At 55.8% G+C, this 68,599-nt stretch overlaps 14 protein-coding genes across 14 annotated transcripts; 9 read left to right on the plus strand and 5 right to left on the minus strand.

The window, feature by feature from the left end:
* Positions 1-6,410: 6,410 nt before the first annotated feature.
* IUM83_05414 (tale class homeobox transcription factor pknox) lies at positions 6,411-7,352 on the plus strand (the record flags this gene model as incomplete). Its single annotated transcript, XM_067929550.1, has 1 exon — positions 6,411-7,352. The coding sequence occupies one exon, from the start codon at positions 6,411-6,413 to the stop codon at positions 7,350-7,352; it is 942 nt and encodes a 313-aa protein (XP_067799638.1).
* Positions 7,353-7,565: 213 nt separating this feature from the next.
* IUM83_05415 (Drug/Metabolite Transporter (DMT) Superfamily) lies at positions 7,566-8,934 on the plus strand (the record flags this gene model as incomplete). The annotated part of the gene is made up of 5 exons (XM_067929551.1): positions 7,566-7,703; positions 7,829-8,308; positions 8,384-8,478; positions 8,557-8,626; positions 8,692-8,934. The coding sequence occupies 5 exons, from the start codon at positions 7,566-7,568 to the stop codon at positions 8,932-8,934; spliced, it is 1,026 nt and encodes a 341-aa protein (XP_067799639.1).
* Positions 8,935-9,218: 284 nt separating this feature from the next.
* IUM83_05416 (Ran-specific GTPase-activating protein) lies at positions 9,219-9,833 on the minus strand (the record flags this gene model as incomplete). Its single annotated transcript, XM_067929552.1, has 1 exon — positions 9,219-9,833. One exon carries the CDS (start codon positions 9,831-9,833, stop codon positions 9,219-9,221), a length of 615 nt encoding a protein of 204 aa, XP_067799636.1.
* A 349-nt stretch (positions 9,834-10,182) lies between these two features.
* Positions 10,183-15,421, plus strand: IUM83_05417 (helicase sen1; the record flags this gene model as incomplete). Its single annotated transcript, XM_067929553.1, has 4 exons — positions 10,183-10,759; positions 12,149-12,558; positions 13,594-13,860; positions 13,943-15,421. 4 exons carry the CDS (start codon positions 10,183-10,185, stop codon positions 15,419-15,421), a joined length of 2,733 nt encoding a protein of 910 aa, XP_067799637.1.
* A 143-nt stretch (positions 15,422-15,564) lies between these two features.
* IUM83_05418 (Mitochondrial 2-oxodicarboxylate carrier 2) lies at positions 15,565-18,555 on the plus strand (the record flags this gene model as incomplete). The annotated part of the gene is made up of 6 exons (XM_067929554.1): positions 15,565-15,701; positions 15,778-16,248; positions 16,314-16,490; positions 16,551-16,773; positions 17,452-18,088; positions 18,164-18,555. The coding sequence occupies 6 exons, from the start codon at positions 15,565-15,567 to the stop codon at positions 18,553-18,555; spliced, it is 2,037 nt and encodes a 678-aa protein (XP_067799631.1).
* A 304-nt stretch (positions 18,556-18,859) lies between these two features.
* IUM83_05419 (TKL/TKL-CCIN protein kinase) lies at positions 18,860-21,219 on the plus strand (the record flags this gene model as incomplete). Its single annotated transcript, XM_067929555.1, has 3 exons — positions 18,860-18,898; positions 18,976-19,605; positions 20,989-21,219. The coding sequence occupies 3 exons, from the start codon at positions 18,860-18,862 to the stop codon at positions 21,217-21,219; spliced, it is 900 nt and encodes a 299-aa protein (XP_067799498.1).
* A 210-nt stretch (positions 21,220-21,429) lies between these two features.
* On the minus strand, positions 21,430-22,545 carry IUM83_05420 (Ubiquitin domain; the record flags this gene model as incomplete). The annotated part of the gene is made up of 2 exons (XM_067929556.1): positions 21,430-21,599; positions 21,696-22,545. The coding sequence occupies 2 exons, from the start codon at positions 22,543-22,545 to the stop codon at positions 21,430-21,432; spliced, it is 1,020 nt and encodes a 339-aa protein (XP_067799773.1).
* Positions 22,546-23,347: 802 nt separating this feature from the next.
* IUM83_05421 (uncharacterized protein) lies at positions 23,348-24,739 on the minus strand (the record flags this gene model as incomplete). Its single annotated transcript, XM_067929557.1, has 1 exon — positions 23,348-24,739. The coding sequence occupies one exon, from the start codon at positions 24,737-24,739 to the stop codon at positions 23,348-23,350; it is 1,392 nt and encodes a 463-aa protein (XP_067799729.1).
* A 555-nt stretch (positions 24,740-25,294) lies between these two features.
* IUM83_05422 (uncharacterized protein) lies at positions 25,295-26,851 on the minus strand (the record flags this gene model as incomplete). Its single annotated transcript, XM_067929558.1, has 1 exon — positions 25,295-26,851. The coding sequence occupies one exon, from the start codon at positions 26,849-26,851 to the stop codon at positions 25,295-25,297; it is 1,557 nt and encodes a 518-aa protein (XP_067799481.1).
* Positions 26,852-28,599: 1,748 nt separating this feature from the next.
* IUM83_05423 (uncharacterized protein) lies at positions 28,600-30,219 on the minus strand (the record flags this gene model as incomplete). Its single annotated transcript, XM_067929559.1, has 1 exon — positions 28,600-30,219. The coding sequence occupies one exon, from the start codon at positions 30,217-30,219 to the stop codon at positions 28,600-28,602; it is 1,620 nt and encodes a 539-aa protein (XP_067799480.1).
* A 2,266-nt stretch (positions 30,220-32,485) lies between these two features.
* On the plus strand, positions 32,486-33,403 carry IUM83_05424 (RxLR effector candidate protein; the record flags this gene model as incomplete). Its single annotated transcript, XM_067929560.1, has 2 exons — positions 32,486-32,592; positions 32,674-33,403. 2 exons carry the CDS (start codon positions 32,486-32,488, stop codon positions 33,401-33,403), a joined length of 837 nt encoding a protein of 278 aa, XP_067799757.1.
* A 151-nt stretch (positions 33,404-33,554) lies between these two features.
* Positions 33,555-35,837, plus strand: IUM83_05425 (Spermatogenesis-associated protein 5; the record flags this gene model as incomplete). The annotated part of the gene is made up of 1 exon (XM_067929561.1): positions 33,555-35,837. One exon carries the CDS (start codon positions 33,555-33,557, stop codon positions 35,835-35,837), a length of 2,283 nt encoding a protein of 760 aa, XP_067799776.1.
* Positions 35,838-38,336: 2,499 nt separating this feature from the next.
* IUM83_05426 (uncharacterized protein) lies at positions 38,337-39,887 on the plus strand (the record flags this gene model as incomplete). The annotated part of the gene is made up of 1 exon (XM_067929562.1): positions 38,337-39,887. The coding sequence occupies one exon, from the start codon at positions 38,337-38,339 to the stop codon at positions 39,885-39,887; it is 1,551 nt and encodes a 516-aa protein (XP_067799755.1).
* Positions 39,888-41,841: 1,954 nt separating this feature from the next.
* Positions 41,842-42,765, plus strand: IUM83_05427 (uncharacterized protein; the record flags this gene model as incomplete). Its single annotated transcript, XM_067929563.1, has 1 exon — positions 41,842-42,765. The coding sequence occupies one exon, from the start codon at positions 41,842-41,844 to the stop codon at positions 42,763-42,765; it is 924 nt and encodes a 307-aa protein (XP_067799496.1).
* Positions 42,766-68,599: the final 25,834 nt, after the last annotated feature.

Here is a 68,599-nt window from a genome sequence, read left to right on the forward strand (position 1 = left end):
TCGAGCGAAAAGTTGGTGTTGTTGGAGCTACGATCCAGGCGCTCGTCATCGGAGAGAGGGCGGAAGTGGGGTAAGGACAGGCCTTGGGATCCCAGTCGCACACAGTACAGGGCGGCCGCGGTCGGTATCGCCATATCGAATGGGATATCTGGCGCGGCGCGGAAGCCGATCAGAGTGTCGGTTGGTGGGGTGAACGTACCATCGGGGCGGAGGAGGCCGGCGATGCTACGGTGCGCTGCTAGCACGTGTGTCGGGTGGGGCGCGTAGTCGCCCTTCCGCGGTGCGTGCTGGTGGGAAACTTGAAACCGAAGTTCACGCAGTTGGATGGTCGGCAGCGGGTAAGCTCCTGCGGCTGGCACGGTCCACGGTGCCTCGGCTGTGGCAGGCAACACCCCGGCCAAAGTGCTAATAGCCGGAGGCACGGAGGACGAGCTGACGGCGCTCGTGGCCGAAAGCTGGTCGCGCAGAGCTATGACGAGCGCACTCAGGGACCCAACCTGGGCCGTAAGGCGCGCCACCGCGTCATCGGGTTGTGCAGAGTGAGCTTGGTGCGGGTTTACCTGGGTGGTTTGAGGTGCCATCCCGGGAAGGGGTGTCGGTGTTTGTTGCAGGAAACTGGCCAGGTCAAATGTCTCTGCTGTATCAGTCAGCTGGTCGTGCAGAGGTGGGGCGGTTGTAGACGTGGCCTCCGGTGCTGCCCCCCCCCCCACACACACACACACAGCGAAAGGGAGCGGCGGTAGTCTATCTATATATATGGCTGAGTGACGGCCGGTTGCCGTTAGAGGCGTAGAGGTTTTCGGGTGCGGGTCGATGCCTTGGGACTCAGTGCAGGCATGGCTAGGTTCTCGTTGTCGCCCGCTGTTGAGCTCGGTCGCGGTAGACTATTCGTTGGCGCCGGTTTGCGAGCTGCCCGCGCAGCCGACCGTGCCTTTTTCTTCCCGGCCGCCCTCGTCTGCGCTGCAGGTGCCGCAGCCAGGACGGATGGGGTCGCGAGCAGGGCATCGAGGCTGAAGCCTGATAGCGACAGAGTTGCGCGAGCCAGTTTGGATTTGCGCTCCGCCGAACGCGCAGCGACGTCGGCTTTTCTCTTCTGGAGTCGCTTGCACGTCCACGGCGTGGTGCCCCCTGAGAGAGGTGGCCGGGCAGCGTCTTCTCCGACGCCGTCGGCCGAGACGTTCCTTGATGGTGTCGCGGTAGGTGAGGTCGGGGACTGGGCTGCAGTCGGGGGCCGGGCTGCAGTCGCGGTCGGGATCGCCGTTGTGGATTGTCGCGCTGGTGACGGCGGAGACTCGGGTGCAGGCGTATTCGCTGCGGTAGTTGGTCGGGCGAAGGCGAGGGACGACGGAGGCGAGGGACTAGGCAAAGTCATGGGGTACGTTGGAGAAGTGATCGAGTTTCAAAATCAGGAGCGCGCGGCAAGCGTTGATGCCGTGAAGCTCCAGAGGCTGAAGGCTGCTGGTTGGGCGGTGTGGAGCTGTCCCAGGAGACTTTGTACGGCGGTTGATGCGTGACTTGCTCGCTGCGATGCTCGAACCGAAATGAACCACGACTGCTCGGAGAACTCTGACTGAGAGGACGCGAGTTGCTCAACGGCTGGCCAAACTCCGGCAGTTATATCCTCTTGAGTTTATCCGACAAGAGCGGTTGGTTGTCTAGAATTAGAGCTGAATGCCTTCCTTTGTGGCTTGCTTGGTGGAAGGCGAAAAGCCGAGTGAGCGCTTCCTCGCGGCACTGCTGGCCTTGATTTCGTCTCTCCCGTGTAAGTGCTTCAGGTTAGCGGCCACTTTTGGTTAACTACTTGTGTGCGCTAACAACGGAAACACCCAATCTTGGCCATGCCAAGATTTTCACCTAGCTCAAGCTCACAGCCCTGTCGTATTGTTAGTTTGGTGCAATGTTAGCACGCGGAGCTAACGGGCGCATGCTTTCTCTCCCATCCAACGGCATCTAGCTCACTTTTGCACTGCCCTTGTGCAAACTGAAACCATCCCTCTGGAGCAGCGACAAAATGGATCTCCAAATATGAGGCTGAGTTTGGCCTTCAGCCTTTGGGTTCAAGTGTTGCTGATGGAGAAAATACCGACGCAAGATGCAAATACTGGCAAGGGTTTGGCCGCGAAATTGCACCAGCTGAAGACGCTGCACTGCATCGTTTGGGTCCGCCGTACCGCCGGCAAGCGCTGCTGGTTCCAGCGTGAGCAGAAGCACGTCCTGCCTGCGATACATGTAACAATAGGAGTGTCAATGTATTTCGCTTTAGCAGACATGCTACAGCTAATAACTAGTAGATGGTATGCTACTGTCTACGCCCTCCTCCTCGCCCACACATGCTGCGAGAGTGTGACGTGTTGCCGTTTGAAGACACTAGAACACGGCAGATTGGGAGTAGGAACTCCCACCAAGAACAACGTGTATTGATTGTTCTTCGTAGTGCTAGTTGAGAACTGATTCTAATCTACTACCCGCCCTCACCCGCCATTGCAGGCAGTCCAGGAAAGCCAGGCAGCAAGTCCCAAGCCCAAGCCTAAAGAATCCAGTAGTGGCGCCTAGTTAAGCTTTGCTCAGGGTTCAGGTACGCTAACCGTCAAAGAGAGGTAGATACCGTTCTGCTGAATCGTGGTGTACGTGGACTCCACGCGGACCAGCTCCACCATGCGAGCGAGCAACTCGTTCGGATGAGCTGCCTGGTAGCTGTAGCTACTGTATGCGCTGGATGACGTGAAGGTCGAGCCGGTAGACGCTACTTTTTTTAGGGAGTTCAGCGACTTGAAGCAAGTAAAGAACCCACAGAGAACAGCTCTAACCATGCAATGGAATGCCAACTCCTGTCGCTGCAGCACTCCAGTTTGCTCGATATAGCTGAACGCGTCGCTAGGAACGCACGTAGCTAAGACAATTCACTTGAATAATGTATACCACCAGCATGCCTAATTTGGATTTTGAGCCGTTTGTATCGAACTATCTAATCACTTATCTGACAAATTCGTAGGACAATAATCGTATGATGAAGGAAAGGAATTTTATTGGTCAAAATTAACCTAGACGTTGCCGTTTGTGCTCTGGTGTGGATGTTGAAGAAGTCCGAACTTGCTGTTGCCGCGCCTCCCTCACAAGCCGAAGCATAGTAGTGACTGACAGCTCTGCTACGCGTCTTTTTCTCTTCGAAGGTGCCAGTTGCGGATAGTCCATTCCTACACGAAAAACTTCCGCTGCCTGCTGCTCAGACATACTCGATGGAATAGCCAATCCAGCTGACACAGCCGCTGCTTGAATGTGCCGAATCATGACCGTCCAGTCAGAGAAAGGTTTGTTCAATGCTTTGCTAGGCAGATCATGTGCTCGAATAGTTTTAAAAGGAGGATAGTCTTTGTGGGAATCGCCAAATCGCCACAGTTTCCATGCTCCAAATGGACCAGTTTTTGGAAAGTCAAAAGACGTCGGAAGTAGATGAAATTTCCCGTCATAGTAGTGTACTGTTCGGCTGTTGCTTGTGTCCCCATCACTAGCGGCTCCTGGTGCTGGAGGATGCGCAATCCCTGCGCGCGCAAGTAGTTTATCAATGGTCGATTCGAGCTGCTCCTTGGTAATATTTCCAGCTGCAACTCCCTTTTCCTCAATTAGGTTGCTGATTCCTTCCAAAAGCACTGGCGGCAACTTGTCAATAGAGTTTTGCATTGCACGTAGCTGCTTGTACAGTTCTACATGTGGCGGAATTCCCGTTGGATTCATCCACGAAGACGTGCCCACCACTAGTTTAGATCGTAGTTGACTCAATTCATCATCATGTCAAAACAAGTACGTTGAAAGCAGTGGGTGGGTAGCTGGCAATGTCTCTCCGAGGTACTTAGCATGGTAGACGAGAGATGCTACGCACAATTTCAGGATATCTTGAAGAGTGCTAGTGGTGTGAAGTGCCGGGAACATTTCAGCTAAGCAGTTACGCAGACTAGAATCTTGATTGTCTTCAAAATGGGGAGGAAGTATTGAAAAGTCCGCACGGTTAAGCGGGAGCCCAGCAGCAACACGCCCAATGTACTGATCTCCAGCTGATTCGTATCGAATATACCGGTCTTGCACACCACCTAACGACCAGCCAACTCGTAGACAAACACTAGCAATAGAGGGTCCACCGGTCGTCCCGCTGCAGGCAAATGTTGCGACGCCTTTTCGAATAGAGTGTGTTCCATAGTGATTCATGCCTGAGCGCTCTGTAATGAGCTTTCTTAACATTGTTCCAAAACGCGACTTCTGTTGGGACCCAGGAAAAATTGATCCAGGCTGCTGCGTAGGGCGACAAGCTAAGTATATTGCCAGGGCTGTGATCCAGCAGGTTGCAGGGTTGAACGGGTTCGCATAGATGTGCCGTGGGTCTTTAGGCCCCCTTCCTTCCTGATTTGTCTTGGACTTTGCATGATGCAACCTACACTATCATCATGCGCGCTTAAGTGCTCGGTACAAATTGTCCGTACTGATTCAGAACGGCACATGAGATTCCATTGCAGTAAGGGGAAAAATGCGCAAATCCGGCGTCCTGACGCTCAATAGTTGTCTTGCACAACTCCTGGTAACGTGAGAACTGTAATGGGTCTGTGCTAGACTCGCGCGGGGCTCCCGACTGATACTTTGATGCCTGTAGCCGCTTCAACCCCGAAAAAAAGGTTGACATGTTCTTCTCGTAGGACGGAGGAAGAGGGGTCTGCTTCCGACGGTAAAGATCTTTGAGAGCACTTCGGTAGCTGTTCAGCGTGTTAACACTCACTGCCTTTCGCTTCTCCACTAGAAACGCTTCAAACTCTTGCAATGTGAAGCGGCTAAGGTCGATCTGGCCGCTTCTGTCGAAAAAATGGAGTGCTTCACTGTTTTTGGTGCTGATGATCCAGCGCGATATGGTTCGCAGACTTCCTGCGTACGCGTGATGAGTTCTCGTTGAAGTGCATGCATCGCGTACATCTTGGGCGGTAATGTCTCTACGTGCATTGGTAGCAATCGCCTCATCAACAGCTAGGACTCCGCTCTGCACATCCGCAGCGAGCACCAATATGCAGTCTGTCGCAGTCTCCTTAGCTCCTGGAGCAACCGCTGGAGTGGGAATGCTGTCCACGCCCGAGGTGCACTTCGTCCCTTTGCTACAGGGTCTCGGCTTGTCCGTCGTTTGAGACGCATCACTGGCATCATCGAGCACGGGGGTGCAAACCGTGGGCTTCGAGCTCGGAATGGCGATGGCATTGACGTCCTTAGCAGCAGTCAAGGCGGCAGCTACACCAGACGAAGTGGCAGCTGTGGCGGTGTTGGGGGAGCACGTACTGGTCGTTGAGTGACCGGTGACTGCTGCGGCCACTGAGGCGTCCTTTGAGGCCGTTGCCGAGGTTGGGAAGCGCTTGGGAGTGCTGCCGGAGTGGGTGGTGACTGATGAGTCGATAGAGAGGCCATTCTGCATGCTGCGAGTGCGGATCGTGCGAGAAGTGCGCGAAGTTGGCTTGGCGTTTGGTGCTCGAGTTTATCCGAATCACTGTCGACTATTCCCGTCGGATTTTTCTCCGACGAAACACACCATCATACAGCAGCAATACAAACTTCAAGTCATTCGCCTTCTCCACATTTATAATTTCAGCAAAAACGTAGGCCAAAAATCCTACGATCCAATACAAAGACGTAGATACTGCCTACGAAACAACGACAATCAGCCTTTTCCAGAATGCCTATTTGAGGTTAAATTAGGTAGGTAGGTATTTCTGCCTAATTTTGAGAGGCCTGGAAATCATACTCCAGTTCGTGCTACGATGCGTCTTTATGGCAAAGCGTTGTTTGTGCGTGGAGTGAACCTGACAGTGTTTGATAACTGCTCACGCGCTAAGTTCGGCGAGTCAAGCAAGGAGCTCTGAAGCTTGACGCATGGCGACCAGCAAAGCCTGGTCTTTCGCGTCTAAAACGTGGACCGCAACCAAAACAGTGCGGTCACACTATCCACAGGTATGTCGAAAGCGTAAAATTGCCATACTGACTATTTGCAGCTTGAGGCCCCAGAGCGAAGCGGAGGTCTACAATTACTTTATATATAATCATCACATAAGTTTTAAATATAATTTTTGAAAACTGACATGCAAAATCCAAATCCAGAGCTTTCCCACGGCTTTGTGTCAAACGATCTATATCAACGCTAGCTCAAACGGGTAATTTATGTTCAACTTACTTTTCATCGGTAATTTATTTTCAATTCGGCTGTTGGCCCTAGTCAATGTCCATCAATCACTACCTTTCTCTCCGTCTGACAGGAAAGGACTGTCGTGTCTATATGGCTGAGATCACTCGCCATTTGCAGTCTTGCAGAAGCAATGACGTTCCCAAACCGTCCAGGATACAGCCCCAGCCACCAGCAGCGGGACGTCAAGTCAGAACAGACTGCAGCCATGATGACGGTGCCGAACACCACTGCAGCCCACAATCCAACACAACGAGCACTGCCCGCAGCGGCGGCGACAACAGTGAATATGGAGGGTATGCAACAGGAGCTGCAGACAATGTTGACGTCGCTCTCCCCTGCGCACGGAGGAGCTGCGGCAGCTCAGTGGATGCCGCCTCCGGAGGACACCAAGATGCAGGTGGAGCAGAGTCGCAAGCGCCTCCTTGAAGACGACACCTTCCAAGGCAACGTGAGCTACCAGCAGCTCCTCGCGTTCGCGAACAACTCGGCCGTGCAAGTCCAGCCAGGCGTCGTGGACCCGTTCGCGGCGGCGATCGAGCAGATGCCGACCATCTCGCAGACGTACCAAGGCCTCGGAGCAAGCAGCGACGGCCTTTCCAGCAACGACAGCAGTCGGTCTCAGTACATGGAGGCGGTGTCGATGCAGGCGATGGGCCACGCGGCCGAGGTGGTGGACGACCCGAACGTCAGAGCTCGGTACGAGCTTTCGGTCCGCAATCTGCACGAGTGGGGCGAGCGACGCATGCTGCAGCAGAAGCAGCCACCCGCAACTACTGGAAGGGGCAACAACCTGCTGCCGTCGCTGTCGGCGATCTCGCTCTCGCAAGTGTCTCCCTACGCGATGGAGCTCGCAGCCCGCAACAGCATGCCCAAGAAGCGCTCGAGTCTGTCGAAGCTGTCGAAGCAGCTGATGCACGAGTGGTTCGAGCACAACCTGCACCACCCGTACCCGACCGAAGAGGAGAAGGAGTGGCTCGCGCAGCAAGGAGGTATTACGCTGGAGCAAGTGAACAACTGGTTCATCAACACGCGCGGGCGCAAGTGGAAGCCCATGCTCAACAAGCTCATGGCCGAGAAGCAGGCCGGCAACTGCAAGCTGTACGACCAAATGGTCCAGAAGATCGAAGAGCCCTACCACAAGCTCTAGAGCGTAAGCTACAGTGTTCGCAACAAAATACAAGAAGAAAGTGATATCCTCAAGCACTGCACGTCGAGCGGCATGCACCGGTAGGTATTAGCCTCCGCTGCGTAGCTTTCATTAAGTTGCCACGGTCGACCTAATCACGTAGATTTGCAGTCCTTTTGTCGACTTAATTGAGATTGTTGACTTATTTCAGTCTACTTAGCATTCCTAAAACCAATGGCGACTGATGGCGACGTGGGCGCCTTGTGCTCCGCCGTATACGAAAGGAACCGGGTGCTGATCTTGGGCCAGTTCATCTCGGTGCTCATTGCGTGCACGGGCGTGTTCTCCCAACTACTGAACGGCTCCTTCCAGGTACGTTAAGCCGAGATATTCAATGGTGATACATTGGCGACGAGTCCAACGTAGCGGCGGTTTTGCGAATGTGTGGAATGGAACTGTGAAAACTTACACATGTCGTGCGTTATTCTGTATTGCAGATCCAGATCCCAGTGACGCAGAGTGCCGGCAACTACCTGCTGCTATGCGTGTACCTGGTTGACCCTATCATGCGCTTCCGTCGCCAACGCGGCTACAAACTGGAAATCCCGTGGTGGCAGTACCTGCTGTTGGCTTTCGCGGACGTGGAGGGGAACTTCCTGGTGGTCTGCGCGTACAAGTACACCTCGATCTCGAGCGTCATGCTGCTAGACTGCTTCACCATCCCAGTGGTCATGTTGCTGTCGAGTTTGTTCCTGAGGGCCAAGTACACGCGCTCGCACTTCGTGGCGGTACTGTTTTGCCTCGTGGGGATCAGTGTACTCGTCATCTCGGACGTGATTCGAGACCAGGAGACCATGCTCAAGGCTTCGTGGGATGTCTCTGCATTGTACGGGGACTTCCTCTGCCTGTTTGGCAGCGCTGTCTACGCCTGCTCGAATGTCGGGCAGGAGTATCTCGTCAAGAGGGAGAACCGTCGCGTGAGTAGCTTGTCGCTCACTGAAATGATGTGTGGTTGCGCCTCGGAGTGTGCTGACTAGGCTTTGATGCTGCAGATGGAGTTCCTGGGCTTAGTCGGCGTCTTCGGCTTCCTCATCAGCTCACTGCAGGCCGCCTACTTTGAAGGAGACGTCATCCGTGCTGTGGACTGGTACGATTGCAGTAGTCGAAGGGCGGATGGTGTGCATGTGAACTTCACTAACGATCTGCTGGGTGGTGGACTAACCAGGACTTGGCCCAGCGCGCTGTGTCTGCTCGGTTATATCATCACACTGTTCGTCATGTACACTTCGACGTCGGTGCGTATGCGTTGCCATGCAATAGCTCTCATTGTCTTCTCCGGATCTAACTCGCGACCAACTAGGTCTTTCTTACCACGGGCGACGCCGCTGTCTTCAACTTGTCGCTGCTCACGTCCGACTTCTTCGCCGTCGTGGCAGCCAAGTACCTGTTCAACGAGGAGCTCAGCAGCCTCTACTTCGTGGGCTTCTCGCTCATCATCGCGGGCGTCTCGGTCTACAACCGCTCAGCGCCGCCCACCACCGCCACCAGCTGCTCTGACACACCCGACGGCTCCATCGAGCAGCTCCTGCCCGCTGCACCCTAACTCCTTCCACCCGAGAGATACATCCACACACGAACACACCACCCAGCTACAGGCAGCAGACAAAAAGCGCGAGCAAGACGAGGAAGGTATATGGTCTGAAAAATGAAGTAAATGAAAAAAAAAACTGATTAAGAAGAACCGACCTCAGCCAGCCGAGCCAGTCGCCCCGAAACCTGGTGGACGCCCGTCCTGCCCGCCTGCCACCTGTGCCTGTTCCCTGTTTCCGCCCACAGCCGCGTCGCCGCCGATCACTCTTAAGGTGTGGGCCGTCTCTCGCCTCGTGTCTATTCCTCCTTCTTGACGTCCAGCGACTCGAGCGCCTTGGCGGCGTCGTCGCCCGCCGAGGTGTCAGCGGCGTCCGCGCCCTCCTCGAGCTTCTTGTTGTTGGCCTTGGCGGCGTCGTGCGCGTCCTTAAACTTCTGCGCGTTCTCGGCGTTGCCGAAGCGCAGCGCGAAGACCTGCGTCTCCACGACGCCCTCGGCGAAGTCGTAGCAGCTGAAGACCCAGGCGCGGTCGCTGCCCATGTTGGGCGTGAGCTCCGTGCGGGACTCGACCAGGTGGTTGATCAGGATCTTGTGCGTCTTCTCCTGGCGCATGAGCATGCGCACCTTCTGGTGCTCCTTGTGCTTGAGGAAGCGCACGTCGCCCACGCCGCGCTCGCACCACGACTTCTTGCCCGTGCCCTTGTCCAGCAGCGACTCGCGGTAGCAGAAGGCCTTGGCGCGCTGCTTGAAGATCACCTCCTCCTCCTCCTCGCCCGTCGTCACCTCCACCTCGTCGAGCTTCACCACGGGCTCGAAGTAGGCCTGCGGCTCCTCGGACTCCGGGTCCTTGGCGGCGTCGGCCTCCTCGGCCTCCACCTTGGGCGTCGTCTCCTCCTTCTTCTCGACCTCCGACATGCTGCTGGGCTGCTTGGACTAGGTCGGCTAGGGTAGGATTCCTTCCTGACTGTGAGCGAGCGCAAGAGAGCCGCCCGAAAAGACTGGCGGGCCGCGGGCCACGGCGCGGATCCCAAGCGCGCGCTTAAGTTGGAGCCGTGACTTGGGTTGAGTATGCTGGACGGACCTCGGGGAGCGCGACGCGCTTAAAAGACGACATGGGTTCGCCAATCAGAGATGGATTCACTTTGCGCGGCGCTGGTTGGTGGAAAGGTCCCGGGAAGATCCGTGGTTGGCTGAAATGCGCGCCCGAAGGTTGTATAGATCATAGCAACCGACGAGCTAGCTGGTGCTGGCTGCGCTTGGGTCGATGGACGCGGCCAAGAAGCGCAAGGCGGCGGCCGGCGCCGTGCTGCGCAAGAAGCCGCGCCGCGACAAGAGCGAATTCGTGAGCGTGGAGGTGGGCATGCGCGAGTTCAAGAAGCGCCTGGCCGCCACCGACGCCGGCGCGGCTGCGGCGGGCCCAGCGCAGGTGGAGGACATCACGCAGGACGTCAAGCGCACGAGGCCCAGGGCCACGACCAGAGCCAGGGCGGCGGCGGATGCTGCGACTGCTGATGCAGCTGTGGCGACCAAGAAGAAGGCGCCGGCGCGCGCGTCCGCTGCGAAGAAGACGACGCCCGTGAAGAAGACAGCACCTGCCACGGCGAAGAGGGCGACGGCAGCGACGAAGAAGGTGGTTGCAGCGCCGGCGGAGAAGAAGAAGAAGACGCCCGTGAAGAAAGCGACGCCCGCCGTGAAGAGGACGACGCGGGTTGCTGCGTCCAAGTTGACGCTGGCGGAGGTGAAGCTGCAGCTGGAGCTGGAGCAGAAGGAGCGCGTGGAGTCGCGTATCCAGTCGCTGCACCGAGATGCAAAGCCCACTGCTGCTGCGTTAGCGGCTGCGGGTGCGGCTCCTGTCACCGTGGTTGCTACGGCTGCTCCTGCAGTTACTAGTCCAGTCTCGGAGTCTACTGTGGATACAGCGATTGGCGCTCCTACTACAGTCGCTACTGCTACTGCTCCAGCTCTTGCGATGGCTGCAAGTGTTGGACTTGAACAGTCACGGGTCGAGCCATCGGTGGTGGCACCGTCTCCGACGCAGCCAGCTACAGCTAACGCTATCCTGGCCACGCAAGCACACACGCCGAGTGCGTTGTCAATTACCCAGACTCCGGTGAGAGCAGCTCCTGCCCCAGTCACTACTGACCCAACGCCTAGCCCAGAGCAAAACGAGTTCATTATTGACGACATGGAAGAGGACTTCATGTTTGCAATGGCTCTGGAAGAAGTGGAGCGGAAGCTGGTTCCTCCTCAGAAACCACCTTTGAGTGAGACTGTGGCTGCTGCTACCGACCAGAACACAGTAGCATCAGCGAGCGTACAACCACCCCCGGTTGCCTGTACACTCACTGAGACCCCAGTTGTCTCTCCTATCCTAGCAAAGCCGCCGCCGACAACTGTAGAACCGCAGACGCATACGCTACCTACGCAGGTTCCTATTGCTACTCAAACGCAGCAACCAACACCAACTGTGGAGGTGACAAAGCCAGCAGCGCCGGTTGTAGAGGTTGCGTCTGAAGTTTTGGAGGAGATGGAACGCTTGAGACGAGAAAATGAACTTCTCAGGCGGTCCAACGAACTCCTTCAAGCTGCTGTCACTTCACCGACGCAGAAAGAGACTGCTGCTGTTAAACAACCTGACGGTTTGCATGAGCACGGCACATCTTCACAAGGCGAAACTGATCTACATGTAGTAGCATCGTCAAGGGCAACCGCAGTGGAGGACCCAGTCGCTAGATATCTAGACTTAGCTCGGTGCGATAGCGATCAGGATGTGAAGCAAACGCTATCGACCTTAGAGGCCAGCCAACCTCGGGAGCGATCCAAGACTGAACATTCTACTGCAAGCATTAGCGCGCATCCAGAGCAACTGAGCGAAGTAAATGCTTCTGCTGATAATTGTGAAGAGATCAAGCCTCACGAAAACGGTCAAAAGAGCGATGACGTGAAAGAGTTCCTTGAGAAGCTACTGCCCACGGAACGTTCACCAGAGCTGCCAACTGCGGACTCGTCATACCAGCAAGCGTCAACCACGCCACAGTCGATTCAGTCTACGCAGAATAGGTACCCCACTTCGCAACCAGTAGTAGCCGAGCCAGAACGAGATTATGCGCGTGAAACTACACCGTTGGAGAGGGGGCGAGTGCATGCGAAAGATAACACGGCTGAGCATGTTGCAGCTGCACCACCTGGAAGCGATGTTGGTGACGTATCGGATGTCAACATGTCTGAAGTTGACGAGGAAGGAAGTGAGATAGACGAGGAAGAGGATGATGAGACTGTGACTGAAGAAGTTGTCCCTGCTTCGCGAACGTCGACGATCGACAGCGGAAACTACAAAGAGTACAAGGTTCACGATGAGGATGATCTGGAGGCCGTTGAAGACAAATCGTGCGATGTTGTATTGGATAACACTGTTTTTTTATCGATGACGGAAAGCAACTTTGCGGCAAGACCTTCGACCCCTATCGCCGCCAAAACTAATGACTCTTCAGTCTCTGTTGATCTCGGTGACACTTCAAAACCTGCCACGCCAGCGAACAGTGAAATTCTTGAGCGGACAACTGCCCCCAGCAATTCCGAAGATGACGAGGAGGAAGAGGACGATGAAGTCATGGTCGTGAACCGTGTGAAACGACGGGAGGTAATCGCTTTGTCATCTTCAGGGTCTGAATCCGAATCTGAGTCGGAAAGTGAAGAAGAGGAAGCAAGTGATTTGGATGAAGCACCAAGCGGTAATGTATTGGAAGCTGCTTTAAAAGCTGCCGGAGGCGACTCACGCCGGAAGAACCACAATAAGTCATCATCTACAACTGGAAGCTCTGTCAAAAACGATAAAGCGAGTGGCAGTCTCCACAACCCCAGTGAAGCGGAGACTTCGATGTCGTCGCCGCCACTGCCGGCGAAAACGATGTCCAAGAAACGGATGAATCCTTCATTGTCGTCAGCCGCTAAAAAGGCACCTAGTGTCAAGAGCTCATTACTCTGGCCATCCTTAGACGCCTTTTACGATTTCCTGCTGGACATGACGCCAAGAAACGTTCGTTTACCTGAGCAGAAGAGGGTACACCTTCAACAATATGCAGGTGGAAAGCTGCCTGCTCAGCATTCATCCATTGAGGATTATTGCAATGTTCAGCTTGAGGCGATTATGGAAGAGCTGGTGGCATCGGTTAGCAACACGACAGACAGAAGAGGGGGTGGAGGTTCAGGCCCTACACGGCAATTATCACTCTCTTCAGTGTCTCCTTGCGGTGTGCAGGGTCCATCTACATCATCGTTGGGTCTGAGCTTTGGTGCCATCTTCTCTGAAAGTGGTTTTTCTGGAAGTACGTCCAACAGCAGCGACTACATCCTCACTTTTGATGCTTCTGCGCTCGGCAGAAAGAGCTCATCAGATTTCTTGAGTGGTGACCTAGTTTTGGTACGCTCGCCTCGCTGGAAAAACTACGAGATGTGCGTTTTTGGCGTGGTCCTGTGCGACTCTGTTGTTGCAGTAGGTGGGAAAGGCAGCGCTGGGGGTAAGGGTGGAAATGGTGGCTCGGGGGACAGTTATCAGATCTGCGTGCTTATTCGCGCTCGGAAGCGAGACTGTGAGGATGCAGTGGAAAACTTTAGTGTTTTGACGGAGCTGTGTCTCTCTAATCAGCGTGCCCCCAATTGGCGTTGGTCGCTGCAGCAAGTGCACAACACTACCACAAGTGCGCGTGAATTCCAGGCAATCAAGGCGATATCATTCTTGCCCAATGACCTCAAGCAGGTGTTACTGCGCGGTCAGTTAGTACCTTCAAACAAAACAGAGCAAGTACCCAAGAAACCTGCTCCATCTTCCTCGCTACTTTCTCCGCGATTGCTGAAATACCTGCAAAGGCACTACAATGAGTCGCAGATGCAGGCAATTTTCGGGTGTCTAGGCGAGGACAGCAGGGTCATTATACAGGGACCGGTACGCTGCACTCATTTTTGTATCTTGTCCGCAATGTGCATGAGCTGTTGACCTCTGATCTGTGTCTTATGCACTGTTACAGCCCGGAACAGGTAAAACCAAGACAATTTTAGGACTTCTTTCTGCCTTGCTGGATGGTGCTGGGATCTGCACTCTCCAGAGGGCAAAGGGAACAGCCCGTATTCGTGTGGGTGCATCACTCCAAAGTGCACGAACTTCGGCTGTTTCAAAAACTGTGGCAGAAACCTCGATTCGCATCCTGGTCTGCGCCCCGAGTAATGCTGCCGTCGATGAGCTCGTGGTTCGAGTCCTGAGTGAAGGACTTTACAACGGAGAGAGGGGTGAATCTTATCGCCCACGTATCGTGCGCGTGGGTCGCCCGGAGAGCAGCCAAGAATTGTCGAGTTTGGCTGCAGCGCGAGAAGCTAGCGAGAGCAAGAAGAACCGCAAAAAAATGCGCAAGTACGCCCGCGAAGTAGAAGAAGTACTCCTTGAGAGTTTGGTTACGAAGCACCGCAGCACGTTTCCAACCGTGAAGCAGGCACGCCAAGCGATCATCAAGAATGCGCAGATTGTGTTTTGCACACTTAGTGGAGCTGGCTCCGTAGCGATGTGCGAATTCGCACAAGATTTTGATGCCCTTATTATTGACGAAGCTGCACAAGCTGTGGAGGCAAGCACACTGATCCCGTTCAAGTTCCGACCGCATCGAGTTGTACTTGTGGGTGACCACCGACAATTGCCTGCTACAGTGATTTCGAAGAAACTGGTGTCAATGGGATACGACCGGAGCCTGCAGCAGCGGCTGGTAGAGAATAAATCGCCGGTGCTGCTGCTGACCCAGCAATATCGAATGCACCCGGAGATCGCAGAATTCCCGTCGACGTACTTCTACGGCGGCCGGCTGGTGCAGGATGGCAACATGAGCAACTGGACTGCGCAGGACTATCACCGGGACCGCGCATTCCAGCCGCTGTTATTCTTGGATGTCCAAGGAACGCAAAGTCAGGTGAGCGGGTCTACATCACTTCGGAACATGAGCGAGGTCGAAACTGTGGTGCAGCTCATTCGCCGGTTGCTGAAGAAGTTCCCGCACATTGAGTGGAAGAAGCGTATCGGCGTCATCGCGCCATACAAGCAGCAAATCTACGAGGTGCGTGGTGCGATCGGAAAGCTCGAGTCCGAGTTCGATCGCCACCTTGGCATCGAAGTGAACACCGTAGACGGCTTCCAAGGTCGCGAGAAGGAGATCATCATCTACTCGTGTGTTCGTACCAGCCATGGTGGTCGCAGGAAGAAGAAGAGAAGAAGCCACGGCAACGAGGAGGAGGACGTCCTCGACGCCTTCTGGGCGGACGAGCGACGCATGAACGTCGCCATCACGCGTGCCAAGAGCAGCCTCTGGATCGTCGGCAACTCGAACCTGCTCGAGCAGAGTCGAGCGTGGCGCACTCTCATCCAGCACACCAAGGACCACAGCAGGTACATCGGCGACAGCGCAGCCTCGCTCTTCGCCCCCAGCTCCTCGACTCGGAAGACGAGTAAAGCGCCCAGCAAGTAGTCATTGCAGGCCCATAGAAACCAAATAACATTAGAGACCACAAACTTCAACTTGACCCTTGTACATGCATCCATATCTGTTTCAGCGAGGGTAGCCATATGCCACTATCACGAGGGGATCGTTTACTGACACATGCATTTGACATGCTGGGCCCATACGAGGCTCGCCGCCGACGCTCCGAGTGGCCCGGCAGCGTGCGCCAGGACCCGGAGATCAAGGAATTGGACGAGGAGAACGGCGAGTGGGTCTTGTGCCGCACTTGTGCCGAGCATTACGAGCGGTTCGCAGCGTTTTATCGCCTTTATAGCCCCAAAATGCGCAGTTTAGCCAATTTTCCACTGGTTCCGGTGCTGCAGGACGCGAAGAGGACGCAAACCCAATGACCCGAAGGGCTTCAAGGTCAAGATGAACGGCAGGTTCCAGGAGGCTGCGTGGGCGATGCACAAGAGCCGCGTTGTAGCCCATAGGGGGGCCCAGGAGATGGCTACAGAGACGCCGGAAGAGCTGCAGAGACGACTGGAGCGCAGACGGGAGATTGAGATGGAGGTTGAGGCGCGACGCGGCGCCCCAAAGAGACCCAGAGTGGCCAGCAGCGACGAGGCAGACGAGGAAGAGGTCAGTGTGGAGACAAGAGACGAGAGGGCGCCGAGGGAACGTGAATCGATTTTGGCTGCTCAGTTGGTGCACCTGCCCACCACTGGGTGGCGCTGTCCGGGCGTCGTGCCGGACGCATTCTATCGCGAACACATGGAGCTGGTCCATGCGTTCGCAAAGTATTACGTTGGGTCGTACCGCGTCAATGTGGTGCGGGATCTTCGCTCGGACAAGTAAGTGGGGATTGCTTGCTGTGTAGTAATTTTATTTTTCCTGACAAGGTGTTTCGTGTGGTCAGGGTGCTGTTGTTTTCGCATGACTGCGAGAATGAAGTTGTACATCGTGAACGGCCGGGACAACCAGATTCGTGTGAGAGGTGCTACGCAGTGTGGCAGCATAACAAAAGTTTCAAGAGGATTCTGAAGAAAATGGGTAGATACGTGCTCGTTGAAGATACGCTACGTCGATCTTGGAGGTAAGCACTCTGTAGCGATTGTGCTTGCTTGATGGGTGCTGATCTATTGTTTGTACGCAGTCTGTCAGCGGAGGATTTGTCAGTGCTGTCCAAGTTTAAGCACTCAAGCGATATGAACCTAAACATTGAAGGGCGGAAGCTGAAGCAAGCAGCGATGGCGGCTGTCCAGCACTATGGCTTGTCAGCGAAGAGTCCGTCAACTCGCAGCGTCTCTGCTAGATCAAATGCAAACTCTGCGCGGAGCGAGCGCTTCGACAGAGTCCAGCAGCCGCTATCGATGGAGGTGATGCTGCAACTTCAATCGCTCGATTCAACAATACACGATGAAGGAGCCAACCCAACCGTGTCTGAATCTCTACAAAGCCAAGATGGAACCATGCAGGAACCTGCCTCGCCAAATGGTTACCTTATCCAGCAAAGCTCCGCGGCTACCGCAGCAGTCGACCGGATCCCATCTCCGCAAGAGCAATAAGCCGGAGCGCACAGTATTGCACTTTTAAACGGGAATGGGTTCTCCAAGTGACGTGGTGAATGGAATCGTATAAGACAGGAACTTATCCTTCTTCGATGATAACGCTCGTGTTTCCATTGGAGTCTGCCAACTTTTGCCCGGTTCAATTATAGCGGCAATGCCGGTGACAAGACTTCGAGTATGATGGTGACGTACCGGCAAGCCGCCAAAATAAGCTCCTCTTCGACTAAGTACTGGCGGCATTGGTTGTGAGCTGGGTCATGTGCAGTAGATCCGGGATCTCCCAGCTATCATTCAAAAATACGCGGCGTTGGCGAAAGCCCCACTCGAACACAAGAATCAAGATCGGGAGCTTCAAGTGTTAGCAACTCAGCATTCAGCACACTTTCAAGAATGGAAGTGTCCATTGCGCTGCTATTATTTTTCGCTGTGGCGGTGGTGGGATTTGCTGCCCGGCGTTGGCTGGGTGGTCGAATGCCATTGCTGAAGGATCATTCAAAGAAGCAAGAAGAGCTGAATGCTGAAGGTGTGGAGATTGTCGTCCAGAAGCCTGCTCACGATCGTCGTCTTAAGTTGGCTCTGCCCGATATCACGTCTATCCAGATCCGCTCACCAGTTGGGCCCATGAAGTCTTCAATTCGAAGTGCACTGAAAGAGCTGCGCTCGCGCCAGATGGTACAGAGTCTCTGCAGCAGGTTCGAGTCGCGCCTGAAGGTGTCAAGTGATTCGGAGGAATGCAAGAAGGAAGTAGCTAAGAAGTCGGCGGCCGCTTCAGAGACCGTGCAGGCTAGGACTCGCCGGCGAGATGCACGCGACGGCCGTGATGCTACTGTTGCTCCCGTCCTACTAGCCAGCGAGTTGGCGAAGGAAGCTGAGATCACTGCGAATGCCCGATCGAACAACCTGAACAAATTCCTTCGCAGCTACGCGTCCAACCTTGACAACGCTGTCTCCGCAGAACGCCGCGTCAGCTTGAACTCAGACGCCATCTCAGTGGAGCGTCGTGTGGTAATGAGCACGGACGCCGAAGATGAAGTTGAGCAGCCTTTGCTTGCCAACATGGAGGAAACTGAAGTGCCGACCACGGAAGCGGCTGCAGACAGCGACGAGTCCAGCATGGAGCTCGGTAAGAACCTTATCACTCCAAACATTACAAGTATCCTTACTCACTCACACCTGTGCTTTGTTGTGCTCCACGCAGACCTCGACCTGCACACGTTGCAGTTGGAGTCGGAGTTCTCGAACCAGGTGGACTCGCCGTCGACAGCAGATAGCGAGGCCGAGATGGAAGTGGCTGTACTCGTCGACTCGACGGACTGCGAGCCGCCAGTTGACGAGAGCCTCGACGAGTCCGACGAGGGGAACAACAACGTCGACACCAAGCGCAGCACCTTCATCCCCAGCTTACAACTATCCAAGGCCTTCACGCCCGCAGACTCGGACGAGCAGTTGACTCCAGAATTCACCCGCAGCAGCGACAGCAAACCCGAAATCTGCGCTGACCCACCGGCCAAGCTGGCGCTGTCGCGCTTCAAGCAGCAAGTGCCCTCCAACGGCCGTCGCGCGCGCGGCGTCGCCACCCTCAACATCTAACTTATAAACCCCGTAGGTAGCAGACTTCACCAAGCCATCCACTTCAACTTGGTCCTCCAATCATAATCCACAACGACCACCACCACCATCACAAAAGTATAGTTCTACCACTCCAACAAGAATCCTCTTCAACTTGCCTTCCAATTAAAACCCGGTGCCACGCGCCACACCACGCTTACACAATTCCATTCTTTTTCAGCGAATCAAAACGCGGTTTGAAAGCATACAAACTTCGGGTCAACTATTCCCGCCAACCGCTGGGTCACTTTGCCGCCGGTAATTTATCCCAGTTCCTCCGCGCAGGATGGTGGACGCCGAGGCGCAGACGGAGCCGCCCCTCCCGGTGCGTGCGCGCTCGTCTCGCCTCCCCGACTGCTGCGAGCTCGCAGGCTGACGCTCTCTCTCTCTCTCTGTGTACAGGCTGCGGTGGTGGGCGTGGAGCAGGACGTGCTGCTGGGCGCGCGCGTGCGCAAGAGCTTCGGCGCGCGCGCCTTCTGGGGCTCCGTGGTGGGCTGCTACTGGGTCTCGGGCGGGCTCTTCTACAAGGTGAGCTTCGACGACGGCGACGTGGACATCTTCTCGGCCGACGAGGTGCTGCGCGACGCGCAGGAGGCCAAGAATCACGCCAAGGAGAGCGCAGCCGACGCCAACAAGGACGGCGGCGCGGCGCTGGACGCGTACCTGGAGGCCATGCGCCACCACAGCCTCAAGCGCAAGCGGGACGGCGTCGTGGACTGCTCCGTGCCCAACGTGCGCCGCGTGCAGCTGTGGGGCCAGCGGCTCTACGCGTCCATCTACACGAACGAGCGCAACGAGACGTTCATCAAGGAGCTGCTCCGGGCGGAGGACGGCGGCGTGGGCGAGATGGAGAGCACGGGCCACGTGCAGGTCGGCGACATGATCCTGGCCGTCAACCAGACGCGCGCGCTCGGACTGCCCAGCAGAGAGCTCGCCGAGCTCATCAAGAAGCCCAAACGACCCATCACGCTCACGTTCTACCGACCGCCGCAGAACCGCGGGGAAACGGAGCAACAGGCACAAGGAGAGCGGGTCGCCACTGCTGCTACTACTGCTACTACTGCTGCTGCTGCTGCTGTAGCACCGGCGGCGGCGACAACAGCGGCGCAAGGGCAGCAGCCTCCTGCGTCTGCGCCGGCTTCGGCGCCGGGGCCTGTCGTGATGCCGCCGTCGTTTGTTGTGCCGCAGCCAGCGTTTGGACGCCCCGGTTCAGCCCCACATCCTCAGTGGACTCAACCGCCGCGGCCAGCCATGACAGAGAAGGAAGCACTTCGGCAAAGTCTGCTCCAGAGGTTTGCAGAGAGGCAACGAGGTGGATACGTACCAGGAATGCCCATCGGTGTGGTGGTTCCGGGGAACCATTTTCCAAGCCAAGGCGTACCGGTACCGGCGGGTTACACGGCGCACCGTCAGCAGTACGTCCAGAGCATTGTCGACGCCGCTGCCATGAGAGTGTCAACGGCCTTTACGGTCCCCCCACAGCAACAAGTAAGACCTATGCCAATTCCCCGGCCGCAAGCTTCGGTGCCTGTGTCGCGGGTTGAGTATTACACTGGACGCAATCAGAGACAACGCACAACCGGCCTAACGCTCTATGAGCAAGTGCAGCAAATGCAGGCTCAGCGCAACGCGACGTCTGGATCGACCACGACTTCAAGTGACCACACGCAGTCTCGCGCAGCGCCAACGGGGGATCTAAGAACAATTTCAGCACTAACTCCAGATACTGGAACGAGTACAGCGCGGAACGAACTAGAACGGCAGGCAGGGCAGACAGAGTCTGCGAGAAATCACCCAGATGCTTCGACCAGCTCGCGACAGTCTTCCAATAGCGAGTCTGCAAGCGAACGCAATTCAGCCGAGAGTATTCTGCGCGAGAGTACCCGCGTGCAAACGTCTGCACCAAGTACTTCAGTTGCTTCTACGAGCGTGACTGACCGTGATGTCCAAGCGATTGCACCTCTAGCTGAGAAAACCCCCACGGCTGCCCGACACGTGTGGAATCACGCTTCGTCGGTCTTGTCGCCGAATGACTCGTCATCGACCACAAATCCCGAGTCTTCGTCGACCCAGTCAACGTCGTTCCTGACGCCGAGTGGAACGTCGTCGTTCCTGTCGCCAAGTGACTCCTCAACAAGCAAAAGCTCGAAGTCTTCAGCAGCTCCGTCAACGTCATTCCTGACACTGAATCCGGAATCAGCAGATAAGAGTCCCACAACGGTCGAACGTGCCGCGGAGACTGCTTCTCACTCAATGTCGTTCCTGTCGCCGACTGATTTCAATGTGGAGGAGACCAGCTTGTCGTCGCGTCAGGATCTCGAAGCGACAAGCAGGACTGGGCAAATCAATTCGAATGTTAGTCTTGTGACGGTAAAGGTTACCCGGCGCCGGTTGTACCTCACTCTTGGTGTGCAGGGCACCCTGATCGCCGTCACGTCCTTCGTACCAGACGAGTTCGGTCGACCTGGCGAGGTTGAGGTGAGCGGAAAGGTGCTCCCTGGTGATGTATTGGTGCGTGTTAACTCTACGTACATCCGGTCGGGGATGACGCCTGGTAACGTGGCGGAAATTGTGAACGCCACGCCACGGCCCATGACACTGTGGTTCGAGCGCGCATCGTGGGATATTCTAGACGGCAAAGCGTAGCTCAACCGGTGAAAAATGACAAAGAGACTGGTATGTTAGAGTAGGTGGGTGACAATAGCAAGCGTATACCTTTAAAAGCGCAACCCGTTGCCCTTTTCATTAGTTCTGTTTACTCTGAGTCACTCAACGCTTGTGCGCTTCGCGCGCGCATGGATGCATTCCTGTTACAGAGGAAAAGGTGCCAGCTACAGCCTATCGCAGCGTCCTTCCTCAGAAGACGTTGTCGTACTTCTCCATGGCGCCAGACACTGCGTCCACGACCCTGACCTCGTTCATGACGTACACCGAGCGGAAGGCGCCCGACTCGTCGAAGCGCTGGATCGTGCGCAGACGCCGCGAGCTGTCGATACCTGTGATCGTCTCCACCATCAGCGGGCGCCCTAACAACAAGAACAAAGACAACAACAACAACAAACAACACCGTCAGCAAAAACCTATACACACCAGCAAACTTCCACCACGGTGTGTCGCCGTACCTGAGCGCTTGGAGGTGGCTGTGATGATGATGACATTGGTGCCGAGCTCCTGCATGGTGATGTCGGACCCGCGCAGCGTCGGGTCGTCCGTCTCGATCTTGAGGATGCCGTCGGACACGGGCTTGATCCACATGTGCTGCATGGAGGTGAGGCCGCTCATGGTGGTCCGCGACTGGCGCTGGCTCCACACGCCCTCGTCGTCGCGGAAGACGAGGTCGTTGGAGCACACCTGGCTGCCCTCCTCCTGCTCGGGGACGGTCGTGAGCTCCCCGTTCCAGCGGCCCTCCATGCTGGGCAGCACGTGGTAGCTGCAGCCGTTGACGCGCACCGAGAGCTGGTTGAAGAAGGCGCGGCCGGCGCCCACCTTCTTGGGCGCGAAGTGCGGCGGCAGGCTGCCGTTGAGCGAGCGCGAGATGATGCTTTTCTCCATGCCGAGGCGGTGCACGGTGCCGTCGGCGCCCGCGGCCCAGATGTTGTCCTCCTTGAGCATCTGCAGGTTCGAGTCCTCGTGCTTCCTGCGCGTCTTGATGCTCTCGGCCAGCAGCTTGTAGTTGAGCGGGTGGAAGGGCTGGTGCGCCGCCTCGATGTGCACCAGCACGTCTCCGTCCGTGATGCCCAGCTGCGCCAGCGTCTTCTCGTCGGGCAGCTCCTTGCCCTTGTGCAACAGCAGGATGAAGTTGTTGGGCGCGTCGCTGGTGGCGCCCTCCTGGTACGCGGCCTTCACGCCCGCCACGCTCTCGGACGGAGCCGCCTCCAGCGAGAACGCGCTCGTCTCGCTCTTGATCGTCAGCTTGATCGTCTCCGCGCCCGAGGCGGCGGCGGCGGTCGACGATGCGGCGGGGGACGCCATCTTCTTCTCTTATTGATCTCTTGGACGGCTCGAAAATGCAATTGTGAGATAATTCTTGGATCCCAAATTGAAGACAGCATTCGAGATAAATCGAGGTGGAAAAGCGGAAAATCGAGATTTTTTGGATGCATAGACGTGCAGTTGTTGTGTTGAAGATGGTGGGAGACACTCCGATGTCCACGAACACTTGCGGTGCATGAGTCGACTCTTCCCTGCCCAGACACGAGCGTATCGTGCGTCGGTACTCTGGATAAAGTGGGTAGCTACTAGGTAAAACCGTGTGCCTATTGAGAGCACATTCGAGCGCAATACAAGGTCATATCGGTGTTGCTGAAGCAATCCTGAAATCCTTGTCGGGGAGCCGACGTGAGGTGTTCACGTTTCTCCACTCCAATTACAACGGAATACGATCCTGACCAAACAACAAATCTGCCATTAGAGCTGCAGTCGAATATCGGCTGCGTCTAGAGGAAATGGCTCGGGTTCAAAAGGAAGAACAACGAATTCGTGCGAGCCAAGAAACCAAAATCCGAAATGAAGCACGAGAGAGAGCGTGCCGAGGAAGAAGCGAGCATATGGGCGAAGGAAGAGAAAGAAGAGATTATCAAGGAAGAAGAAAAAAAATCGGGCACGAATCCTAGAGGAAGAAGAAGCGCAGGCTGCAGAGAGGATTTGAGCTGAAATTCGAGATGAGGACGAGGAAAAACTTCGTGCTGAGATCCGGGATATAACATATTTTACAGTTGCGTACGATTTGCTTCTGCGTTGATATTTCACGTTGACATGGTTTTAGAATCTTTGCTTATGGTATTTGATGGTACGGCAGGTTTCCGCTCGAGTAGCGTTCGTCCCAGTCGCGGCTGAGCAGCGAGGACGTGGATGTTGTGGAGCAGAGGCTCCGCGGCGGTGTGTGCGCCAGCACGTCGGTGAACTGGCCGGCCTTGACTCGGCTGGCAAAGAGCTCATCCTCGCTCTCGTCCAGAATCTCGACGCTGTCGTCCGACATGGACAGCCGCCCCATGAAGGACAAGTTGGACGCGCGGGTGTCGTTGTTCGAGCTGATTTGCTCTTGTACCTGCGCCGCGATGTTGCGCACGAACGACGTCAGCGACCGGTCGCTGCCTTGGGCTAGATTGGCGTCGTCGGGAGAAGTTCTCAGTACGGCGCTGTTCAGGTCCGCAGCAGCGTCACATCCGCCACCTTCGAAGCGGATTTGGGTCAGAGACGACAGGTTCATCTTGGAGAGGCACACGCTGCAGAAGCGAGCGCGCTTCAGATGCGAGCCCGAAGGAGAGCTCCGCGCAAGAACGCGCTCCTTATAGCGGCACTTCTTGCACACGTACTGGTGGCAGCTCGCACATTTCGCGAAGTTCTCGATCACGGAAGGATCTGAGTGGCAAACGTAGCAGCTTTTCCGCGACGTGGAGTCTGCAGGGCGGCTGATCGACATCATGTACGCGAGCTTTTTCGCGCGAGTACACGCCAGCGCCTTCGTTGCCGCTAGCAGCACCTCCGACACCGCCATAACCGCGAAAAAAGACTGCGCAGTGTAGTTCATCTCGCCCTGCATGAAGACGCCGACCAGGGCGTCCTCCAGCTCTTCGAACACGTAGGAGAGCGATGCGTGCACACGTTTGTGCTTAGCGCGCTGAGGATACTCCGGTAGATCCACGGACTGCATGACGTGGTAGGCCATGCGCTTCCCCGACTTCTGGCGCACCATTCCCATCTTGTCGAAGTAGCACAAGTCTCGGTTGCTCCCCACGGGCGGCTTGATGGTCGCCCACTTGAGACCCGTGAACGCGTACGGGTCTTGCATCGTATTGGTCTCCACGGCGTACAGCACGGCGCTGTCAACTACTTTGGGGCATCTGATGGAGTTCATGAGTGTCATCTCTTCGGTGCTGCCGCAGTACAGCCCCTCGAGGATATCGTCGAAGCGACCTCGAAGCGTGCCCACACACAGCAGCGGGGTCTGGCCGTCGCGAATCAACTGCCGCGAGCGAAACAGGCGTACGCCATTTCGTGCTCGAATACTCTTCCACCTCGAGGTGTCGACACTGGGGCCGTCCAGCTGCCCGTACGCCGTGATGGTCTCAGACATCACTCGCTCGGCGCGGTCGTGATAGCGGTCGAGTTGGGGCAGCTCCAGATTCACAGCCGGGTGGTTAGCTCGATGACTACGCAGCGGCATGAGGATATTAGTGCTGTTCTAACTCGAGAGATAGTGGATTCTGTTGTGGGGAAGGCGATCGATTGCAGGGAGACGATCGACGCGCTTGCTCCTCGCAGCGTTGTCAGTGACGATCGCTCTCGAGCATTGGTCGTCCACACCCGACGCCAGGTGGTTTTAGCTCGTGCCCCTCGAACATGCTCTTCAAAAACTCCGTACATTTCCTCTTGGCGGCATAAACCGCAGTGTAAGCTTATCAATTGCGCGATGGGGTTCATGAATTCATTCATGGCACGGTAGCCTAGTGAGACCGAGGCGGAATGCATACGTGCGGTCTCCCAAAGCGGCTGGCATGATGCACAAATTGTGGTGGCGTCGACAGTCGATCGTTGAGATTTGTGCTGGCGAAAGGTTATTATAGTGAGCGTGTTGATGCCATCGGGAAATGGGGCGGCATTAAGCAACACGCACTTCCCCACTCATGTTGCGCTACCAATGAAGCTCGACAAAGGGCCCCACTTTTCGATACTCAATACATCAAGCGCACTCATAAAACGACAACTAACCGCCTCTGTATCACTGGCTTGTGTAATCTGAGCTGTCCGACGTCTGCATGTTCCGCCGGCTGCGTGCGCGAACGGAGCGGGCGATGAGAGACTGTTCTCGAGCGAAAGCCCAGGTATCTTCGGCCTGGTTAGCCACCTGCTGGAGCTTCGCGAACAACGCAGAGTGGCGCTGCTCTGGGTCTTCAAACTCGTGTCCACACGTGGACGATCTCGTCGACGTGGTCGAGCACGGACTGCGCCCTGACATGTCGAGCAAGCCCTTGTCGAGCAAGACAAACTGGCCGCACTGGAGTCTACTCGAGTTGAGCACGTCTTCGCTCTCGTGCTCCAAGTCCGCGTCGTCCTCAAACGCCTTCCCCATGGACGACAAGCTCGATGCTCGGATGTCGCCGCGCGTGCTCAGCTCCTGTATCTGCGCCGAGATTTTGCGGACGAATGAAGTGAGCGACCGATCACTGCCTTGAACGTCCACCTTCACGTCCTCAGTCTCTTCATCGATCTTGCAGAACGTCGCGTTCGGCACCGGGGAACTACGCACCTCTCCAACGCTGTATACACCAGCCTCGACGCGGATCTGGTCGAGAGAAGACAAGGTCACCTTCGAGATACACACGCGGCAAAACTCGGCCCGCGAAAGCTGAGAACTCGAACTCGTGTCGCGGGCGAGGACGTGCTCCCTCAATCGGCACTTCTTGCACACGTTCTTGCTGCAGCCAGAGCAGTTGGTCAACCTCTCGAAAAATGACGAGCTGCCCTTGCAGACGTTGCAGTTCTTTTCAGAGGAGGAGAGCCTCCGGGCTTCGGGCCGGTTCATCGACATAATGTGCGCAAGCTTCTTCGCACGAGTGCACTCCAGCACATTGGCAATCGACAGCAACATCTCCGACACTGCAGGTATCGCGATGTAGGATAGCGCCGCGTAGTTCATCTCGCCCTGCATGTAGACGCCTACCAAGTCGTCCTCCAGCTCTTCCAGCACGTAGCAGACAGACATCTGCACTCGTTTGTGCATGGCCTTCTGAGGACACTCGGGCAGATCCACGGACTGCATGACGTGGTAAGCTGTCCGCTTCCCCGAGCGCTGACGCACCAACCCCATCTTGTCGAAGTAGCACAAGTCTCGGTTGCTCGCGACGGACAGCTTGATCGTCGCCCACTTGATGCCCGTGAAGGCGTAGGGCTCCAACGACGTCTTCTTCTGAACCGCGTAGAGCACGGCGCTCTCAGCCAGTCTCGGACACTTGATCACATTCATGAGCAGCATCTGCTCGGTGTTGTCGCAGTACAGTCCTTCCAAGACATCGTCAAAACGACCTCGAAGCGTGCCCACACACAGCAACGGTGTTTGCCCCGTGACGGTCAGTTGGCGTCCGCGAAATAGTCGGATTCCGTGTCGAGCCCGCATACTCTTCCACCCTGAGGTGTCGACGACGGTGTGGCCGTCCAGCTTCCCGTACGCGGCGATGGTCTCGGACAATGCTCTCTCAGCGCGATCGTGGAAGCGGTCGAGTTGGGGCAGCTCCAGAGTCACAGTTGGATGCTCGGCTCGGCGACTACGCAGCGACATGGTCCGCGTTGGAATAGGGAGGTGGCTTGTAGAACGTTGCGAATAGCGGGTTCGTTTTGAGCTTGGACGCGTCATGTTGACTGGAAATTTAAAAGTGGGTGTGCAAGTGTGACACAGCCCAACGCTTTCTCATATGCATGTAGGAATCCAACGACATCCTTGCAGCCGCAGGCAAGGCTTGCATGCGGCTGGAGAAGAGACTGTGGTCGTTCAGGCTATGGCGACCGCAAAGTGTAGGGTCCACTACAGGTGGTTTTGACCCGGTTCGTCCTGAACATGCGCTTGAACACGAGGAATTATCGCGAGTCGCTCCCGATGCGGTCAAGATCTCGATACATCAAGGCTTCCAGTAGTAGTGGCGGGACCCACAGCGGTGTTGTGCTGCTGCAGTTTGTCGAGCAGCAATTTGTTCTTCCTACTTTCAGTGGGCAACCACTTTTTGTGGGGTTCATAATCAAGCGAACTGATTGCAATCTACATGTATCCTGCAGAGACCGGCTCATTTCGCGGCCCAAAGCCTCATGCCATCCTTGTGTGACTCAGCGCCGGATCAGTCAAAGACTGAGTCTTGGTCTGGTGCCGTTGAGACGCGCGGTCTCGCGTATGTAAAGGCGTCTGTGGCATCCAAAGTCTCCACTGCAGGGTTCACCGCCCGATGTGCTCGTGGTATGGGATCCCGAGTACATGTACCAGGTAGCAGCATGACCGCGAGCACGCATGTGAGCACTTGTGGCCGTTCGACGTGCAGATGCACGTCGACACCAGTATCTGTACACGATGATTTCGGTGGGGATGGATGCCTTTCAGTGCTTCCCTTCAATCTCATGTTGAAGATCCTGAAAACATATTGCAGGGCTAGCACAACTCAGTTTAGTTTTCCTAAACGGCGAGCTGTGTGGCGTATCCTGGGTGAAAGACTACAGTGCCGTGTGTGTGTGCCTGGAAACCATGTGTGTCAACGCTTCAAAACGCTCGTATGCATGCATTATACTGCTCTCATCGACAGATCCACGCTATGATAGCCCCGTCGATCAACTTTCCTGACTATTCTACATGATGTAGACTGCATCTGCCCAGTTCGTGGGATACATGTTGCATGGTGCACCCTCACGCGTGAACTTTGCACGTTCGACTCCTTAACGCAAAGGAGTTGAATACAAGTGAGCTTTTGGCGAGGGAAGCGTCTTGAAGTTGATGCTGCTACACTTTTGTTGTCTATAAGTTGATGTTTTTCGAGCAAGGGTTGGTAGTAAAATCGCGATTAGTACTACATAATAATAATCATAATAATAATAGTTAAAAATTAAGTATAGCCGTTAGTACTAACGTAAACCTAATTATATTATTAGTAAATTCATTAATAGTATTGAATGTTTCACGCACCCAATTAGTAATGTAATATTAATATAGTTAGTAAATCAAATTGTTTCCCTAATTAATGATATTACATAGGGTGTGAATTCGATATTACTATCAATCCCTGCGTGAAAGGCAACGAACACGACTCAAAGCCTCTGCAAACACGACGAGGTACCTCGGGTATTATAGGGGTTCACGGGATAATACTCGCTGCAGTACTTGTTCTTGGCAACTTGCAACGACTAGAACCTTCCCCCGTAGTCTGTCACGGAAGCGCTCGATGGACTTTATCGCAGCTTCAAGTTACCACGACGACTTCGATCGCACGGCCACTGCCATCACCAAGTCTGAAGACTTACTACAATTGTTGTATGGCTGACTTAAGGGCGCTACTCGCTCGACTGGCTGTACACGGATCCGTCGGAGCCCTGCGCGCACCGGCGGGTGCGCTGGAAGACTGAATGCGCCACAAGCGACTGCTCTCGCGTGAGGTGGAACGTCGCCTCCGCCTGGTTGGACACCTGCAGCAGCCTCGCGAACAGCGACGTCCGGTACTGCTCCGCGTCCTCGTCGTCGTGGTAGTGTGAGGACGATGCTGTGGACGCCGTCGAGCGCACGCTGCGGCGCGACGCGTCTGCGGGCACGAGTTGGTTGCTCTTCTTTCCGATCGAGTTGAGCACGTCTCGGCCCTCGCCCAGCAGCGCGTCGTCGTCTTCGTCCTCCGAGATGGACACCTTCTCCATGGACGACAGGTTGGAGATGCGGACATCGCTGCGGCTGCTGAGGTCCTGCAGCTGCGCCGAGATCTTGAGCGTGAACGCCGTCAGAGACCGGTCGCTGCCCGGCACGTCCACCTGCTCGGGCTCCTCGTCCACCTCGCAGAACGCGGCGTTCATTTCCGCCGTGCGGACGCTGAAGCCTCCGGCCTCGGCTCGCAACTGGTCGATGGACGTCGAGTCCATCTTGGAGATGCACACGCGACAGAACTCTACGCGCAGCAGATGCGAGCTCGAGACCGCGTCGCGCGCGAGCACGTTCTCCTTCAGCCGACACTTCTTGCAGACGTGCTTGAAGTTGCACCCCGCGCACTCCTGCAGGCTTTCAAAGAACGAGGTGCTGCCTCGACAGACATCGCAGCATCGGCGAGACGATCTCCGTCTGAACCGACCTGGGGGAGCCACCGCCATCATCTCTGCGAACTTCTTGGCTCGCGCGCACTCGAGAGCATTGGTCACAGCTAGTAGCAAGTCCGAGACTGCCGGTGTGGAGAAGTACGACAAGGCCGCGTGGTCCATCTCGCCCTGCATGTAGACGCCCACCAGATCGTCCTCCAGCTCTTCGAATATGTAGCACAACGACGCCTGCACCCGCTTGTGCATCGCCTTGTGCGGCAGCTCCGGCAGGTCTACGGACTGCATGACGTGGTAGGCCATGCGCTTGCCCGATTGCTGGCGCACCAGCCCCATCTTGTCGAAGTAGCACAAGTCTCGGTTGCTGGCGACCGACAGTTTGATGGTCGTCCACTTGATGCCCGTGAAGGCGTACGGTTCGCACAGCGTTTGCCGCTGCACGGCGTAGAGCACGGCGCTCTCGGCTAGTCGCGGGCACTTAATGGCGTTCATGAGCAGCATCTCCTCCGTGCTCTGGCAGTAGACCCCCTCCATGATGTCGTCGAAGCTGCCGCGCAGAGCTCCGACGCACAGCAACGGCGTGCGTCCTGCAATGGTGGGGTAGCGACCACGAAATAGCCGCACGCCGTGTCGCGCGCGAAGGCATTTCCACCTCGCGGTGTCGACGTCCTGGCCCAATTGGGCGTAGGTGGCGATGGTCTCCGTAAGCGCCTTCTCGGCTCGGTCGTGGTAGCGGTCTAGCTGCGGCAGACCGAGTGTGACGCTGTGGTGCTCTGCGCGCCAACTACGGAGCGACATGGAGAGCGCGGGCACTGCGAGGCGGCGCGTGGAGCGCTGCGAGGCTCGGGAGCGACTGAAGCTCGGCGTCTGCTGCGCCATGTCGGCTCGGATGCGAGAAATGGATAATGAGTGAGTGGCGAGGTGCAGGTGCAGCGATTTCGTTTGTGGTGGATCGAGGGAGTGCCACTGGGGGGTGCTGCTGTGGACAGTGTCGGCCTCCATCCGGTAAGACACAGTACGAGTCGGACGGAGCTCACACGCTGCTGAGCTGGGCTCTGCTACGCTCGGGGCCGGCCTCCGCACAGAGAGGGTGGCCGCATCGAATTCGCCACGGTCTGCTGCAGGGGAAGATTCGCTTGAATTCAATTCCACTAGGTAGCACGATGCACTAGATTGTTTCAACGATGACTGCGCGGATGTCCGTCCGAGCGTTCGCATAGCGTCGATGGCGGCCGTCGACGATGGGCCTTGGTGTTGCCATAAGGGAATTTGCCAATTTAGTGCACTTTTCAAAGGGCATCAGTCAAGGCGCGATAGCCGAAAGTCTACTGTGAGTTTCAGTGTGCAATATGCATGCCCAGACAGGTGTTTGTTTACTCTCTTTCACAGATTAATTCTGGTATGGAGAGGCTCTTATTGGGTAGTTTGGATGGACTGTAGTGAATGGCCTATTTCCTGCTGATTGCCAGTTTAGTGCTCCTTTTTATCTTAGTATTTGTATAAACCAGCATTTCTCAAACTGGGACAGTGTTTCTTTCGTTCAGTGGTTAGGTAACCTATAATACTCGATAAAAACGCAAACACATCAGTTTTGAAAGGATATGTATCTTGGAAATAATTTGTCATTTCGACAGTGCTGACAGCTCAGTCGGTTAACGCCGCTGGCTTAATGAGGGCCCTACGGGGAGCATGGTTGTCGCGGGTTCGAGTCCCCTCGGACACGTTAATTCTCCGCACTGTTATAAAGGTATGATTATCTGCTCATCTGTGTGTGCAATTGACTTACAGTAACTAACATTGATTTGCCTGTCTGTCTTATCTCTTGACTAAACTTCAAACAGCGATTGCTCGGGTGCGCCTGGAGCATTTTCAACCTCCGTATGAACCGGTGTCAGTCGGGAACCTTTTTGCCGTGCCTTTCGAGGTTTTGCTTGTAGGTTCTCTAGTAGTTCACGGGTTAGCAATCGCCCACCAACTGTCGCTCTCTTCCGCTTCTTGTCTTTCGTGCGTGGTGGTGGGAGGACGAGAAGCTGTTGTTGGACGGTTTTCTTCACGTGAAGCCAAGCGGCTTGCTTAATCGACGCCGGCGCCGCTTCATAAAGCGCCTGTACCAGCCGCTACCAGCGCCAGTGCCCGTAGTCATCTCAGCTATCGTGCTGGCCTTGGCAATGATTTCCCCACGTTTGGCCGGCTTCCCGATAAGCTGTCGCCCCATTATCCACTCACAAAGGTTTTGCTCTGCCTCAGCTGTCAGGCGTGGTTGAGGGCCACGTCACTGAGACTCCATCGATTCGTCTTTCTTGCGCTTGCCTACCCACTTAATTAGCTTGCGGTAGAGTTTAGCTTGCTTTTGGTGTAGTCTCCGCGCTTCTTGGTCATGATTCTCGGGGCGAGGTCAATTTGGTAGTGATAGTCAAATAGTTAAGCTCATGCCACTAGTACTAACTGCAAAAGCAGACGAGACAAATCGGGTGGTCGAGAGTTAGCCAACAGGAGCTGTATACATAATGGCAGGTTTTACAGTTTCAAATATTTCATCCAGTAATATACCAGAGCTCGTAGGGTTTTGGCGTGATTGGTCGTTTCTATTAGTGCACTAATATGCTTCTAGTGCACTAAAGTGGCAGATTCCCTTAGCTGAAGCTGGAGCTGCCATCGTGGCTAGCATTGCATTGCTTATGCGTCCATCTTATTCCTCCTGTCCGTATCTTCGCCGTGGAGCCAGATGGATTCGCTTCAACGTGCACTTTCCTGGGGAGCTGCGCGGTAACGTGGCACAGCCTAGCTTCATTGCCCGTGCCATGTCCGGAGCGAACTGTATGGGGTTCTGGTCCACACCCTGCGCCACAGCCTTCCTGCCCATAGTCTCGCCCGCCATAGCCTCTCGACCGGAGGTTTCTGCTCGGAACAACAGCGCCTCTGCAGACCTCAGACAACGACCACCAGAGGCGAATAAAGATGAAAATTGCATCAAGTCTTACGTGACGAACCGGCTGAAAGCCTTTCAGCCGGTTCGGTGAAAGGCAAAGGTCAACGCGAAATACTGTTCACCCATCCCCGATATCAGAGCCTTCAACTACTTTCACTTCAACAACTATCTTCCGCCGTATGTCTTGCGAACTGAGGGCGATCGATTCACCCAGGCATGTCGAGGCAGCGCTTCGGCGGTCACATTGCAAAAGGAATCGAAATGGACGCGCAGCCGCCCGTGTTCTCCGGGACGCTCAAAGTCCGCGCCTGCCACGTCCTCTGGTGCGTGTGCGCGTGTGAGGTGCATTGCACTTGAAGCGGTAACACAAAACATCTAACGTGTTGCTTCCTGCCTGCCTACAGGACGAAGACGCCTGTACAGCTGACGTACCACCGCCAGGACTACCGCCACGCGCTGCCGGTGCTGCTCATTCGTCGGCCGGGCGTTCTCGGCGGCGAGTTCCGCGTGCCGCTCGACCCGTGCATCCACCCCGTGCGCCTGCTGCCCGTGTCCAGGAAGATGGCAGCCAAGCTGGAGTTCGCGCTCGAGTACGGCTGGCACACGAGACAGGTCCGTCTTCGAGCGCCCGACGCCAGCACGTACAGGCAGTGGACGAGTCTCGTATCGGCGGCGCTCGAGTCGGGGCGGAGACCGCTGGCCAGCTGCACCAGTACAACCAGAGGAGGAGACAATCGCTCAACTGTGCACGACCTCGAGTGCTCCAGCCTCGCGTCAACTCTGAACAGCAGCAGTAACGCAAAGTTCAATATCACTCTCCGGCGGAAGGTGCCCGAGAAGGACGAGGAAGAAGAAGACGAAACCGTGCAGCAACACTTTTTCAGTCACCTCCGACCCGCGCCCAGCGACTTCTTCGTGCTGCACGAGGGCAACTCCCGCCCAGCCTCTATAATCCACGACGACTTCCAGCACCCTAGTTGGGCCCTCGATTCGCCCAGCAGTGCACCCGTCGGAAGCTGCAGCTGCTTCAAAGTCCACGGGTGTCTATGGCCGTCGCTGCGCATCCGCTTCAGCTCAGCCGCCATCACCCACGAGCTCTTCCTGCAAGCCAGGGTCTGGTTCATGCTGCTGTGAGTCACACCGCAGAGCTCGTGCAAGCCGAGGTCCAGCAACATGCTCTCGGCAACCTCTGTAGCCATATCGACTTGGCCAGGGGATACATGACACATAGCTACATATGTCACTATTCTGGGGATTGGACGCCTTCGCCACTCATCCGGAGCCCATGGAGCTGCTGGAGGCGCGCGTGCAGTTCGTGCGCGCGGGCGCCCGCTCGGCCCGCTCCGTGTCCAAAGTGTACCTGAATCCGAGCGATATGGCGCAGTTCGGGCTGGAATCGGGCGCCCACGTGACGCTCCACGCGTGCGACAAGGTGGACGATGACTCGCCCTCGCTGCTGCTGTGCGGCCTGGCGTGGCCCATGGACAAGATCAAGCGGCGCGGCGTCGGCCTCAGCTCCATGTGGGAGGCGGCGGTGGCCGAGCAGCAGGTGGAGGCGGTCACGGTGCAAGTCCTGCAGCAATCGAGTGCGCCAGCCAAGAGCGTGGCGCTGCGGTTGGTGTCCAGAGCTTCGACCCACAAGCAGAAGCTGTCCGAGAAGGAGCGCGCGTTGCTGACGCGCTGCATCGCCGTGATGATCGACGGAGCGTTGGTGCACCGCGGGTCGCTGCTTTCGCTGCCGCTGCACGGCGTGAACTCGGTTTTCCGAGTCGAAAAGGTCAACGGAGTGAGTCGCGGTGAACCAAGCATTGTGGCTGTAAGCGCAGCCAAGACGGCGCTTACGGTGGCGTGGGAGGAGGATCAGGAGGAGGCTCTGCTAGAGAACAAGAGTGTCGGGTTTAGTGACACAGCAGTGAAAGGCAAACTGGACGGGTTCGCAGCGATCGGGGGTCTGCACGAGGAGCTGAAGGCCATCCGCGAGGTGGTGGAGCAACCACTGACGAACCCAGAGACGTTCGAGACGTTTGGTCTGCCGGCGCCGAAGGGCGTGTTGCTGTTTGGGCCACCCGGAACGGGCAAGACGTTGATTGCGAGGACGCTGGCGCAGGAGCTGAACGCGCGGGTGTTCACCATCAACGGGCCGGAGGTGGTGAGTAAGTTCGTTGGCGAGAGTGAGGCGAACCTGCGCGCCGTGTTTGCGCAGGCTGCGCGCGAGGCTCCGTCGCTTGTGTTTATCGATGAGCTGGACGCTATCTGTCCAAAGCGTGACTCGCGTGTGGGGGACATGGAGCGTCGACTGGTGGCGACTCTGCTTACGCTGATGGACGGCTTGAGCGCGTCGCGGCAAGTCGTTGTGTTGGCGGCGACTAACCGGCCCAACGCCCTTGACCCTGCGGTGAGAAGACCTGGCCGATTTGATCGCGAAGTGGAGATTGGCATCCCGAGGGCCAAGGACCGACTGGCAATTCTACGAGCGGCCCTGCGCCGCCTACCGCACAAACTCACTAACTCAGAACTTCAGGAGCTGAGTTCGATCGCCCACGGTTATGTGGGCGCTGACCTCAGCGCACTTTGCAAGGAAGCCGCGCTACTAGCGCTTCACCGTTCGTTTGCGAACAATGCTCAGTCTACGGATGATGTTTTGGCCAGCTCAGACTCGCTGCCCGCATTTGAAGTGACATTGAGCGATCTGAAGCTAGCGATGCGAGGAATTCGGCCGAGTGCTCTGCGTGAGATTTCAGTGGATGTGCCTCGCGTGCTGTGGAGTGACATTGGAGGCCAAGATGCGCTGAAGCAAGCTCTTCGTGAGGCGGTGGAGTGGCCGCTGCAGCATCCAGAGGCCTTCACTCGAATGGGTATCCGGCCGCCAAAGGGTGTTCTGCTGTATGGTCCTCCTGGTTGTAGTAAGACATTGGCAGCTAAGGCTCTGGCTACGGAGAGCGGCATGAACTTTATTGCTATCAAGGGTCCTGAGTTGTTCAGCAAGTGGGTTGGTGAGTCCGAGCAGCAAGTGCGTGAGGTGTTTCGCAAAGCTCGCGCTGCTTCACCGACCGTGGTGTTTTTCGACGAGATCGACGCACTCGCCAGTACGCGTGGATCTGGCGGCGGCAGTGGCGCTTCAGACCGTGTTCTAAGCCAGCTATTGACCGAGCTGGACGGACTTGAGCCGCTGAAGCGAGTCTTAGTGGTGGCTGCAACGAACCGCCCCGACTTGCTAGACCCCGCCCTAATGCGACCTGGCCGCATTGATCGCGCGCTGTACGTGTCTCCGCCTGATGTTCCTGCACGTGAACAGATCTTGCAAATCCACACGCGAAAGACGCCGTTGTCATCGGATGTCAGCCTGGCTGAGCTGTCCATCGCCACCGCTCGGTTCTCGGGAGCAGAGCTTCAAGCTTTGTGTCGTGAAGCCGCTCTGCATGCAGTCGAAGAAGACCGTGCAGCGGCGAACGTAGCAAAACGGCATTTCGTGCGCGCGCTGTCAGTCGTAACGCCACAGATCGACGACCGTATGCTAGCGTTTTCGAGCGCTTCCGTGACGGCCAGCGGCGATAGACTCCAGTCGTAGCTAGCTAAGTAAGAACAAAATAACGAGGCGATGAAGCCTTTTCTCCATGTTGAAGACGGCATTTCGTGGACCTCCCATCCGAGGCACCAATGCGCACATTCTTCTTTGACCGTAAAGGAAGTTTTGAGGCTCACAAGCCGTGTTCTTTGCGGTTGTTAAACGTGGCTAATGCACCAAAGCATCAACTTGTAGATAACCAAGGTGTAAAGCTATACATGTGCAACAGCTTTACCTCGCGAAACGTACAAGTGGTCCATTCTGCGATGGCCCTCCTTTGCGTTACACTCTTCACGATGCGTCGAAGCGAAGTTGACGCCTGGAGGCGCATCAAGCAACCTCCCCCACGAGCTCAGCCAAACGGGGCAGATATAATCTATCTACATGTATCATATAGAACTCCGGATGAACATCGAGGTAAGATGATCCATGCAAATTGAAATCGAACCAGGAGCTAACTGGGATTTGTTCATGAACAGCGCGTTTGGACGTTGATACGCGCAGTCTCGCGTTCAGGGTTTTACAGTAATATGACAGGGGAGTACACAGTAGTAGTACTATTGCTACTGTAGTCAGTAGTTTGTGCAGTTTCGTACAATCTACTACGATAATACTTAGCAGTTCACCCCGCCGGAGGCACAGTACTAATTTGTACTGCCGAGAATCACGGGGATTGGAAGTATGGACGCCATGGATGAATGGACGCCTGCACTGGCCGCTTGGGCCATGATCTTCGCATGTGAGGCTTACTCGCTCATACTCCGATCTTCTTCGCAACCGCCAGACAGATATCTTACGTTCTCAACGCCCAAGTCGAGCTCTCGAGCGACTTCCATGGCCCTGTCTCCCACCTGAGGTTGCGCAGTCACGTGCTCACCAGCGTTAATATGGGTACGCTCATTCATTCGAGTTGTTTCGCAGTTCAAGGCTAACTGTTTACTGCATAGCGTCGTGCAGCTTGACGAATAGTTGCGTCAGCTGCGTATTATCCTTGGCATTACCGCGCCAGCTACACAGCCAGTCACGGTGCTAAAATGACGACCGAACCATAGCGTGGACGTCTCGGTATCGACTCTTGAGTGTTCTGCCATTCGCATTCGGAACGGAGGATCGCCTGGTGGCTGCATTCACCCACCCGCACGCCGTCATCGCTCGAGTCCTCATGTTTCCTCTCGCAGCATAGCCCTAAAGCTCATGCAGGTTGAGGTGGCGCGTTTGCGTACCAGGCGCATTTGTCGACTCGACCCCAAGCAGACAGACCCATCCAAGCTGCTATGGCGACGACCCCGTGTTGGTTGCTGGGTGGCTCAACACCGTGGTACCCACCAGCTTGCAGGACGGCGACGACCTGGACCTGCGGGCTTCGCGGCCGTGTCGGGCAGAACGGCGCCACGCATGTCAGTAGGCAGCTTGCTACTGGCCGTGAATGAATACGAATTCATGAAGCAGGACCTGGGCTACTAGGAGGTGGGGCAGCTGCTGCGTGACACGCTTTCCAGAGATATAGGTTCACGATATTTCAACAGTCCGCCGACAGCAGTTCGGTAGTACTATATTATTATTATTGTCGTAGTTATGAATCCATCATTGAAGCAACCAAGTACTATATTAGTTGGCAAACTAGCCCCCTGCGAAATACTTACAGTAATAAAGAAGAAGTGCCAGTACTACTGTCAATCCCTCAGGCGGACAACAGGTATTACAGGTGTCCGAACATTGAAAACTTAACTCTTTTTTTTTTCCAGAAATCTTCAACGTGGGTGCAGGCACTGCATGTACATGTAAAATGCATCCAGGTTGGATCCCAACCCCACCGAAATTGCGTGCATCTTTTCCCCAGGATGCTAATGGCGATGTGCATCTTCGAACAGCCACAAGTGCTCACATACGTGCTCACGGCGTTGTTGCTCGGGGTACAATACCACGAGCACATCGGGCTGCGAATCCTGCAGCGGAGACTTGTGTGGTCACTGCCTTTACGCGAGACCGCGCGTCTTAACTTCCGGGGCTGGTCCGCCGCGCAGCTCTGACTCACATCAGTTGTTCTGCCCCAGAGAAGCGAAAGGGCCAGCTATCTTCGTGGTAAATGAAAGTGCTGGAGGAGTAGATTGGTGCTGGATAAACCACGTTGCGCTCACCTTTATGCCATGGGGACACGCATCGAGATCTTGACGCACTCGTCCATCCCGTAAGCAGTACGCTCGTGGTGGAGCACGGATCGTAAACCTGTTCAAGTGTATGTTCATGACGAACTGAGCCAAAACCAGCTGCCGTGGACCCTACACTTTTGGTCTCTTTTCCAGGTTGACTCACTACAATAGAGGCGTGCAAAGATATCGCGAGATCCCCTCAAGCTCTATGACAAAGCTGTCCAGGCTCAAGATACCCGTTGTCGCTCAACCGCTCACTTCTCAATTTGCTATCAACATGGCGTCTCCAAGCCCCAAACGATCTCTCTCTTCGCAACGTTCTACAAGCCACCTCCCTGTTCCAACGCGGACCATGTCGCTGTGTAGTCGCCGAGCCGAGCATCCGACTGTGACTCTGGAGCTGCCCCAACTCGACCGCTTCCACGATCGCGCTGAGAGAGCATTGTCCGAGACCATCGCCGCGTACGGGAAGCTGGACGGCCACACCGTCGTCGACACCTCACGGTGGAAGAGTATGCGGGCTCGACACGGAATCCGACTATTTCGCGGACGCCAACTGACTGTCACGGGGCAAACACCGTTGCTGTGTGTGGGCACACTTCGAGGTCGCTTTGACGATGTCTTGGAAGGACTGTACTGCGACAACACCGAGCAGATGCTGCTCATGAATGCGATCAAGAGTCCGAGACTGGCTGAGAGCGCCGTGCTCTACGCAGTTCAAGACAAGACGCCGTTAGAGCCCTACGCCTTCACGGGCATCAAGTGGGCGACGATCAAGCTGTCCGTCGCGAGCAACCGAGACTTGTGCTACTTCGACAAGATGGGGTTGGTGCGTCAGCGCTCGGGGAAGCGGACAGCTTACCACGTCATGCAGTCCGTGGATCTGCCCGAGTGTCCTCAGAAGGCCATGCACAAACGAGTGCAGATGTCTGTCTGCTACGTGCTGGAAGAGCTGGAGGACGACTTGGTAGGCGTCTACATGCAGGGCGAGATGAACTACGCGGCGCTATCCTACATCGCGATACCTGCAGTGTCGGAGATGTTGCTGTCGATTGCCAATGTGCTGGAGTGCACTCGTGCGAAGAAGCTTGCGCACATTATGTCGATGAACCGGCCCGAAGCCCGGAGGCTCTCCTCTGAAAAGAACTGCTACGTTTGCAAGGGCAGCTCGTCATTTTTCGAGAGCTTGACCAACTGCTCTGGCTGCAGCAAGCACGTGTGCAAGAAGTGCCGGTTGAGGGAGCACGTCCTCGCCCGCGACACGAGTTCGAGTTCTCAGCTTTCGCGGGCCGAGTTTTGTCGCGTGTGTATCTCGAAGGTGACCTTGTCTTCTCTCGACCAGATCCGTGTCGAGGCTGGTGTATACAGCGTTGGAGAGCTGTCCAGCTCCCCAGTGCCGAACGCGATGTTCTGCAAGATCGATGAAGAGATTGAGGACGTGAAGGTGGACGTCCGAGGCAGTGATCGGTCGCTCACTTCATTCGTCCACAAAATCTCGGCGCAGATACAGGAGCTGAGCACGCGCGGTGACATCCGAGCATCGAGCCTGTCGTGCATGGGGAAGGCGTTTGAGGACGACGCGGACTTGGAGCACGAGAGCGAAGACGTGCTCAACTCGAGTAGACTCCAGAGCGGCCAGTTTGTCTTGCTCGACAAGGGCTTGATCGACATGTCAGGGCGCAGTCCGTGCTCGACCACGTCGACGAGGTCGTCCTCGCTTGGATACGAATTTGAAGACCCAGAGCAGCGCTACTCTGCGTTATTCGCGAAGCTCCAGCAGGTGGTTAACCAGGCCGAAGAAACCTGGGTTTTCGCTCGAGAACAGTCTCTCATCGCCCGCTCCGTTCGCGCTCGCAGCCGGCGGAACACGCAGACGTCAGTCTCAGGTTACACAAGCGAGTAACTCGGTTGTTTCTGTCAGTTGTCGTTTATATACATGTACTCAATACGGTTTGCATGCATGGTAGAACTCCATCAGCGCATCTTGGTTTCTACAGTTTTTCGGTTTGGAGATTCGTGATGATACACGTAGGTTGCCTCTTCCAAGAAATGCCGCCTAGAATATCGTATCATGCACTTGATCATTAGTGGGCAGGCCGATGGTGCTGTTCCGGATTTCCTTCCAAATCTGGTGCTCGAAGTCGCCTAATCGGGGACGGAGTCGCACACGTGAAGTGCCCGGACACCCAGGTGGCCATCGGTGTCAAGATCGCGGACGACGAGATAACGTGCCGCCGACAACAAACTTGTCCAGCAGGCACCGAGCATTGGCCTGACCATTGAGATTCGGCTGAGACGGCCTACTTCCCACTATGGAAGCTCTATCATCGTGACAATATACCTGTCGCTCTTGTTGGCCATGAAAGCCGTCTCGTTATCATTTAGTGTTTGACAAGTCCCTCCTTGCGATCAAAGTGTTTGATAGTGCAGAGAGCACTTGTCTGGATCAGGCATGGTTATCCAGCTTATGTGCGGAGACCGCCCCCAGCAGAAGACGACAGTAAGGTCCCTCGGCCCCTGTGTCAACAACCAAGTGTTTGCCGACTCGTTACACAACCCATGGTAGACATTTGTAAACGGATGGCGAATGGATTTTCGTTCGTAGTGAAGCAACATGTCGAGGAGTGACTAGCCGGACAGGCAATGGAATGTACTGTACATATTCCTTCCTGGTGCTGCACCAATTGCATAGGTAACGGGCCAGCTCAACTCAGCTCACACTCACCCATTTCATGCTGCGCGCGCAATCGTAAAGGCATTCACCATTATCCATGTACAGCGAATTTGCCTCAATGTTTTTCGACTCCAATTGGTTGTAGGAGTGTAGCTTGTTCAATCTAACGTACTCGCACGAAAAGGATGCAATTGTTCGGGATGAACACGCTGTGCAAGTTGCCGCTGTAGTCGTTCAAGTAGCCCTTGTTCCTTCGGCAATCCTAGTAGTCTTACCCATTCTTACCCAGAAGGGTATCCGTTAGGCGGCTACATACCCTGTTGCCCACACCGTTGCTAATAGGAAGCGCAGGTGCCTAGTAGGAAGGTCTATTCGACGAAGCATGTTGAAGGCAACTCGAGCATTGCGCTCTTCAAGCACCAACCAAAGATGGCAGGCCAAACAGACAATCCATATTGAAAACCCACTCTCTCGGACGACGAGATGGCTCGAGCACCCTTGGACCAGAGGGGATGTCTCCGTCAACTTGACGGTGTCAAGGCTCCATGACCAACGGCAATATCCAAGGTGTACATGTACGCGCTCTGGCGAGTTTCCTGCTGGCAGGTGTCTGCAAAGTGCAGGCCATCATGGCCGCCATGATCCCACCTTGATCGCTCAAATCCGCTCAATTAATCCCATGTGTCTGGGTGCATCGATCCGCGCTCAACCGAAGATCGGACTGTAGGCCCCCGCGTTCCTGCGTTCATTGAAGTCGTCGCCAGTAGCGGCACAGCGTCGATGGAGTGGCGATGCGGGCCAAAGGCTTCTTTGTTGCGAACCCCATAAGTGCCACCACCTCTTCGGCCGCATCATTTATTCCGGTGAAAGTTTCGGTGTCGCCAAGCGCTGCATATGGACGGTGGTGCCGACATGTGATTGCTTTGAGAGGAGCTGGCAGGGAGACACACTGTACTGCACCACAGTCACTCTATCGCACGCTGTCACTGTCCGCCTGTTGTTGTCCTGGTCCGCACGAGGCCTTACTTTTACCGACCCTGCTGTTTCGTACACTCGTTGTCCTCGTGAGTCACGAGTGTAGCGTGCAGCGTGGCGAGACATTTCCGCTTTCGCCTCGCTCCAGCCTAACCGCTGCAGGAAGTTCGCTTCGAAGCAAAGTCAACTAACTTATAAAAGCTACGCAATGGACAAGGGTAGCAGGAGAGCGGTGATGTTGGCACTGTGGTGCCTTCTTGTTGCACAGCTCGCCATCACACAGGTGCATGCCGCCACCTCGAACAGCACGAAGACGACAACCGAGACACCAACTGTGACAACGGCAGCGCCTTCGGTGTCGACCTCCTCCTCACAGACGTCTGAAGTAGCAAATACCCCGGCAGGGACCGTCGCGGCCGCAAGCTCGACTACAACGACCACCGCTGCGTCTTCGGTGGACACGACGTACATTTGCAGCGGCGACGAAGTAGCCCGGCTCACGAAGTTCAACACGAACAACAAGTATCTGCAGTCCGAGTGCACTGCGTCAGCCGGGATCAGCTCGTACGAGTTCCCCTTCAACGGCGAGCTCAGCTACGCGCAGATGGTCGCCATGAGCTCCGTCAGCCAGTGCGAGTTCTACTTTCGCGCGGTGTTGCTGGTGCAGCTCCAGGAGTGCGTGGACGCCAACGTCTACATCCGAACGACGGCCGAGACCATTCTGCAGCTCGGTGCTACCTCGGGAAGCGCGCCGACGGAGGCCGAAGTTAACGCGGCAGTGGCGGTGCGGAGGGCGTACAACTTGGCTCTCCGCGACGGGGGCGGCTCCGCCTCCTACTCCGCCATGAGCGGGGCGTCCGCTCTCACCTGGAACATCGATGGCGACACCATCGACACGACCGCCACAGCCACCAAGACTGGGCAGTTGCTGCTGAGCACGGACTTGCAGGTCATCGGCACCTATTACGCCTCGTCCGGTTCGTCCTCCTCTTCCACTACCTCAACCATCGAAGACTCGCGGGCAACTGGAGATAGCTCGGCCAGCTCTAGCGCTGTTCGAAGAGAGGCCTCGTCGTGGCTCGTAGCCTTCGTCGTAGTCGCGTGCACAGCTCTACTGCTGAACGTTAGCTAGGAACCGATTCAATCCACACACTTATCTATCAGCACCACACTCACATCCGATTCTGCTCCTACACATGTTGAAGAAGGTTTTCAGGCCGCACACGGACGGCAAATCTACCGATACATGTCCTTCGCAAATCATGCACCTTCACGCTTTGACAAGAGTTAAAGAGGAATTTCCATAAATCAACCTTAAGATTGGTGAAAGTATTAATCGAAAAGTAAGTACTGATGATCAGTGCTTGGATGCGTTTTAGTACTTGTATTATTGTGCCTTGCATGCTTTCTGTCTAAACAAGGACGTAATTCGTTGTTTTAGCAAACCATGGCGATAAGCCCATCATTGAGTTAGAAGGCTAACTCGTCGATTTAAGATAGAATAGCTGCTAAGACAACGAGTTAACGTTGAGTTATGCCTACTCTAAGAAGGCCAGCGTCATGGCAACGAGTGAGACGTTAGGTGCGAATGAGGCGACGGGTGACGGTGTTGAAGTAGCCGTCAGTGTAGTACGTGAACCCAATGGACTTCGTGTGCGACAGGATTTGCTGCACGAGCTACCGCACGACAGGATCGCGAGCGTAGGACTTCGTGTCCGACGAGGCGAAGTGAGATCTTTTCCGTGCCAGACGGCAGCCGCGCGAGCACTTTGGAATCCGCCGGCTAACGAGCAAGCCGGGCGAGCATTGTGGAATCTGCCGGCTAACGAGCAAGCCGGGCGAGCAGTTTGGAATCCGCTGGCTAACGAGCAAGCCGGGGAGTGGTTGAGGACGAGACGGCTGACGAGCAGGCCGACCAACGGAACGACGCGCTCCCGGAACGAGTGCTAGGGACGAAACGGCGAGTAGAACGGGGCGTGTAACCAGCGACGGCTCGGTGGACGACTGTACGACGTGGACGATTCCGGAGGGACGTCCAGGAAGCACTCGGCTTCCAAGTCTTTCGACGGCTGCAACGATTAGGGCAGGCGCGCGTGGGCGTACGCCCGAGTGGCTAGGGAGGCGACCAGGGCGGAACTCAAGTTGTTTGTGTCGGGCGGGCGTGTATTGAGGTTAGTTGGTAACTCGGTTGGTAGCCTAGCTACCTCGACTTTGTGTTGTAAATAAAATAGGTGTCGCTGCCAGTCGGGCACGCACCGGCGCGGTGTCATACGTTGTGACATCGTCGGCCTGACGGACTTCGGACTGCATCAGCACAGTCACGACCAACCCCAAGCGTGTGGGGCGAACACGTTGCATGGTGGACACACAGGGACGTCCTAACGAGCGAGTTAGACGAAGCCCACGACTCATGAAGACGACCGCGGACGCTGCAATGGCTCGAACGAGAGTTGCGGTGGTAGCGCAGACGGCAAGAAGCGCGACTGGGATTCAGACGCGGACGACGACGGTACCCGTACCAGCCGGAAGAGATGACGACATCGAGACAGCTGACGTACGTGGAGACGCGGCTGAAGACGATGAGATGAAGGACAACGACCCACTGACGAGAATAACCCGGAAAACGCGCGCGGATATCACGACGCTGGTGACGCTTCGGGTGAACCACGGGAGCAAGCAACCGACGGAAACGACAACGACGAAGGAGTCGCGATGGCTCCAGTAGCGGCCTTGACGATGGCCCTGCAGCAGATGGTGGCGACGATGGCGAGGAGCGACGCGAGGCTGGACCAGCTGAGTACGGCGACAACAGCCACGACACGACCCTCTACCGGCACGGACGGTCGCACACCAACGACGATGACCACGACGACAAGGGCGACGGCGACACCGGAGCCGCCACAGCAGCCCACGAGTACGACGAGCCCTCCAGCTTCACAAAGTACACCAACGACGGGGATGTCGCGGCGAACGCCGCCAGCAGCCACGGAACGGCGAGTGGCGTATCAGCCACGAAATGACGGCGACGACGGAGATGCAAGCAGCAACGACGATGATTTCTCGAGCAGCTCCGACAGGGATGACGACTCCAGCGCTGGCAATGATGATGGTGGGCGACGTGGACGACGGCAACCCGTGACGATGCCTGGCGCCCGCGACTTCCAGCGCAACCGACGACGAACCATCCGCGACTTGGATCTGCCGACGTTCCTGCCCACGCCGCAGACCTCCGTGACGACGTGGATCGCCCGAGTGGATCTCGCCCTGGAAGGAGCAAGACTGTCAGGACGAGGCGACTGGACGAATGAAGAGCTGTATTACATCTTAGGAAACAAGAGACAGTGCGGCTCGCTGGTGGGTCCAGCTGGATCGCAAGCTACGTGACAACGAGAGGACGTGGACACGGTTGAAGTCCTCGCTGCTCCGGCGGTACGGAGAGCGACCAGACAAGTCCATGGCCGAGTGGCGTGTTACGCAACGACGAATGATGCCTGGAGAAACGTATGCTGACTTCGCTGCCGCATTGCGTGACCTGTGTGGCAACAACCGGATCAAAGAACGTATGCTGTTAGCGCAATTTTACCGCAGCCTGGATAGGACGACCAGACTCCTGGTGAAGCAGCGGCCGAAGCCGAGGACCTTAGAAGAAGCTATCGACAAAGCTACCGAGATCAATTACCCCATCGACAACGTGGCGCAGGGCATGGAAAATATTGGACAGGCTTTCGTGACTGCACCCGACTCCTACGTTGTACCCGCTAGCGGAACGACCGGGCCGTGGCCATCATTCCAGGCGTAGGCAGCGCAGACGTGGCAGAGGACGCCAAGCTCGCGTTCTTCACGAATTCGCGCGGCGTGTACAACAAGTACACCGGCCTGTGGGAGGCGCCGAAGGGCAGAGCGTGGAACGGGCACATGTGGGCACCGCTCGCACGGAAGCGGACGGCGCCAGCAGCTGAACCGACGGCGACCAAGCGAACGATGGTTGCCAAGACCGACAAGAAGGCGAAAGTGAACATGGCAATGGCCGTCGAGGACGACGACGAGCAGGAGACTGAGGACGACGACACGGGAGTTGCGCCGACCCCACCTCCCGCCAAGAAGCCAAGAACTACAGCACGACGACCGATGGCAGCGACACGCCAAGCCAAGGGCATCGAGGCTCCACGCCCAGCGGCCGAGGCGAAGCCAATGATCAGACGATTCAATGAAAGTAGGTGTTACGCGTGCAACCAGCCAGGTCACATCGCGCGTGAGTGCCCCGACGACGAAGCACGCGCACGCAATGACGAGTACCTCGCCAAGCGTAGCAAGGAGCAGAAGCTGCGGGAAAACGACGATCGAGCGGCGTAGGGGGATTACGACGCTCGGTGATACGACGGACTCCCTGGCGACCGGCGACGGTGGCAACGAACGGTGATACGGCGTGCGAGAAGGATGCGTCGACGGTGCCGGCGACGGTGGTCGATGACGAAGGCGAGAAGATGGACGACATGCAAGTGAAGTCGAATGACGGGAGCGTGGCAGCAATACGACGAGCTGTCGCCGCTCATTTGAACGAGGAGCTCGCAGTTCGCGACGGCGAACGAGCGGAACGGTACATTAGCACGGTGCGGCCGGCCATGGCAGCGCTGCGCTACGTGCACAAGGTGGACGAGGATGACAACGACCAAGGCAGTGACGACACGCCGGGGTGCAAGACGACGGAGACTACGGCGGTCACGACGAGCGCCGCGACGACAACGAAGATAGCCCCTGTGCAGGTGAACGGTGTGGCGCTGTCTGAGGAAGGCGACGAAAACACGGACGGCGTGGCGCTGTCTGAGGAAGGCGACACGGCGGTCGGTGTGATGGCGACGAAGGACGACGTGACGACCATGGAGTCCTCGACGTTGGAGCTCGGCATGGAGCCTACCGACGAGGTGGTGACGAAACTGGGCAGCGTGGCGATGGTGCGCATGGCCATCAAGCGCTCCAAGCGTGAGACGAAGCGTCAGCGTGCGCGCAAGACAGTAGATGGAGACCCGCATGTCGACGACGATGTCGCACGTGTGGTCGCCAGACTCGAAGTTGAACAAGTACGGCGACGACGACAGCAAGCCGACGACGCGCGGGGCGAACTGGAAGAACGACGGCGGCAACGTGCTGCCAAGGACGACGTACGTAAGAACGAACGGGTCCGCGTGAACTTGGTGCAGCGTGGTAGCACCATGACGGACGAGACCACGGACAGCAACGACGGTGTGGAAGCCAGCGACGGACTGCCCACCGCCGCCATGCTAGTGGACGGTGTGCAACAGTGCGTGAAGATTGACAGCGGGGCGCGCTATTCGATAGCAGGCACCGAGTGGATGGCTCGCGGAGAACGACGACGGGTTAACACCCCGGTGGCCTACGTGGAAGGTATCGGCGGATTTTTGTTGGACGTGCTGGGCGTATGGACGTTCAACATGGTGAACGTGTACGGCCAGAAGGTGGTGGTCGACGCGTGCATCATCGACGGCTGCACGAATGAATTTTTTGGTAGGCGTTGATTTTCTGGAGAAGCATAGGGCGACTATGGATTTCGATCGCGGCGAGGTGCGCTACGACGAGCGTGGCCGTGAGATCATTATTCCGTTCAGGATGGCGGACAACGACGACAACACGGCAGCGACGGCTGTGAGACTGGTCCGCGCGACGAACTTGCACCGACGAACCGTGCAACCAGTGGAAGTAACAATTGCTGCACCAGATGGAGAGGAAGGTATTTTCCTACCCACCGTGAGTCGTGAAGCAGTGCTGCTCGCGTCAGCAGTGACAAAGGTCAAGGACGGGAAGGCTCTGATTCCCGCAATCAACACATATGGCGGTCGTGTCAAATTGCCAAGCAGGCGTGAACTAGGTGTATGGATACCCGTAAATCGAGACGTTGAGATTTTACAGACGCACGGAGAATTGGAAATGGAGCGTGTACAGACTTGGTTAGACGAACTAGGTGACACCCTCACGCCCCTGGAGGACGAACACGATATTGACATTGGTACGAAGGAACCTGATTCACGAGCACTTGTATTGAAGTTATTACGAGCCTATCGAGACCTATCTAACGCGCAGAAAGAGTGCCCTCCCGCCACTACGCTCAATGTAGAGCACCATATTGATACGGGGAGCGCTGCACCAATCATGATGCGACGGCGACGACAAGCACAGACAGAGGACGCCGTAGTGGACTCTAATTTGGATTCTATGCTTTCGGCGGGTGTAATTGAACATGGAGAAGGCGCTTGGGGCTTCCCCGTGGTGCTTGTTCGCAAGAAGGATGGATCCGTGCGATTTTGTGTTGACTATAGAGCCCTTAATAGCATCACACGCAAGGACGTCTATCCGCTGCCACAGATAGACGAAACGTTAGAATCTCTGGGTGGAGCACGTCTGTTTAGTACGCTAGACCTACGATCTGGGTACTGGCAGATTCGCGTAGCTGAGGAAGATCGAGATAAGACGGCCTTCATGACCAAGCGTGGCCTATATCGATTCAAGCGGATGCCGTTTGGCCTTACCAACGCCCCGGCAACCTTTCAGCGACTTATGAATGGAGTGTTGCGTGGATTGACATAGATAACGTGTCTTGTGTACCTAGATGACATTATTATCTTCACGAAAGGAGGTATTGAACGACATGTATTGGAGTTAGCAGGTGTACTAGAGAGATTAAGATCGGCTGGCCTAAGTCTCAAGATCAAGAAATTCACGTTCGCTACTACTTCAATGGAGTACCTTGGGCATCATCTGAGTGATCGGGGAGTACAACCCGCCGAGCGACTTGTTAAATCGGTACGGGAGTTCCCGTGGCCTACGGATGCGACGGAAGTGAAGAGATTTGTTCACCTCACGGGCTATTATCGTAAGTTCATAACTGGTTTTGGATCGATAGTAGAACCTCTTACGCGACTACTGAAGAAAGACATGGAGTGGCAGTGGAGTGAGGCGCAAGAGTTTGCATTTGAACGAGTTAAGATGCTGCTCACTACACGACCTTTGCTACTCTACCCTGATTTTGAACTACCGTTCCGCTTAGTGACAGACGCTAGCAAGGTTGGGTTGGGCGCCTGCCTCATGCAAGACCAAGGACATGGTTGGCAGCCGATTGCATACGGCAGTAAGGTAAATAGCAAAGCTGAGTCGAATTACTCGATCACCGAGCTGGAGTGCCTCGCGGTGGTCTGGTCCGTAAAGATGTTCCGCCCGTACCTGCACGGCAGAGCGTTCACGATCATTACGGACCATGCGGCACTCAAGTGGTTGATGACTCGACCGAACTTGGCCGGGAGATTGCATCGCTGGTCATTAGTGCTACAAGAGTACGAGTTTCAGGTCGCGTACCGACCTGGCGCAACCAATATAGTCGCAGACGCCTTATCCAGGGCGCCTGCAGCTGTCCGAGCAGCGGTGGGACGACAACGACGACGACAGATGAAACCGAGTGCGCCAAAAGGACGTTGTGAGGCAAGTACGAACGCAGCAGCGATAACTGGTTCGCGAGCACGTGATTCGGCGAAGGAGGCGACAGCAGCCGAGAGCGCCGCAGCGACTGACGGTACGAGTACGGCAGTGACGGCCGGCTCGCCAGCACCGACATCAGTGCATGTCCCGACGGGCGAGACTACAGCGGCGACAGTAACAACGGACAGCACGACGAAGACGGTCACGACGGATGGCGCGACGACTGTGCTCAGCGCCACGGCGACGGCCATTGAAGGCGCCACGGCGGTGACCGGTGCCATGACAGACTCGATGTTGAGTGAAGCGACCCGCGCAGTGATCGACGTGCGCACAACAAGGAACGACGACACAGCCCTTGATGACGCCACGAGCAGCGCAACGGCAGCGCAACGCTTGGACGTGACGACCAGCGTGAGCAGGAAGCAGGGCGGTACAACGAACACGGTGCCCGCCACGATGAACATTGCAGACACCGTGAACGACGCGGTGCACGAGGACGACGATGTGGACATGATGGACGCCGCGGCGCGTAAGACGAACGACGCAGTGCCGACGAGCCACCTAACGAAGTACCACGATGACGTGAGCTTGGCAACGCCAAATGACGAGACGGCGAGTGCTGGTGACGACGAGCCAGACACACCAACTATGAACGATGCAGTAGCACGCGGCACGAACGAAAGCCCCGCAGCGACGGACGCGCTGGCGACCAGCGGAGGCAGTGCCATAGCAGTGACGATGCTACCCGAAACGACAGTGACGAATGCGCCTGCAACGAGACGCAGTGCCCGCATTCGCGAGCAAGCACAGAGGCACGTGCACTGGGCGACGACGGTGCCGAACACGGACGACGTGAACGACACGAACGACGTGAATGAGGCGAACGACGTCAATGACACGGCGCCGATCACTGAACCACCAACAGCTACGACGACTACGACACGGACAGTGAGCACGGATGCACTGGAAGGCGTACGAGAAGTGATAACAACGGTGGATCCCAGAGCGATGATCACGACGATGGTGGGGACGGAGACCCGAACGACGCTGGGTACCGTGCCATTAACGAGAGCACCAACTCCGTGTGACATCGGAGCCCCTGCAAAACGAGCCGATGTGGCACGAGACGACGAACGACGAGCAGTGACATCTTCAGCTCGACGAAGTGATGCGGTACGCGGAGGCAGACGACGTGCGCCAACAACGCAAACGCACGTGAAAATGACGACGCCAGCACCACGACGTGGTGAAGTCTCTGCTCGACCCGTGGAAGAAGCGCAAGCCGACGAACAACGAGCACCGAAGACGACAGCGCGAGCGAAATCGGGTGCGAGAGCTCCGGCGACTGCGACGACGCTTGCAGAGGCAACGACGACGCCTGCAACGAAGGCGAAGCCCACGACCAAGGGCACGGCCAAGAAGAGCACGACGAACGCGACGACCGTGAAGACGAAAAAGGTCCCGACGACAGCGAGTGTGGTGAACGACGCCGTGGCGGTGACGAACGATGTGGACGGCATGGACGGTAACGATGACACCGCCCCTGTGGACGATTACACCCTCCAGCTGAGCGACGACGAAATCGCGACGGCGCAGCAACGCAGCAAGTTTGTGAAGCGACTACTGGCGGCTGGCAAGTACGGAAGCATGAAGGCTGAGAGCAAGTACGGCCTTGTGACCATCGAGACGACGAACGGATGGCGTGTGGTGCTGCCACCAACATTGTGGTCGACGGTATTTAAGGAGATGCACGGCAGCGTGTGGAGCGGACACCTGCGTGGCCCTCACACATACGGACGGGTAGCCCAGCTGTACTGGTGGCCAGGGCTATACCGCGAAGTAAGGCGTTGGGTGCGCGGATGTCAAGAATGTGGTTCCAGGAAAGCGAAGCCACGTGAAGTGATTCCGCCTTTACGTAGTTTACGAGGTGGCGCAGTTGGAGACAGGTGGGCACTTGACGTTGCCGGCCCCTTTCCAGTGGCAGAAGGTGGAGACAGATATGTAATTGCAGCTGTTGAGTACGTGACTAGATATGCTGTAGCGTGTTGCGTGACGCAACATACGGCAGAAAGTGTTGCAACATTCCTGATGCAAGAAGTTGTATTACGATTTGGGGTATTTCGCGAGCTACTGACCGACGGAGCACCTGAAATGACTGGCAAAGTTATTGAAAAGCTAGTAGATCTACTACAGGCGCACCAAGTGAACTCGGTGCCTTACCGACCTCAACTTGTCGGACTAGTTGAACGATTTCACCGCTCTTAGAAGGACTGTGTCGCGACTTTCATGCAAGACGAACGCCAGACAGATTGGAACTTGTGGGTGAAATTCGCTGTTTATTCTTACAATTCTGCTAAGCACTCTACGGTGTCTTTGAGCCCAAACGAACTCAAGATGGGTAGACGCCTACGAGCGCCAAACGAACTACTACGACGTGCGGAAGTGACCGAGGCGGGTGAGCTGCCTGCTTATCACGCCAACATGCTGAAGGCGATGGAGCGAAGTCATGAATGCGCAGAACAAGCTCGGAGACGTGAGCAAGAACGCCAAGCGCGGTACTACAATCGCAAGGTTAGGAACAGACGGGAGTTTCGGCCAGGCGACTTGGTTTGGATGCACAACCCGCCGCGTGGCAAGAACGCCACTAAATTTGTACATCAGTGGATGGGACCACTACGCATTGTGGAACCCGCTGGTTACGACAACTTTGTGCTGACGAGAGAGGACACCACAGGGAAAGTGGAGACGCTGATAGCTCACGTTTCATTTCTTATTAGCTACCACTACCCTGAACCTCTACTAGCGCAAGTGGCGCTCGACATTAACGAACAGCTTGAATATGAAGATCAACAGCCAGCACGGGATGAATCGGCGACAACAGCGCCTGTTTTGGCAGCGACGGCGACTGCTGAGCGAACAGCGAGTGCTGGAAGAACGAAGCGACCGCGAGCGGCAGTGGACGACACTGCTGGACACGACGTCACGCGTGGACTCGTGGTGGAACGACGAAGACGGTGAAGGCGCAACGGAGCAGGGCAGTACGACTGGAGTACGAGCTGTGCCCCTATGGCGACCCGAACCGATGGACGACAAATGACAAGGAGTTATGGCTCGACGAAGGACGCGCACGAACACGATGGACGTCTGTGGCCGAGTATGAGCGACTCTACCGAGACGACCGGGTCGTGGAAGACCCGGGTGATGAGGAAGTCGTGTAAGAAGGCCAGCGTCATGGCAACGAGTGAGACGTTAGGTGCGAATGAGGCGACGGGTGACGGTGTTGAAGTAGCCGTCAGTGTGACGAGGTCCGAGCCAATTCTTGGCCAGGACCCATCAGTCAGAGGCCCAAACCCTACCACGTACCGGCCACATGTCACTTTAAATGTGGATATTTCTTGATCCAAGTCTGGTTTTTGTACATACTTCAAGTTGTGCTGGCTACATCTGGAAACTGAGCTCTGCGAACGTTGAGTTGCGGCGACCCCAGATCCCCAGGTCTGAGATTTGAATTCGGTCTGGAGTCTGAGGTCTGAGAATCGCTCTAGAGGCCACAGATCTGAGGCTCCAGGCCTTGGATCGGGCTCTCGGTGACGAATTGAGCCCTGGCCTTCTGGGTCTGTGATTTGAAGTCCCATGGTTGCTTAAGTCTCAGACCTCAGGTCTCAGATTGGTGATCTCACAGTTTGGAATGTCCGGAGTTCTGAGACCTGAGAGTGGTGGCAAAAGTCTGAGACTTGGTGATTTGGAGTTCGGTCTGAGGTTTGCCTGTGGACCAAACCATGAGATGTGCAGTCTGGGGTCTGGGAAGAAGGCGTGGCGTGCGGCGTCTGATTTCATCTCGGCTTTGGGGTGCCACGACTGAGATATGGAGTCAACATCGTAATTTTGCCCCCAGCTCAGATTCCCAGACTCAGAGTCCCAGAAGTTGAACCAAAACTGAGACTCGTCAAATTGGTTGGACAGCCGGGGTATGGAATCAACATCGTAATTTTGCCCCAGCTCAGATTCCCGGCCTCAGAGTCCCAGAATTCGAGCCAGAATTGAGACATGTCAAATCGGTTGGACAGACGGGGTATGGAATCAACATCGTATTTTGCCCCCAGCTCAGGTTTTCAGCCCGGCAGTCCCTCAACTTGTGCCAAAACTGAGACACGGTGATTGTGGGCGCAAGTTGGTGTCTGGATGCACGATGTTCGTGAGGATAAGTGGCAACTGGTGAAAGACAGCTGACGCTCCAAGCCTAGGACGTGACTAAAAGCCTACGGCGTGCCTGCAGGGCCTGAAGTGCGACTTCGTGGTCTCGCCTATGAAGTGGGTACACAGCGATGGCTACATTGCCGGTCTGGGAGCTGCGGTAGTTGCTCTTTGGAGTTGGCGGTTGCCGCTTGGAAGGTCACTCTGAAGGGTCGCCCCGTTGTGGCTTTTCGGCCCCTGGTGTCGGGCACACAAGATTCGGCCTGACCAGTCGCCTATGGATTTGGGCCAACGGGAGCCGCAGAATCTTGGCGTCATCCTGATTACACACTGATTTGTACCCAGAGTAATCAGTGTAATCAGGTGATGACAGACCAAGTCCGCCCAATCCCGGCCACAAGATCCTGGCGTAATCAGGATATCACTGATTTGCACCCAGGTGTAATCAGTGTAATCAAGTGATGACTGACACAGACAGGCCAATGGAAGGGCCGACGCGCATTCACGGGCGCCGCCAAGCCAGTAGCTTAGTGGGTGTCTCACCCTTGTTCAAGGTGTACCCAGGAGATGTTTGCACCCTTACTTGATAGGCCCTTTGTATGTGCATGTGCATGATAATAATCAGAGTTTGTTTTGCCCCGAAGACCGCAAGCTGCGGAGTTCGTCTTGCGCCGACGGGCGTGTTGCTACGCAGGGACCAAGTCCCTGCTCCCGGCGGCGCGCGCAAGGTCAAGTGGAGTCGCTACGAGTGTTCTACGGTCAAGCTCAGCTAACTCCAAATAAATTCAAGTTCAACAACCAAGCCTTTTCGTGTTTCGGCCCGGTTTGCCTTCGTTGTCGTATTTCCACACGCGGGACATTGGTTTGGCTGGTTTTTCGTGCTGGTTGGCTGGTTTCCTGGCGGTGCTTCATATTTTCGGGCGGAAGGTGCTCCGCTCTGAGGTTTCGGCAGAGCAACACCTGGGATAGTGGTTTCTGGGGTTGCTGGTGGTATCCGTGTGGCGCGAATAGTCTGGGATAGTGGTTCCCAGCTTCGCTGTGTCGCCTACATCAAGGCGTGGTGCGCGGAAGTCCCAGGGTGCAGAGCGAGAACCCTGGATCAAGGCAGGCTCAGACCGAGCCAACTCTCGGGGCCACTCTGGTCTGAGGGGCGAGTGAAGACTGTGGCGATGCGGGCTCCAAAATCAGGGAATAGCCTCGCGGCTAGACCTCGATCTCAGACCACTCAACTCAGAATCTGAGATTAGATCTCAGATCCCAAGCTGGGTGAGGCGTGTGTTCCTCACTCTTGCAATCCCTTGACTTGGTTCTTCCTAAGGCTACGCTGTGGGCCCAGACTTGCGTCGGCCACACCAGCTGCCTCCGAACTCGACAGTTCCCAGATGCCCCCAGACGAAGCTTGCTCCTTGCTTGGAAGGCCCTTGTACGCACGTGCTGAGTCCGCTGTGCCCCGTTTTCTTGAATATAAACACGTTCACTCCACACACACTTAGTCCACTTCTCTTCTCAGGCCCTTGGACTCTGGGCCTTAACAGCCTCCTCCTTGCTCAGCGACTCCGGCTTCGAGTCGCTTCCAGTCACGACACTTCCTCCGGCGGCTCAGACTGAGAGCCGCACAACGGTCTTCACTCGCCCCTCAGACCAGAGTGGCCCCGAGAGTTGGCTCGGTCTGAGCCTGCCTTGATCCAGGGTTCTCGCTCTGCACCCTGGGACTTCCGCGCACCACGCCTTGATGTAGGCGACACAGCGAAGCTGGGAACCACTATCCCAGACTATTCGCGCCACACGGATACCACCAGCAACCCCAGAAACCACTATCCCAGGTGTTGCTCTGCCGAAACCTCAGAGCGGAGCACCTTCCGCCCGAAAATATGAAGCACCGCCAGGAAACCAGCCAACCAGCACGAAAACCAGCCAAACCAATGTCCCGCGTGTGGAAATACGACAACGAAGGCAAACCGGGCCGAAACACGAAAAGGCTTGGTTGTTGAACTTGAATTTATTTGGAGTTAGCTGAGCTTGACCGTAGAACACTCGTAGCGACTCCACTTGACCTTGCGCGCCGCCGGGAGCAGGGACTTGGTCCCTGCGTAGCAACACGCCCGTCGGCGCAAGACGAACTCCGCAGCTTGCGGTCTTCGGGGCAAAACAAACTCTGATTATTATCATGCACATGCACATACAAAGGGCCTATCAAGTAAGGGTGCAAACATCTCCTGGGTACACCTTGAACAAGGGTGAGACACCCACTAAGCTACTGGCTTGGCGGCGCCCGTGAATGCGCGTCGGCCCTTCCATTGGCCTGTCTGTGTCAGTCATCACTTGATTACACTGATTACACCTGGGTGCAAATCAGTGATATCCTGATTACGCCAGGATCTTGTGGCCGGGATTGGGCGGACTTGGTCTGTCATCACCTGATTACACTGATTACTCTGGGTACAAATCAGTGTGTAATCAGGATGACGCCAAGATTCTGCGGCTCCCGTTGGCCCAAATCCATAGGCGACTGGTCAGGCCGAATCTTGTGTGCCCGACACCAGGGGCCGAAAAGCCACAACGGGGCGACCCTTCAGAGTGACCTTCCAAGCGGCAACCGCCAACTCCAAAGAGCAACTACCGCAGCTCCCAGACCGGCAATGTAGCCATCGCTGTGTACCCACTTCATAGGCGAGACCACGAAGTCGCACTTCAGGCCCTGCAGGCACGCCGTAGGCTTTTAGTCACGTCCTAGGCTTGGAGCGTCAGCTGTCTTTCACCAGTTGCCACTTATCCTCACGAACATCGTGCATCCAGACACCAACTTGCGCCCACAATCACCGTGTCTCAGTTTTGGCACAAGTTGAGGGACTGCCGGGCTGAAAACCTGAGCTGGGGGAAAAATACGATGTTGATTCCATACCCCGTCTGTCCAACCGATTTGACATGTCTCAATTCTGGCTCGAATTCTGGGATTCTGAGGCTGGGAATCTGAGCTGGGGCAAAATTACGATGTTGATTCCATACCCCGGCTGTCCAACCAATTTGACGAGTCTCAGTTTTGGTTCAACTTCTGGGACTCTGAGTCTGGGAATCTGAGCTGGGGCAAAATTACGATGTTGACTCCATATCTCAGTCGTGGCACCCCAAAGCCGAGATGAAATCAGACGCCGCACGCCACGCCTTCTTCCCAGACCCCAGACTGCACATCTCATGGTTTGGTCCACAGGCAAACCTCAGACCGAACTCCAAATCACCAAGTCTCAGACTTTTGCCACCACTCTCAGGTCTCAGAACTCCGGACATTCCAAACTGTGAGATCACCAATCTGAGACCTGAGGTCTGAGACTTAAGCAACCATGGGACTTCAAATCACAGACCCAGAAGGCCAGGGCTCAATTCGTCACCGAGAGCCCGATCCAAGGCCTGGAGCCTCAGATCTGTGGCCTCTAGAGCGATTCTCAGACCTCAGACTCCAGACCGAATTCAAATCTCAGACCTGGGGATCTGGGGTCGCCGCAACTCAACGTTCGCAGAGCTCAGTTTCCAGATGTAGCCAGCACAACTTGAAGTATGTACAAAAACCAGACTTGGATCAAGAAATATCCACATTTAAAGTGACATGTGGCCGGTACGTGGTAGGGTTTGGGCCTCTGACTGATGGGTCCTGGCCAAGAATTGGCTCGGACCTCGTCACAACCGTCCCTTATGTGCGCTGGGTCCAAAGAGATCATTCTCGAGTTGGCCCCGGCGCACATAACCGGAAGATGCCCACACTCGCCCCGTCCCGGCCGCGAAATCTCTTGCCGCGGCTCCCGGGTCTCGGGCCCAGCCATTTCGTGAACAGTCCGGAGTCACAAAACTTCATATTGCAGCGCTGGCACGCGCAGCACATTTTTCGGATGGCCGACGACCACGCGGACGACCAGCGGCTCCCCGTGCCATCGCAAGGTGGCGGCGGACAAGACGCGGGGTCGCGGGGCGCTCCTGCGGCTCCCACAACCTCCGGCAGCGTGTCCACGTCCACAAGCAGCACGTTCACGGCCTCTGGCAGCACTCCCACGGCTTCCGCCTCCGTGTTCACGGCGACGGCGACCTCCACAAGCGCGTTTGCGTCGTCGGCGACCTCCACGAGGGCGCACACGGGCTCCACGACATCTTCGGCAGCTTCCAGCATGTCTCCAGTGACTCCAGCATCCGCCTCGACGGTCCCGCGCTCTGCACCGGCACTGCCGGCTTCGCAGCCACCGTCCGGCAGCACCACGAGCTCCTGCACGTCGATCACACCGCCATCCGCATCCACGACGCTCGCATCAGTGAGCACGGCAGCTTTGACGCCACCGCCAGCGTTGCAAACGCCTTCGGCGACGTCTCCGGCGGGTCCACGGCGGTCGTTCACGCTCTTCAGTCCCTCGCAACGCCACCCGTCGCCCGTGCCGTCCACCATTCGGGTCCCCGCGACGCTTGACGACGTGGAGAACCGCGCAAACCTCGTTGATGGGTTGGATGGGGTCGCGCGCATCGAAGATGTTACGCGCTTCTCGAGCACCGAGTTGGCGTGGTTGAGCAGGATGGCACACGTCACCGCTTCGCAGGACGTGATCCAGCCAGTCGCTTCCGTGCCGCTGAACTTCTCGGATCCAAGATCGCGTATCCGCTTCGAGCGAGAGACCGTCCCTCTGGTGCAATGTTTCGGCGTGGAGCACTTCGCGCGCCGCGTTGTCGGTACGGCCCAGTGCTTGCAGCGCGTGCTGAACTACGCTCAAGCACTCGAGCGTCCCAGTCCCGGTGGTGCGGCCCACATTCAAGTCGGGCAGCTCTCGGCCGAGATCAATCGGCTGACCGTGGAGCTGAAGCGCGAGCGCGAGCGCCACGCTCAGGAGATGCGCGACTATCAAGGCTCTCACCAGTACGACGCTGCCGCAGCCGGGCGAGAACAAGTGGTCCGTGGTGAGCTCCAGGCCGCTGAGGCTCAGCTCAAGTTCCAGCTGTCCGAGAACAAGAAGCTTCGGGCTCAGCTCAGGGCGCAGCCACCAGCCCCACCTCCGGCCAGCAGTCCGGATCGGCTACTTCGAGCTGAAGTTCAAGCGCTAACCAAGAGGCTGGACGACGTGCAGGCTGAGAACCAAGCGCTTTGCGGGCAGCTGAAGAAGTGCGGCAGCGACCTCGCCGCCTGCCAGAGCACCCTGCACGCCAGCGACGTCTACACCACGCAACTCAAGCACCAGCTACTGAGCGCGGTCCCGTTCTCAGCTGAGGCGCTGATGAACTTCCTGATGGCGAACTGCAGCGCTTCGGGGCACTGGGCGCGCCTGTATGAGCTGCTTCAGCGTTTCCAGAGCCAGACGGACGTCCCAGCCAGCTTCAGGACGACGCTCCAAATCTCGGCGCGGGACCAGACTTCGGATGACTGTGGGCCCTACGTTCCGCTCAACACCGCCGACCCAGTTCCAAGCCCAGCGTCCGCGATCGTTCTCAGCGCTGCGGCTTCGACGTTGACGTCTCTCCTGGGTTCGGCTGTGCCTCCGGCGGCGTCAGCGACATCGGCTCAGGTTCCCACTTTGGTCCCGGTCCAAGCTCAAGCCTCAGCTCAGCCCAAGGCCACGTCGACAGCAAAGCCGAGCAAGAAGAAGAACAAGAAGCCAAGCTCCGCCCGGACTCCTTCGCTGAGCAGCGCTCGAAAGGCTGGTGGCAAGGTAGCCAAAGCTCCAGCCCAGCCAAGCAAGTCTTCAGGTCTTCTCGCCGCTTCCAGCACAAGTCCATCCAAGCACCTCAGGATCAAGCGTATCAACGATCGGATGAGTCTGCCCGGCTATCCTTCGTCCCATTCGCCCCAGAAGGTTCGCGCCTCCAAGGAATCTCCGTCCTGGGTCTCAGATCGTCTGGCAGCGCTCAAACTCCCCCGACATCTGCCGTGGGAGCATGTCCGTGGCGACGTCAGGGAGTTGATGCGCGCCGGCGTCGACTTCTGGGACGCCGTGGACCAAGCCGGGAAGTCGCAACTCCTGCATGACCAATTTGGGAAGAAGGCCCTCGTGAGCATGCTGGTCTCGGCGATCTACTGGGAGCAATTGGACTCCACGCCTTGGCTGGCGTACGTGCCGTCAGCGTACTACGAGGCAGCGATCAAGCGGGTCCGCGACGTGCACTTGAGTCAACGGCCGCCCAACTGGGATCCCTTGCCTGAGAAGCCCAGCCCGGAGGACGAGGACGACGACTCTTCAATCGACACTGACTTCTCAGATGTCGACGACGATGCCGATGACGATGATGATGAGCTGGGCAGTGGCGGGCACTACCAAGTCAAGAGCTCCAAGTCAGGTGCCGCTTCAGGAGAAGCTCCAGTGGGGGCAAAAGGATACGCGACCCAACTTCGTCCGCCGGTGGCTCAACTTCCAAGCGCGGCAAGACTTCGTCCCGTACAACTTCGCATGGTAGGTCCAGTCCTGTTGATCTGCAGGTTCCAGTGTCTGACCAAGCGATTGACCCAGCTCGTACATTGGCTCCGCAGCAGACCTCAGCTCGCTCGAGTGGACGCTCTAAGGCAGGACTCGCAGCGCGCCCAGATGATGGAGTTATCGAAGAACCGCAACCGGGCCAAGGTAGCTGGCTGCATTATGGCATCAGAGTCCAAGACCTTCCCCGGCAGACGTTTGGCTTCCCAGATACGCGCCGTGCAAGAGCCATATTCAGCACCTGCACCAGCGCTGGGAACCGGTCGAGTACTTGGAACTTCTCAAGACAAAGCCCTGGGATGCCATGTGGAATCAGCGAATCCAGACTCTGGTATTCTTTCGATGTCGCGACTTGGGCCCGGTTATGGTTCGCGCTCTGAAGCGCGTGGTCAACTTCATGAGCCTCTGGCGGCGAGCTTACTGGGAACGCTTGCACTGGGTCACGATGGATACACGTTTTGATTATGAAGCCATGGCTGCACTTTTGGGCATTCCTGAGCTTGTGGATCTCTACCGTGACCGCAAGGAGCGCAGTGCCGAGTTCGAGGTTCGACGTCGGGAGCTCATGGATGATCTGGGACGCGTCAAAGGCTACACGGATGATATCTGGTACGAGCCTGGACTCTGGGTCGTCCCTCACGATCCTTGTCATTGGATCCTTCGCGACCCAAGTCGCCAGATCTCGCTCCCGGATCAGCTCGAGACTTTGGACGATGCTGAGCCGGCTCGCACACAATTCGCCACTCGCAGCTCGGACGACGCGTTTCTGGACCTGGCCCCGGCCGAGCTCCAAAGAGACCTACTGGACGATGAAGAGCGAGCCCAGAATCCGATCGACCCAAGCATCATTTACGATCAAGCTGAGTTGGAGAGAGTTTTGGAGAGCCTTCGGCGCCACCGAGGAGAGGAGGATGAGTAGTTCACAGAGATGTAGCGTTTTTAACTTAATATGACGTCCTCACAATTTTGCATTGCGTGTGTCACTTGAGTTCTTATGCATCGCAGCTTGTTTTCACTTCCTCAGCTAGGAACCGCTTCGGCTCTCTCCAGGCATCTTCAGAATAGGGTAAACATGTAAAACTTCAACAAATTTCAAACACGAAGCAACACTAACACATGCACGGTTTAGGCTGAATACCTCTACTGAGCCTCAGGCTCAGGAGGTTCATCGCCAGCCTGCATAGCTTTAAACCGTGCCTGCGCTCGCGTGCTCTTGTTGAATTCGTAAAGTAAAGCTCCACAATTCAGCTGCGACATCGGCAGCCACTCCAACTCCGAATAACCCTTCCACTTTACCAAATACTCTCGGACTCTTCTCGCCGTCCGGGTTCTCTTGACCCAGCGGACATCTCGGATGGCCTCAACCTCATAAACATCCTGAGTTTCATCGGGCTCGTCAATATCCTCGGGCAGTAAGGCTGAATCTAGATCATCTTCCTCAGAAACTTCAATCTCAGCTGTGGGTCGGTCTGGGAACAGCGCTCGTGGCTTGAGTCGACTCACGTGGACCCACGGGTAGAGCTTGTACCCAGTCCCCTCGATTTTCAGCTTGCACCGATAGTCATCTGAGACTTCCAAGATCCGGAACGGCCCATGCCAGAGATGAGCAAATTTTTGCTCAGTCCAGGTTGCACTCGGGCCAGGTATAACCAAACAGCATCACCGACAGCAAACCCTGACTTCAGCCTCTCAGAGAGTTCAGCCCAGACCTTAGTCTGAGCTTTCGAGCGTTTCTCTTTGGCTTTAGTTTGGAGGTCCTTAGCCCAAGCTTGGGCGTACTCATATTGCCTCTGCACGTTCCGTCGCCACTCATAAGCGGTCCTTTGATCCAGCCCAGTTGGGGAGATCCCAGCATGGCTGAGACTGTGCTTTTCGGGTCCCAACCGTGAACCAAATAAAATGGAGTGTCGAGACGAGTAGCGTCGAAGGACGTGTTCAGAGCCCACATCAACTTCTCCACTTGGTCGTCCCAGTCGCTTTGGTCAGGCTCGGAGACGTAAGCTCGGATAGCTCGGACTACGGTTTGCACTGAGCGTTCTTGCTGGCCATTGGCCTGAGGGCGGTAGGCTAGGGTCGCACGCTGTCGACTTCCCAGCATTTCCCGGAACTTGGTGAAAACCTCACTCATAAACCGAGGATCTCGGTCATGACGCAGCATTTCACTCGCTCCAAACCTCTGAAAGACATATTCCATGTAAACCTCAGCCACATCCTGAGCTGTAGTAGAACTCATAGGCCGCCCAATAACATACCCTGAGAAAGCACACTGGAAAAGCAGCAGAAATACATTGCCACGGTCTGTCTTAGGAAGATGTGTCACAAAGTCCATTGAGACCACCTCAAAGGGCCGGGACGCCAGAATATTTCCGGGTGAAGGCCCTGGGTTGGGCGGAGCTCCTTTAGTAGTGACACAATCCACACATTCCTTGACATAGCGTTCCACATCTGCATACATCCCAGGCCAATAGTATTCTTGGCGAAGTCTCTCGAAGGTGCGAGTAATTCCCTGATGGCCGCCTTGATAATCTTCATGGCTCAGCTGCAACAGATCGTCCCTGAGAGCGGAAGGTACTACCAATCTCAGATTCCCAGCAGCGTCCCTGGGTCGACCTGGGGTAGGACGGCTCAAATAATACAGGATATCCCGAGAGTCTAGCACGTAACGATCCACAACCTTCGCCACATCTTCAGCTTCGGCAGCGGACATGTCTTCAAGTTCACCTTTAAGATAAGCTCTGAGCTGTTTTGTCCAGGGCTCAGCTTCTTGCTGCACGAGAATTCGTCGCCACCTTTCGGCTATTGATGCGGCGGGTGTCGTCGTCTCAGGTACACACCTGGGCTCTGTTTCAGCCTGGATTTCTGAAGTCTCCGTTGGGGGTTCCCTGTCTGCATCAGCGCCCGCTTCTTGGCACCGGGCTTGATTACGAGTGACCACAAAAATCTTTGCGTCGGGAGTCAATGGTTCAGCCGCAGCTTCGAGAGAGGTTGGTTCTGTCTTGGGTCCGGGCGCAGTTTTTGTGACAACTAAGTGTTCCGCCGCGGAGTTAGCAGGTTCAGGTACCTCAGATTTCACCAATTTCTCAGGGATTCGATTCATCTGTCTGAGCTGACTCAGCTCCACCGGGTCATCAACCACTACTGGGCCCTTAGCAAGGAGTGTCTTTGAGGTCAAATAATCTGCGGCAGCATTGAATTCTCGCTTGACGTGTACTAATCTCAGCGATTTAAATTTGAGGCGGGTAGACTCGAACTGAGCCAGCAATAATTGAAGTCCAGGATTCAAACATTGAATCAAACCTTGTGCCTGCTGAATAGCAATTCGAGAATCTCCAACTACAACCAAATCTGAGATTCCACGTTCCAAAGCCATGCGAGTGCCCTCGATTAGACCATGATACTCGGCTTCATTCACCGTGACACCTTCGAAATGAAAACCACGAGCTTCTACAACGTCCCAGGACGGCAGCTTCCACAGGATGCACCCAGAACTGCCTCGCCGATCTGAAAGTTTAGCTGCTCCGTCAAAACTAAGCAGCCATCCCTCGTAATCAGCTTCAAGCATCTCCAGACTGATGGGCGGAGCTCGGACTACACGTCCCTTAGCTGGGATCAGGTTCTCAGCGATTTCATTAAGCTGCTCCCGGGGGTAATCCCAGCTCCTAGAATTGCAGCGAGTCCGTCTTCATCACGCTCTACTCTGTGAACCTCCAAGGGCCATGGAGCCAAGCGAGCAGCCCACTGCTCACAGCGACCTTCCAGGGACTGAGACCTGAACAACCACTTCAGAACCGAATACCGGGTATAGACCTTCAGCAATTTGCATCCAACCAGCATTGTGTAGAAAACTCTGAGAACCCTGAGTAGGGCTACGACCTCTTTCTCAGCTGGGTGGTATCTGAGTTCCTGATCATGAAGCACCCTTCCGGTGTAACGCACCGGATGAATTACTCCATCGTATTCTTGTCCCAGCACGGCACAGACAGCCCAGGGATTAGCGTGAACTATGATCACAAACGGCTTTTCCCTATCTGGGTGTCTGAGCAACGGCGTCGAAACAATTTTCTCTTTCAGGATCCCAAACGCCTCCTTAGCTCGACTGAGATCTCGGCCTTCCCGGACTTGATCGTCGGTCAACTCGTAGAGGACAGAGGCTACAACTGGGAGGTCTTCAATAAACTTGTTGTAGTAATTGAGACTTCCCAGAAAAGACTGAACTCCCTTCAAAGTCGACGGGAACGGCAAATCTCGGACTCCCTTGGCGATTTTCGGCTTAGCTCGGATCCCCTCAGCCCCAATTTCGTGGGACAAGTACGAGATCGTCTTTTTACCGAATTCACTCTTGGGTAGGCTCACAGAAATTCCCCAGTATCGCAGTCGGTACAACAATCGATTCAGGTCGATACACAGTTGATCCCAGGTCTCAGCTCCATAAGCGATGTCATCGATGTACGAACTTCGTCCCAGAACTGGGTTCAGCTGAGGAGGGGCTGGTATGTTTCTCCGAAACACCGTCAGCTCTGCACACAACACTGGCAATTCATTCTCAACTCCATCTGAGCCCTCTGGCTTAATTCCTAGAAACCTCAGCACATCTGGGTCCACCTGAGCCTCTTCCGAGGCCGGGAGGCGGACAAATCCCCACAGACAATTGTCCAACATTTGTTGGTAGATCAGCGGGGCATTTTTCAGACCAAACGGCATGCGGGTCCACTGGTAATGGCCTAACGGGCAAATAAAAGCTGATATGAGCTTAGCTCTGATCGTCATAGGCACAGCCCAGAATTCACTAGCCATGTCCAAGCTGAGAAACCACATCGCACTCTCAAACCCAATCAATAAGTCATCGATCAAAGGCAGAGGGTAATGCATTAGCTTGATCAGCTGGTTCACCAGTCTGTAGTCAATGCAAAGTCGAATATCAACTCCATTCTTCTTCATCACAATGACAATGGGTGATGCCCAATCTGAGTGTGAAGTCTCGATCAGTCCAGTTTCCAGTAACTTCTTGAGAAGATCGTACACCTTCGGCAACAGATGCGGAGGAATCGATCTCGAGCGCTGAGCTATAGGCTTGGCGTCACCAACATCTAAGTCACAGACAACACCTCGCGCAGGGGCTGGGACTGCATTCCCATCTCCCAGAAAACTTGCGTGATGTCTTTCCAAGATCTCCCGGATCTGGGAGTCCATCTCAGGTGTAGTTTCACCAACTTCGCCGATGTCAGCTGAGTTCAGGTCCGCTTTGGGGTTCAAGTCCTTCAGTTCAGGGAGAGCCGCTAGTTGATCTCGGAGATCGCTCAGCAGCGCGCTTCCTTCGTGATAAAATACCGTAGCTTCTTCATCTATTTCAGCCTCCATTCTCAGACATCGAGAAAACGTCTCGTCCCACTGAGATCTGGGGTTGCCCACAAAAGTCTCCGATTGTCTCGAAAAAACTCTCTTCAGTTCCTGATCAGCATTCTCAGAGGTCTCTGGCTCAGATTTTCGCGCAAATCTCGGGTTCGTTAGGATCTTCTGAGGCCAAGGATAAGAATGCTTCTCAACGGCAGGGGGTTCGTTCAACTCCCGGAGTTTCTCAGCTTCCTCTTCTCGCCTCAGAAAATCCTCAGAGGGCTCAGCTTCAAAAATCAACTGTGCCCATTCTCGATACTTCCGAGATCGTGGCCGCACAAAAAAATCTCCATGTGGCAGGTAATCCTTCTCCACCAAACAAGCAACCACAGTGTGTTGATATACTGGGGTCAACCGGTCTGAGATATTGACAATCTTGACTGCTTTCGGTTTCCGCCCAGCTCCATAGATGAATTGTGTCACCCATTGCTTGCCCCTCCCAGCCCATTCCTGGACTTTCTGAGGGTCGGCACGGTCATACTTCACAGGGCGAATCACAGATTCTCCTGGTTGTAGCCAGGCGGTCTCCAACATTCTGACTCCGATTTCCAAACCAATATGATCCACCTCAGGTCCTCCAACTAAGAAAAGACTTTCCTCATCTGGGAGTTGAACCATGCCTTCGCGTGCACAGAGGCGAACCCCAGCAGCAATCATGAAGTCCATTCCCAGAAGACAGTCGACACCTTCTCCAACATTACCAACCCAGATATCCATGATGTAAACAACCCGAGTTCCGAGCGTCAACTTGATCCTAGCTTGAGCTGAGACATAGGTAGGAACGTCCCCGACCCCAGTTACTTTGAGTCTGTAACCACGTCTGAGCTTGAGCCTTAACCTGCGTGCAAGGTCTAAGCTCATAAAACTCGTAGTAGCCCCAGAATCCAACATAATCTGTAATCTGTGATCGAAAATCGCTCCATGCACCTTTGCCACCGCCCGTTTTTCACCAAGTAAAGTGTGATTGCTCCACTAGCCATATCTCTGACCTGGGACTAGGGCAAACTCGAGATGGTTCTCAAGCTCAGCCTCAGAGTCTAGGTCTTCGAGGTCAGCTCCAACGGAATAGACACATCCTTGCTCAGATGAAGACATACATTTGGGGTTATTACTGCGCCAACATGGAAGGGCAGAGCCCACATATGCATATGCGCAGCATGCTTGGGACTTCGGCTCGTCACGCACTGGTTCCCAGACCAGCGAGCCTAGTGGTTTAACGGCATCCCAGACTCCGGGCCATCCAATAGAGCTTGGACTACCTCAGGAGCGAGGCCCTCGATGGAACCCCAGCACGGATGACATCCTGTACTGCTTTTAGAGCCGACCACATGTCGCATAAACCCCGGCGATGGTATTCGCCGCACTTGGAACATGGTTGGCGTCGACAGAACTGAGTCGGGTGACCCTCTTCGTGACAACGTCCACAGATGAGCTTGCTCCAGCATTTCTCCGTAGTATGGCGGCTGCTGCCGCATTCTCCACAAGTCTCAGCATGCTGGTACTCATCACTTCTGGGCTGGGATCTGGGCTTCCAAGCCAATTTCTCAGCAACTCGGTAAATCTCCTCATCCAGCAGGGCTGTTGTACAGCTTAGCTCAGATGGTTCTGTGATCTCCTTCCCGGACATCTGTGCCTCTTTGGGGCTCAGATTCTCAGCTCCGGTCTCAGTTTTGGTCTCAGCTTTATTATCTGAGGGAATCTCCGAGTCATCCTTGAAATGGACATGTCGTCTCAGATCTGAGTCGAAATTCCTCCATCAGCCAAGAACGCCCGGCCCTCAGCTCGTCGTTGCTGAGGCTTAAACCTGCCAAACTGCACAGTCTGAGATGGGCTTCGCTTTTGCTGAGCATCCCGGCTTTCATCTCGCTGCAGAGCTTCAATACGTTTCAAAGTCTCCTCCAACTCGCTCAGCGTGTCAAACTTCTGACCTTGCAGAGTGGTTCTCAGCCGAGAATCACCCACAGCTTTGATGAAGCGCCTAATATGCGCTTCACGGTCTGGGGTTGGCTTCAGATAAGCGATGTTGGCCTTCTTTGCAGCACGGTTGAGGCGGTAGAAGAACATTCTGGGGGTCTCCCGGTCTCGGATCCTCATCTCGTAGTACCGCTCAGCCTTGGAACCAATGCTTCGGCACCATTCCTTCTTGAAAACGTGTGAAAGCTGTTTCCAGTCTGAGCGAACATCATCTGAGAGCTGAGTACACCAGTCTTTCAGAGAACCTGAGAGTCTCATACGAAGCTGGACAATCCGAGTTCGTTCATCCCAGGGTGCCATGGTAGCATAGTACATGAAACGCTCCCACCAGTTGACTCGGTCCTCCAGGGGTGCATATTCATTGAACTTTTCCAGAGCATCATGGGGAATCATCGCTTGGACTACCACTCGAGTCCCAGAGCTGGGATCAGCACTCTTGGACTGGGCCACAGCTCCAAACTGATTTTCGAGCTCATCCTGAGAAGAGTCACTTGAGCTGGAATCGTCTGACTCAGATCCGCTATCATCTGGGCCTTCTGGCGGCGACGTCCGAGATTTCTGACTTCGGCGAGACGCTGAGCCTGACTTCATATCAGACCTGGTCTCAGATTTGGTCTCAGAAGTCTTGGTCCTGGTTGAAGCCTGGGCTTTCCCAGCTGAACTTGACTTGCTTTGACTGGCTTTTACCAATTGTTGCACAATACTCGTCAGCTGAGCAAGCTGGGCCGTCACAGAGTCTCCAGGAGTCTGAGATGTAGCCGGGATGGTTGGGATAATCTGAGCTGGGGTCTCAGACTGAGATCGAGAAGCAGCGGTTTGGCGAAGTTGGTCTTGAGCCGCTTGGAAGCGGCGGATTTTCTCTTCTTGGATCGCCACTGCCTTCTTGTGTTCGATCTGAGCTTGGGCATATTTCTCATTCATCATTCTCAGCTCAGATTCGTATTCGGCTCGAATGCGGCTCGCTTCAGCTTCCTCAGCTTTCTTCCGCTCAGCCTGCCGAGCTCGATCCTCAGCTTCTCTGAGACTTTGTTGCACACCCAAGAGATACCGAGCTCGGGTTTCGTCTTCCTTGCGTTTCTGAGACTCCTCCTCAGCCCTCTGCTTGGCCAACCGCTCGAGTGCTTCCAACTGAAGTTGTTGCTCTGACTTCTGAGATCTGGGAGCTGAGTTTAAACTTGTTTGGGGAATATACTGCTGAGAGCGGTGATCAATCGTCTCGGCTCCTTGCTCCACAAGTAAAGTTCTCAGCTCAGCCTCGAGCTCAGCTCGTCTTGCCTGAGCCGCAGCACTTCTGGCTTCCGCCTCAGCTCGGACTCGGGCTATCTCGCGTTGATACACACTCTCCAGTTCAGTGTCAGTCACAGGAGGCTGAGAAATTTTCTGAAAAACATATTGCGGAGTCTGACGAATTTCCCAGGTCGGCTTCACAGATGGGGTCACAGTTCTCTGAGGTTCCGCATCATTCATGCCGCTGAGAGCGTCCTTTTC

This window comes from Phytophthora cinnamomi, assembly GCF_018691715.1.
Source record: "Phytophthora cinnamomi strain GKB4 chromosome Unknown Contig4, whole genome shotgun sequence".
NCBI lineage: Eukaryota > Oomycota > Peronosporomycetes > Peronosporales > Peronosporaceae > Phytophthora > Phytophthora cinnamomi.